The following is a 60,000-nucleotide window of genomic DNA, read 5'->3' on the forward strand; positions in this document are numbered from 1 at the left end:
TTTTATTTGGGTAATAAATATGAATATGAATGTAAATAATACGTAATAAAATGTAAAGTTTTTTAATTTAAATAGTAACATTAATATACATATTTATTTTTATTTTTATTTATTTTTAAGGGGTGATTTTCCCTCAAACAGTGTCTCCTTATATCCTCGTATTGAGTATTAATTGTATTTCTCAGGTGTTGCATTAAACCATGTGCCTCTCACACAATATTCATCATTTTTATCATATTTAACGCCTGTACTCGATTAATCAGACGACTCCTCTGAGACTGAAACACGAATCGCCCCGGTCTGAGACTGCTGGGAAAACCGTGTAGGACAGCCGTGCATCAGCTCTGTCTAATTCAGCGCTGGTGTTTATTATCAGTGAAGGAGCACACAAACATGACACAATAATGAGATTAAATACATAAACACATCCGCTAATGAAGAAAACTCTGAGCTTCCCAAAGCAAACCCAGCACTGTTGGAGTCTCCAGACGACACGGGGACACTGAAGCACAGGAACAGATCATTAATGAGAATTATCCGAGGAAGATCAGTGTCTATTAGAAAACTGCATATTTATGTTTATATTACTGACATATTCAATCTTTTAGGGGAGCCTTACTGCATCTGATTCCAGCTTTCAGAAGCTTTCATTGAGTTTCTGATAGACAGGATGTACTCGCTTCACAAACAGGAAATACACCCCCTGGTGGTCCATGAGTGAACTGCGAGATGATGAAACAATTAATCCAATCATAAAAGTATGAATCACTATTAATACAATTATACCATAACAATTTTTAATAAATCACTAAATCATTACAATTAAATTTAACATTTAAAAATACATTTAAAATCCATTTTCAATAAAATAAATAAAAAAATACATTATTATAAGAATATTTGACATGTTTATTAATTAATTCATAATTTAATAAAATGAAAAAAAATTCAAGAATTAAATTAATTTTATGAATAGCTCATTTTAGCCACTATATTTACATATTTTGGAGTTTCCAAATAAGCAATTTAGGTCTTAAAGGGATAGTTCACCTACAAATTATCATCTGTCATTATTCATGGCATTTTAAACCTGCAAAAAATAAAAGAAGATGTTTTGAAAAATATCTCAGTCTTTAATTTATTGATTTTTTAATTTTATTTGTCCATGCAATGGGAGTCAATGTTGTTTGGTTCCTAAAACTGTACAAAATATCTACTTTTATGAAAATGTTATTATATAATATATATATATATATATATATATATACACTTTTTTTCTTCTTTTTTTATAAAAAATTGCAATTGTGATTTAAAATGTGATAAAAAAATTACAATTAAAATTAAAAAAGCTTTATACGAATAAATACTTAAAACAAAATAATAATTTACATTTTTTTTTAATTTTTAAGAATTTAAGAAGTATTTAAGAAAAAACTATTTGATAATATAATTTATAATAATATGATATAATTTCATTTAAAGTGAAACTGTAAAATTATAAAACTAATAAAATACCATGGTATGTCCTCATTTAGATTTAGATTTAAATACTGAATGAACAGTATATTATTTTTTACATTGGTAAGCCTTTATGTATAATAATGCATTATAAAGATATTCATAATTTTTTTATAATGCATTATACCTGTTCACAAATAATTGAAGCCAAAGTTAAGATTAATAACAATATTTGAAAGTTTGTTAGTCGTGTGTTTTAATGCATTACACTTTCTGTAATTGTAACAGTGAATGGTTAAGTGTTACAATGTATTTAAACTGTGTTTACAATTATTCATAAGATCAGACCATGCATTATAAGGTGTTTTACAAGCATGCAATAAAACTACTTTTATAATGAATAATATAGAAAGGCGTTTAGTAAAGTGCTGCAGTTACATTTTCATACTTTAATGCACCTGCTTTCATCTACAGTCTCTTCCAGTGCACACTGTATATAATCTGCTGAAGCGATTCAGACTGCACACGACAAACACTGACACCTTCTGGATGTTCACTAATCAGACACTTACAGACAGCTTCAGAAGTGAAGAGTTACAGTCTGAATATTACTTTAGATAGAGAGAAATGTATGGATCTCGAAGGAACAGATCAAACAATAATGAAAAGTTTGTTTGTAGGTGATTTTGTTTCTTCATCAGGTTTGTAGAAATGTAGCACTGCATCAGTGTCTCATCAGTGGATGCTCTGCGGTGAATGGGTGCCGTCAGAATGAGACTCTAATAAAAACATCACAATAATCCACAGCACTCCAGTCCATCAGTGAACATCTGGAGAAGACAAAAGATGAAACAAATCCAGCATTAAGACGTTTTTAACTCAAACACATAGAGTTTAGAATAACAGTTTTATATAATTAATAACCTAATTATTCTAAAAACAGTTTTCCGCCAGTGTACCATGACCTTTGCCTGACCCCTGTGCAGATGGACGGCTCTCGTGTGAGTGGCTACAGCCTGCAACATATTCCATAATATCTGCGAAAGCAAACCCACTCCGTTACACAGGGGGTCTAAGAGAGAACCCGATAGTTTGGAAGTCTGTGGCCTACTTATTTTTCACTGGTTTCACCCATGAATTTATCCATTTCTGATCTACAGAGGCTTTGTGATGAAGCCATCATCTGCAAAAAATAGAGACGAAATCACGTGGTCCCCAAACCGGACACCCTCCGGCCCCTGGCTGTGCCTAGAAATGCTGTCCATAAAAGTAATGAGCAGTACCGGTGATAAAGGGGAGTCAACATGCACCGGGAAGTTTGACTTACTGCCGGCAATGCGAACCAAGCTGCTGCTCCAGTCAAACAGGGACCGCACAGCCCTTAACAGAGGGCCCCGTACCCCATACTCCCGGAGCACCCCCCACAGGAGGCTACGAGGGACACGGTCGAACGCCTCCTCCAAATCCACCAAACACATGTGGATTGGTTGTGCAAACTCCCATGAACCCTGCAGCAACCTGGAGAGGGTATAAAGGTCCAGTGTGACCGGGACAAGAACAGCATTGTTTCTCCTGAATCCAAGGTTCGACTATCGGCCGAGTTCTCCTCTCCAGTACCCTGGCATAGACTTTCCCAGGAAGGCTGGGGAGTGTGATCCCCCTGTAGTTGGAACACACCCTCCGGTCTCCTTTCTTGAAAAGAGGAACCACCACCCCGGTCTGCCACTCAAGAGGCACTGTCCCCGACCGCCACGTGATGCTGCAGAGATGTGTCAGCCAAGACAGCCCCACAACATCCAGGGGCTTGAGGTACTCAGGGCGGATCGCATCCAACCTTGGTGCCTTGCACCCCTTAACTACCTCTGTGACTTCAGCTTGAGTGATGGACAAGTCCACCTCAGCCCTTGGCCTCTGGTTCCTCAACGGAAGGCATGTTGGTGGGGTTGAGGAGATCCTTCAGTATTCCTTCCACCGTCCGGTGATATCCCGAGTTGCCCACCTCCAGTGTAAACAGTGTAAACAGTAAACCCCTTCCTGAGGTGCCGTACGGTTTGCCAGAATCTCTTCGAGGCCAACCGATAGTCTTTCTCCATGGCCTCACCAAACTCCTCCCAGACCCGAGTTTTTGCCTCCATAACCACCCGAGCTGCAGCCAGCTTGGCCCGTCAGCTGCCGTAGGAGTCCTGCAAGCCAGCCAGGCCTGGTAGGATTCCTTCTTCAGCTTGACAGCATCCTTTACTTCTGGTGTCCACCACCGGGCTTGGGGATTGCCGCCTCGACAGGCACAAGAGTAGCTGCATTGACAATGGAGGCAGAGAACATGGTCCACTCGGACTCAAAGTCTCCAGCCTGCGTTGGAATCAATCAGAAATTGAAAATCTCTCTGACGGGGACTCAGCCAAGCTCAGCTTACCCAAGTGTCCAAGACATACTGCCGAAGTTCAGACGAAGCGACCACAAAGTCGATCATTGACCTCTGGCCTAGGGTGTCCTGGTGCCACGTGCAGTGATGGACACCCTTTAAGCTTGAACATGGTCTTCGTTATGGACAAACCGAACACCACTCGGGTTCAGATCGGGGGGCCACTCCTCCCAATTATGCCCCTCCAGGTATCACTGTCGCTACCCACGTGAGTGTTGAAGTCCCCCAGTAGAACGACGGAGTCCCCGGTCGGAGCACTTTCCAGCACCCCTCTCAGAGACCCAAGGAAGGCCAGGGAATCTACACCTTGTGCCCGTAAGCACAAATGACAGTGAGAGACCTATCCCCGACCTGAAGGTGCAGGGAAGCGACCCTTTTGTTCACCGGGGTAAACTCAAACACATGGCGACTGAGCTGTGCAGCTATGAGCAACCCCACACCAACCCACCGCCTCTCGCTGTGGGCAACTCCACAGTAGTAGAGAGTCCAGCCTCTCTCAAGGGGTGTGGTCCCAGAACCCAAGCTGTGCGTGAAGGTGAGCCCGAATATCTTCAGTCATTACCTCTCAACCTCCAGCACAAGTCCAGGCTCCTTCCCCACCAGTGAGGTGACATTCCATGTCCCTAAGGCCAGTTCCCGTATCCAGAGATCAGGTCGTCAGGGCCTTTCATTCGAGCCCCCGCCCCGTTTGCATTTCACACCTCAGTCAATGTTCATTCTCCATTGTTTCTGTTTCAGCTATTTCACCAGAAGAATTTATTATAGAAGTTATCATTTGACATTACACAAGACAAATCTGACAGAGAATCGAACGAGCTCGAGTCCACGACTGAAGCACAAATACTATACATGCATGTGTTTATTCTGTATCTGTACTGACGTGTCGAGCTACTCTCTAAACCCATTCATCAACACATCTTTTGCAATCTAGACACATTATGAAGCAAACTTATAAAAAGATGTGTCTGGGTTCTACATGTGGCGACAGGTTCGTAGAAACACTTCCTAAACAATCTGACTCAATAATTTAATAATTTATGGCTACACAATGCGGTTTGGTTTATTTGATAATTAGATTTAATAGCGATCAAGTTGATGATTTAATTTGTGACTTTTTATATCATTATCTATTTATATCATAATTTGTATGACTTTTTATCTGAAATTTACATCTATGAGCTGTAAAAGCCTGTTAAAAAAATATTACTCAAAAAAACTAAACGTATGCAAACTTTTTTAAAGATCTAAAATCTCACTAAAGTTTCAATAAACTGTAACATTTAATATATATATATATATATTTATATGTATACAGTACAGACCAAAAGTTTGGAAACATTACTATTTTTAATGTTTTTGAAATAAGTTTCTTCTGCTCATCAAGCCTGCATTTATTTAATCAAAAATACAGAAAAAACTGTAATATTGTGATATATTATTACAATTTAAAATAATTGTTTTTAAATTTATTATACTTTAAATGATCATTTATTTCTGTGATGCAAAGCTGAATTTTTAGGATCATTATCACATGATCCTTTAGAAAACATTCTAATATGATGATTCATGATCAAAGTTGGAAACAGTTCTGCTGCTTAATATTTGTTCAGAACATGTGATACTTTTTTAGGATACTTTGATGAATAAAAATAAATAAAATAAAAAATAAAAAAAGAAGCTATGTTTTTAATATTTTAATATTTTTTAATAACAATATACAATACTGGTCAGTAATTTGGGGTCAGTAATTTTTTTTCTTTCTTTTTTTTTTAAATAAAATCAATACTTTTATTCAGCAAGGATGTGTTAAATTGATAAAAAGTGATAGTAAAGAAAATATATTATTAGAATATATATTATTAGAATTTTTTTCTGTGATTTTTCGGCTCGTTATTTCATATGTCAGCCTTCAAAGGGTTAATATAATCCAAGTGAATGCAGCTCAAATTTAAAGCTTTATCTAGACTCAGATCTATCAGTTTTCATGTCTGGTGTTAATAAAATAACTGAAAATGGCTCAAAAGTTTAATCTACTCAAGATATTAGGGTTAAAGATGCTTGACGTTCCAGAAATTTGATGCGTGTGCTGGAGATCATTCATAATAAAGTCTTTTGTCGTGATTGAGCTGGAGGGTTTTAAACATGACTCTGGATATTTGCTTTTCTTGGTTAGCATCTGTTCATTGTCACAGAAACACGTCACAGCAGACCGGATCCTGAACTACAAACACTCAAGAAACATCTGTTTGTCTAAGGGTTTCTTAATTAGTGGAGTTATACGAACCTGTCTAAATGATGAGGGAAAAACAGGGAAAAACTATTACATACCATTGCTGTTGCATGGAGGAATTAACACTTTTTAGGCATAAATAGTAAACGTAATATTGTGAAGACTAGCTAAAGTTTGCTAAAACATACCACTATGATCTTGCAATTACACATATAAAACCAAACCTGATTCATAATCATAAGATTATCTTAGTGTATTCATTAAAACCAGGAGGGGAAATCATTTCCTTCTCTTTTTCTGTCATGCATGTGTCAGCTGTGTGTGACACTATACTTCCTGAGCTCATTCAGACCCTTTTTGTCAGTTTTATCAGATTTTCTTCCGTCCAAAGAACGTAGATGCTCTCACACTGGACCGAAACTCTCAAACATGTGTGACATGCAGAATCTCTCACACACGTTTATCAACATGCTGGTGGATTTTGTGATATCTTTTCATCAGATAACAATTGATTCAATCAAACAAAACAATGTACAAGTTCACTGTCGATCTGAAGCTTCGGATACAGTCATGTTCACTCCAAAAATGGACTTTCACTTTTGCCAATTTTACTTAATCCGTTCATGTTGTGATTACTTAAAAAAATTAATTTAACAATGTGAACTTAATTTAGTCTAGTTCATTCAACAAAAAAGTGTGTATTGTCAGCTTTACTTAAAAATTATTTGTTCAGCCAACATAACATTGTTGCATAAAAGTAACAGATTAATAAAACCAATACATACTTGAATCTCATTGGCTGAGGATTTTGCAGTGTATTATGGGTAATTGTTGTTCTGTCACCCTCTTGCAGAAGTGTAGCACCATTATATAGGTACGTGAGTAATAAAAAAAATCATGTTTGATTTACTGAACTTGTTCTGATATATTTTAGAACAAAACATACAAACAAATGGTTGGAAACATGTTTGTGATCTGTTTGATGAACTGTAACTAAGAGATGGTTTATATGGTGTTTGTTTTATATATATATATATTTATATGAGTTGTATTAAGCAGCTTCACTCTTATTTATTGATTCAGTGTTATGGACTTATTAAATCCTAATTAAAGAGGGTGGTGTTTCTGAAGTGGCATTATTAAAAAAAATTGTCATCATTAATTACAATTTTCATGTACAATTACCTCAATGGTTGTTTGTTGACTCTACTAAGGTTTGTTAAGTTAAGTTTACTTAAACTTCTTTTGTAAAATGAACTAAATTATTGTTTGTTGAGATTACTTAAACAAATTGTGTGGAACCTGTTGACATAATATTTTTAATTAAACCCAACATTTCATTTTTTTGAGTGTTGGTTTTAAAATAAGATTTGTATTATTTTGTACAACAAAAAAGGGTAAACCTAATTAAATCTGGAGGAAAATATGTTGCAATCCTAACTATGTGTTGGAGTTGCAACATGATGTTGTGTTACTGGGGTGTGTGTGTCTCTCAGTCTAACCAGTGAACTGCTTTAATGAATACATACATTTACAACATCATTCCTTAATGCAAACTAATGCTGACTATAAACTATAACAAGTAAAGTCAAGTCAAGTTGAGCTTTATTCTCATTCCACTACATGGACGGACATATAGTACAGTGGCAATATTATAAACATACAATATAAATATAAACATACAGCAATAGAAGTAAGAAACATGAAAACATGAAATGTATAACTGACACCAGAGCACATCCATTATGGAAAATATCATAGCACACAAAGTAATAAAAAGGTTGAACTATATTACTTAACACACACTCTATTACTTAATCCAGACTAATCATGCTAACTCACAGAGAGACACACATTATGTTGTAGATATTTGAAACAACTTGCTTTGAAGTGTCCTGTTTATACTATTTTTCATGTTTAAAAATTAATCATTATGTAGCATAATTGTCTGCAAAACTGTGTTGCAAAACTGATGTGTCTGTTTAAATAAAGTGGTAAACTTTGACTTGATGTTACTTGATGTAAATGTAACAATAATTAGTTTAAACTATCTGAATGTCAGTACCTAATAAAACCTGAGAAAATAACTATTTGAGTGATAGACATGTACTGTTTTTAACCTTGATCTAGAGAGTTCAGATAATTGTACTGCATTGATTTTATCGATTTTAAGTTAAAAACCTAGGACTAGTAAAAAAAAATGTTTTTTTAAATAATATCAAATATTTAAAGCAGAGTTGGATTGACAGCAGTGGTCCCAGAGGCAAAGTTGTTCAGAATGAGGAGATATATCATATGATATTAAGATCTAGTGTCTGAGTGAATTTATTAACCCTTTTTTTTTTTTTGCAATTTGAGGACTTTTACTAGAGGAATATTGTGTTTCTGAAGCCTTTTGAGTTGTTATAGCGACATCTATGGTCCAATCTTCATGAAACTTTGCATGATTGTTAAGATTCATCTGACACAAGTTTTCACCAAGTTTTGTAAGGGTTGGATATATTTGGCCACTCCCCTTTTCTACATGTTAAGCTAACCAAAGTTGTAGCTAACCAAAGGACAAAAATTTACTTTTTTTTTATAATTATTGATCTAGAGAGTCCAGAGAATTCTGCTGCAGTTGTTTAATAGAGATTGAGCGAAAAACCTAGGACTAGTTTACAACAGTTTTTAACACAATTAAGATTAATTAATGAACGATTTGATTGACAGCAGTGGTTCTTGAAGCAAAGTTTCTCAGCATGAGGAGATCTATCAAATTATATGAAGACTGAGTGTAGGTGTGAAAAATCATGCAAAATACAATCATTTAAGTACTTTTTTCAAAATTCTTACAGACTTTTGGGGCTCTGGGTTGAACATTCCCACCATTTCATTCCATTCAGACTCTGTTAACCTTGTCAAACAGGTGCTAAAATTTTATTTGCCGATGGCAGCCATGTGTTTACAGATACACCAATTTCCTCATAGACCATTATGGTACATTTGACATAGACAGTGTATACCAAATTTTAGGTCAACTGAACTAACAGTTGCTTAGTTTTAGCTGTTTTTATGTTTTCCCCACCTTATAGCGCCACCAAGAGGCAGAGCTGCAATTTTATTTATTTTTTTCACCAAAGACTGCTCTTACATATATGTCAAGTTTGGTTAAAATAGCTCATTCCATTCAAGAGATATAGCCATTTTATTCAAATTGGCCCCGTCCCTTACAAATGTTTTGCAAAAATTTCTTCAGTGTTTTGGTTCCAATCAGGTTGAAAACCTAGGACTAGTTTGGAAAAGTATGTTTCGAATAAACTTCAAGTGAATCTGAAAGATCTAATCTGACTTCTACACTTTCTTAGTTTTGAGCCAAGGATTCCAAACTACGAGTCTACGACAAACAAGTCTAGGAGATATGAGCGATTTCACGTTTTTGTTCAGTGTAGTGCCCGCCATTGTCCAATTGGTGTGAGTCTTTGCCAGGTTCTCCCCAAATTGAGCTCTACCATCTGGCCAAGTTTCAAGTCTCAAGGCCTTACTGTTTGGTCTTCACAACCAGTTTTATGGAGAAATAATAATAATAATAATAATAATAAAAATCCTTACAATAACAATAGGGTTTCAGTACAACGTGCATGAATCCCTAAATAAACCCTAAATATTCGACTATACATACATCATCTAAGACAAACTATACAGGTACTTTTACATAAATACTGTACATGATACTGTGCAAATGAGGTATAAGATTATTGTTGTGCATGTGCAAGTAAACATGTTATATTGTTATATAGAGAGAAAAGAGTGTGTTGTACAGCCCACTCACCTGTGTGGAGGTGGTGATGAGGGTGGGAGGGGGGGGGGTGTTCCTAATTTCAGGGGGCAGGGTACTGGATGTGGTTTCAGAGGGCTGGGGTGATTGGAGTTGAGGGCTCTCACAGTCTGGGGAAAAAACCTGTTGAGTGATCTTGCAGAGCGGGTTCTGATGCTCCGGTATCTTCCAGGAGTTGGAAGAGACTGTGGGAGGTTTGGGTGTGGTCCTTCATCATACTGGAGATTTAGATGAAGCATTGTGCAAGGAAAATGCTGTCTTTTCAGGATGTTAACTGATGGACTGATGTTTTTATCAGCTGTTTGGACTCTCATTCTGACGGCACCCATTCACTGCAGAGCATCCATTGATAAGACACTGATGCAATGCTACATTTCTACAAACCTGATGAAGAAACAAACTCATCCTGATCTCTGATGATCTGAGAGTGAGGATACTGCCAGCTCAGCAAATGTTAATTTGAGGGTGAACTGTTGCTTTAAAAGGTCGATTGTTGCATACTTCTGCACAGTCGCAGTATGCAGTACTCCAGTATTCCATTGGATTGGCAGAGGAGCGTGTTAAGCCACGCCCTGTCGCGCTCAGTGGGCGTGGTCAGCACGTGTGTCGGCAGCAGCAGCTTGAGGCAGTCCAACAGTCTCACCCTCATCTGCCCGGAATACTTCCAACTCTCAGGAGAGACGCCCGGAATGTGTCTTCTCTCATCAGTTCTCCTCTTCATCACATCATAAAGGACACAGGTAGGACAAATTAATATATAATATCTCAAAGATTCCATCAATACCATAAATACACACCCGAAAAAAATCAGAAGTATTTTCTTACTAGTGTCATTATGCATTATGAATATGGGAAGGGAAAATCGCCATGATTCTGAGATGAAGCTTGACTGTCGATTAAACAGCGGAGATTATATTATTATTTGTGTATTGTTTATTGATCCGAATATGGAAACAATGTTGCTTTTGTCATATCAAGCCGAACATCAGCTGAGATCAGTGTGTGTTTGTATCATCGCGTGTCGTTTGTGTGTAAACAGAGTCAAAGTTACTGTATGAAAAGATGCTTTACTGATGCTGTCTCGTCGTTTGAAGACATTCTGTCCTCTTCAGGCTTGAGTTGTTTGTCACAGATAGTGGTTGTGGGTGTAAATGCATTAGTGTGGGCGAGATATTCAGGAGATCAGATGGACAGCAGCAATCAGATGAGGAGGAGGAGAAGCTTTCACTGCTCTCTGTTAGTGCTGTTAGTTGAGGAAGAGTCTTAATATGAAGCAGATGTTGTGCTGAGATGCAGCTGCAGTCTGTAAAAACACGAAATCAGAAGGATTTGCTCTGTATAATAACCCCTGGGTGGTTATTTGTTCTTTGTTTGTTCTTATAAAAGTTTCAAAAGCGTGCGTTTTAGACTTTATTTTCACACATTTTAAGACAAAATACCATACATTGAATCCATTTTCATGCATAAATTGCTTGTAAATTCACAAATAATTACAAAAGTTTTAGTTTATTAGTAGTTTTTAATAGATATTTTTCTTTCAGAGTCTGTAATTTTGGCTTTTTTTTTTGACAGAGGCTAATAACACCACATTATTGCAGTTTTACTATAGTTGTATTTTTTTTTATAATTACTACAATTAAATCCCCCAAAGCAGTGATGCAACAGGACTTTTAAGCTTATGCTTATAAAATGATTATTAAAGAAAAATGTGAAAATGTTTGACTTTTTTATTAATAGTTTCTTACCCAAAAATAGTACAATAAAATTTTTAAATTAAAATTTTAAAGTGATTATTTAAGGAAATTGTGCTGTTAATAGCATTATTTTCATGACAATTTCTTCTAGGCGTCAGCCGGTATGTGTTTTTTTTTTTTATGGCCGATACCGATTATTAAAGGTCCGATTACCTTATCTATTACAGTAGACCGATAACCGATATTTTGAGCCGATATATGTCGGGTGTAAAAATAAAAATAAATGTCAAACTTTAGAATTTAATAGTCTTTAAATGCTTTTAAATAATTTTATCGGCATATGACCGATACCGATAACCATAAAAAGCTTAAATATCGACCCCGAATTCCTTCCCAAAATTAGCAATGCAATATTATTTTTAAAGTTAAAATGATTATTAAAAGTAAATGTTTTTTGCAACATTACTTTCTTGATGATTCAATCCCCCAAAAATGTATTCTTAAAGTTTTTACATTATTATTAAATGAAAATCATGTAAAAACATTTCACAGTCCGTAATTATGAATTTATTTATTTATTTTGGTGGTGGTGGTGAATAACACCACATTATTGCAGTTTTACTGTAGTATTTTGGTTTCTTGCTAGTAACAGTGGTCATGTTTTGTAATTAGTGATTTCCAGTGTAGTCGGGTGTGTCTGTTTAGTCAGTAAAAGTTAAGTACGGGCTTATGGGTGTATATAATACAGGATAATGCACTCAGACATCAGAAACAAAACTGCATTGCTCTTTATGCAGCTCTGTTATCATTCTGGCTCGATCCATGTCATTTTATGTAAGTGGTTATTAAATGACCTATTTGAATTTCACAGGAAACAGCTGCTGTTTGTCCTGATAGATTGTGTCATGTAAGCGTGACACCCAGAAAAGGAGGAAATGTGATAAATTCACACTATTTCTAGTGATGCTCTTAACAAGTTGCACATTCCAGTGAAATGAACATACTGTAGTTTGCATTAGTGTTTATTTGAAATCTCTGTACTTATATGGACCTGTGCTTTTCCACTCAACTATTGAGTAACTAGTTTCACCCACTTTATTAGTGACTTTCATGTTTGCAGGTTTGTGACATACACACGTGATTGTATTGTTCATATGTAGGTTATTGTCACCCTTGAGAGTCTGACCTCACTGAGAAGCTTTATCAAGGTCGGCACAGAGTAGATGCTTCACTGTATCTGTGTGTTACAGTCAAATAACATTTAGACAGTTTGGACTTTTTATAGCTGCTGCTTTGAAGCATTGAGGTGAATCCAGAGAAAACTTGTCTAGGTCGTATTTCACCCCAATGTTTTTTTTATTTTTTATTTTACAGTCACCAAAATGTATATAATGCTATAACATAATTACTTATTTATTTATTTTCTTGAAAATTTCATCACAAACAAATAGCAATGCAAATGGATTTTTAAAGTTCAACATTTTTTTGATTTTATTCAAACATTAAAATAATTATTAAAGTAAAAATGCATTTTTTGGCTTTTTTTTTTTCCAAATACAATTCCACAGAAATCTCATTGGGATTCATTGGGATTTTTAAAGTCAAAATGTTAAAATCACTATTAAAGGAACGTGTTTTGTGACATTATTTTATACTTCTACTTAAAAAAAAAAATGCAATGGGATTTTATTAAAGTTAAAATATTCAAATGATTTTTACATTAAAATTTGTTTTTTGTGACATTTTTCTTGACAATTTAATCATGAAAAATAGTAATGCAATGGGATTTGAAAGGTAAAATGTTAACATGACTTTTTGACGTTTTTTTCCTGACAGTTCCACTACAATATGATTTTTAAAGTTAAAAGTTTCAAATGATTACAAAACAAAAATGTGACATTGTTTTCTTGATTATTTTACATAAGAAAAAAAAGCAAATCAATGGGATTTTTTAAAGGTTAAAATATTAAAATGATTATTAAAGTAAAATGAGCATTAATTTCTAGACATTCCATCATGAAAAAAAGCAAAGCATTAGAATTTTTAAAGTAAAACATTTAAAATGATAATTAAAAAAATAAAAGTGTGTTTTTTGTTACATTTTTCGATGAAAGTTTCATCCCCGAAAAATGCAGTGAGATTTTTAAAATGTACAAAATGATTATTAAAGGAAAAAATATGTTGTCATGAAAATAATCATCCCAGAAATTTGCTTCAGCAAGATATAATTCCCTCTTTCTGTCTCCTATTTAAATTTTTATTTCTTTTCAAATATGACCCGATTTTATGATTTTGTTCAATTCACTCTTCAGGAAAAGTGAGCACAGTATACAGTACATTTGTGAGAAAAGCAGAAGCATCGAGTCACATTGTTCTGTGAGTTTCCCTTTCCTTCATGACTGATGCATGTGACCGTGTGCTGAAGTCTTACATACTCTTACACATTGGAGGATCTGTGTTAAGGACATTCCTGGCATTCATGCCGACATTCTTTCTTGCATGAACTTTTACACAATATGTTCTCTGAACTGCAGGAAGGGAGAGTTTTTGCCTTATCTGAGTAGCTGTGGGTGATGGCATGACTGGTATTTCACCAGATTGTGTGTTTCAGTAGATTTGTATCAGCTTCAGGTGACGAAAATGAACTTTTCTTGTGATTTCTTGTTCTGGGATGATCTTTGTATTGAGTAACTGGCATCCAGAGACGAAACAAGCCCAAATATGCCTAACTTTCCCCAAGCTAACATCTAAAATAGCTTTTTCTGTCAAGCTAAATCGAAACAGTCGAAACAAACTAGGGTTGAAAAAGGAAAACTGAATCCAGTGCCAAAGATGCTCTGGCACTTTTGTTGAGCTTTCTCTGTGGCATAGTGCTGCACGATTAATCGCATCGCAATCGCAATCGCGATGTCAGCCCTTTGCGATTATATGACGGCAAAATGTTGCGATAAAATAAATAAGTGTGTGTGAAGACAAACTTTCTGAGAACAGTTTGCCGATTTTCCTTGCCGAAATCTGATCTGACAGTCTCAGTAAAGGCGTGTTGCGTCTCGTGCCGTGTCGCGTGCGTGGTCACTTGTGTGTGTGTGTGTGTGTGTGTGTGTGTGTGTGTGCGCGCGCGCACTGCGCAGCGCGAAAATACCAGAGAGAAGATGGATGCCGAGGAGATCAGCACTGATCTGGTACCTAAAAATTACTCTACCTCTGTTATATGGCGGTATTTTGGATTTCGGATTACTGACACTGAGCAGAGAGAGGTACTGTGCAAGATTTGCAAAATCAAAGTTGCTACATCACGAGGCAATACGACAAATTTATTTCAGCACCTGAAACATCACAGAGAAAAATATGAGGAATGCATGACGGTGAAAGAGACAACCGAAGGAAACAAGGCACAAGCTGTTCCCCGAACAAAACAAAACAAAATTACAGATGTGTTTGCAAGCATCACGCCATATGATAAGTCTTCGGCTAGACATAAAGAAATCACTGACTCCATAACGCACTGTTTGGCAAAAGACATGATGCCCATACATGCCGTTAATAAAGTGGGGTTTCAGAAAATGATCCACACACTGGACAAGAGGTACCAACTGCCCTCTCGAAACTATTTCTCTCAAATAGCGATCCCTAAACTTTATAACTCGCGCCGTGACGAAGTTCAAAAGGAAATGGCTACAGTGACGTTCTTTTCAACCACTACGGACCTGTGGTCAAGCAGGACAAGTGAACCGTATATTAGCTTGACTGTACACTTTGTCGACGAGGAGTTTGAATTGAAAAGCCGCTGCCTGCAAACATCGTATTTCCCCGCCGACCACACAGGAGAAAACATAGCCTTGGGCTTGAGAGAGGCACTGGCTGCGTGGGACCTCTGCGAGGAGCGTCAGGTCGCCATAACAACAGACAACGGCACTAACATGGTCAAAGCAGTGGAGCTTAATCAGTGGACTAGAATCCAGTGTTTTGGTCATAGACTTCATTTGGCCATTGGTAAGTTAAATTGCTTTCATATTTCGTTATATTACACTAAAGCAAATATTTTAAACTACTGTACTTTTATAAGCAAATAACTTTGGGTTAGGGGCAGTTGTACCATTGATTTAATGAAATAAAATTACTTGAAATACAATGTAAAATTCTGTGTGTCACAAAAGATGGCCCATTTCATTTAGGGCTATTAATTAGCATTAAACATAACTCTGTAAAAGATGGATGATTGTAAAGAACAAATCTGCCATTGCCATTTTTGCCTACTACTCCAATATAATTAATTAGGCCTAGAGTTGTGACATGATTTAGTACAAATATTAACTGTGTGTGTGTGCTCTTGTTTTTGTGATATGAGGATACAAATTGTGTATAATAACATGCGTATTACACTGGTATTACAATTTAAGGTGTTCAAATAGCTTAAAAAACATAAAAAACTATGTTTTATTAAAAATGTAAAAATGCAGCATGTCTCCTGTGATGGGTAGGTTTAGGGAAAGGGGCAGTGTGTGTGTGTGTGTGTGTGTGTGTGTGTGTGTGTGTGTGTGTGTGTGTTTTATGCTATTCATATGAACTGGGCATGGAATCAGAACGTGAATATTAAACGTTTTTGCAATGTGTAGTGAGTAAATGTTTTTCATCTATCATTCACAGAAAATGCTCTGAAAAAGAATGCACAATGCATTAACAGAGCTACTGGGATATGCAGGAAGATTGTGGGCCACTTCTCCCATAGTTGGAAGAAAAGAGTGGCCTTGAGGGAAGCACAACGAGAGCTCAACCTCCCAGAGCATGCCATGGTGACAGACTGCGCAACACGATGGGGTTCCTCTCAGAAAATGATAGAAAGAGTCCTGGAGCAGCAAAGTGCATTGTCCAAGGTTCTCTCTGCAGACCGCAAAGTGCGACACCTACTCCCTTCTTGGCAGGACCTGGAGGTCTTGGAATCTGTAAACAAGGCACTCAGCCCTCTACAGGACTTCACGGATGCCTTATCGGGTGAAAGTTATGTGAGCATATCTTGTGTGAAACCTGCGCTGCATCTTCTGAACACCTCAGTGCTGGCTGAAGACGAAGCAGACACTGAGCTGACCAAGTCACTGAAATCCAACATTCTTAGCTACCTCAACAGCAAATATGAAGGCATTCAGGACTTGCTAAACTTCACCACTTTCCTAGACCCAAGGTTCAGAACACAACACATCTCCGAAGAAGAGACCCAGACCTTAAAGGAACGAGCCATATCCGAGTTGATCGTGAGTGAAACTACAGAGTTTACTGGTAAAAAATTATTCAATGTAACAAATTTCTAAAACATGTGCATTGTTTATTGTTTCAGGAAATTCACGGCCAGCAGTATGTAGCCCAAAGCCCTGCAGTGATGGAGAATAGCAAAGATGTGGAAAGTCCACCTGCTGCTAAAGCCAAGAAGAAAACTCTGGCCAGTTTCTTTAAGGAAACCACATGCACAGCACCAAGAGCACCACTGTCCACATTCGATTCCATGGCACAGTTAAGAGAAGCAGTGGCCTCTGAAATCAATGTTTACATTTACATGCCATGTGTAGACCATGGAGAAGATCCACTGAAATGGTGGAAGACACACAAAGTCAGCTTCCCTAGGCTATGCAAACTAGCACAGAAATATCTGGGCATACAAGCAACAAGCTCTGCATCAGAGAGAGCTTTTAGTGCTAGTGGCAATGTTGTGTCAAATCATCGCTCCTGTCTGAAACCAGAGAAAGTCGATATGCTTGTGTTTTTGTCAAAGAACCTCTAATGCGATAAGATTAGCCTAACTGTTTAGAAAGAGGATTTGGAAGTACCTGTTGGTCATTTAAGATTTAGTGGTTTGGGTTTTCAACCGTGTATACAGAGAGTATATGTTACATCCTGAGTAAATGTCCATCCATGTTTGTTTGGACAAAAATGTTAAAAAAATCTTATTTTTGTGAAAATGTGTATGTTTTTATTTGTCTTATTTATTTAGCTTTACTTTTGAGAAAATAAGTTTACATAAATGCAAATGTTCATTTTTTTATTTATTTTGAAAACATTTCTAGTTTTACAAATACACATTTTAGCATTATCACTAATCTGTGTGTGCATTTTCCTTTAAAACCCATCAAGTTGACTCATGATACAATTTATTATAATCGCAATCGCATATCGCAATATTGACCTCAATAATCGCAATATGACATTTTCCCCAAATCGTGCAGCCCTACTGTGGCATAAAAGCTCTTTTGTCTGCAGTAAATCCCTGCAGGACGTCCCGCTGGGGCTGATGGGACAGATTCCAACGCTAGGGTGGTGTGTTTTGTGTAAGACAATCAGATATAAAGCGCAGATCGTGTCGAATCAGCAGTTTAGATTGATGTACTATAGACTGCAATGCATGTGCTCCATAACACGCAAGTGTTTATGTTAAAAAGTCAGCGGGCGTCCTAAAATACGCTTTTAATCTGTTTTAAACACTTGATTTATATAAGAAAAAGTCTCTTCTGCTCACCAAGGCTGCATTTATTTGATCAAAAATACTGTAAAATATTATTAGAATTTAAAACCGCTGTTTTCTGTGTGAATCTGTGTTAAAGTCTAATTTATTTCTGTGATGCTCCGCTGTATTTTCAGCATCATTCCTCCAGTCTTCAGTGTCACATGATCTTCAGAAATCAGAATAATACACAGCAGCTTTAATTTAAATGACTCTTTTTTTTTTTCAAGTCTGCTGTTTGCAATTGATCCAAAAAGCTATGCTAAGTGTATTTTGGTGCGTACATGAACCTCATATGGCTTTCTGACCTTCTGCGTTGGCGTCTGTGTGTGAGATCAATGAAATATCTCGTCTCCGTCCGAATGTTGGAGAGATTCCTGTGTTTGTTGAGTTTAAGGGTGTGTTTAGACAAAGCTTTCAGCTCATGTTTACTTACAGTGATGTGGAACAGATCTAAACCTGCTTTATAATGGATTTAATCATTTTTCTAAATTAATTATGGAGCCTTTATTAAAAATTCCCCAGTCAGTGAAGTAAAATGAGTTTCATGCCCACGCTTGCCATTGATGCCTCTTTTTTTTGGCATGTTGAAATGATGAATAGCAATAAAACATGCCAGGAAAGTCTGAACCCTCATGGAGAAAGATGAGAAGAGCTCATGACGGGTTGAATTTTGCAAGTCTGAACTGATCGTCCATTCCTCAGGATTGATGAAGATTTATGCTGTTGTTTTATCCTTCCTTCCTGTGACACTCGGCTCTCGTTTCCTGGAAATATGGGGATTTCTGAAAGAGATACTCTGACTGTCCTGCATCTTCAAGCCTATAGTTTTGACGTTTTGCTTAGCCTGACTGTTTTAAGATGTGTATTATTTCACAAATCTGAGTCTCTTTTATAAAAGTAGGGTTGGGGGGTTCGCAAAAAATTCAGTGCATTAATGTTTGCCTACATACAATACAGTAGCTATACATTTCTGTCACAATGTCTTCAAGTTAAACCAGACTTTTATTCTGGAAATTTGAGTTTCTGTGTAAATCTGAATTAAACTATTATTATTATTGTGTGTTTAAATAAATTCTCTGCTTTCACCTCCGCAGCACCTCACTTTAACTTCATCTTCATCATCATCATCATGTCTGGGAAGTCAGACGGCGCGTTGAAGAAGTGGGCGGCCGTGCGAGGTCGACTGGGCTCGTCTCAAGAATTGGACGGCCCGCAGGAGGCCAACCTGGAGAACTCAGACGCCGAGCTGTGCATCCGTCTGCTGCAGGTGCCCACCGTGGTCAACTACTCAGGGCTAAAGAAGAGGCTGGAGAAGAGCGACCAGACCTGGATGGTGCAGTTCCTGGAGCTCTCGGGCCTCGACCTGCTGCTGGAGGCCCTGGACCGTCTGTCGGGACGCGGCTGCTCTCGAATCGCAGACGCTCTGCTGCAGCTGACGTGTGTGAGCTGTGTGAGAGCTGTGATGAACTCATCCGCTGGGATTCACTTCATCGTGGATAATGAGGGATACGTGCGCAAGCTGTCGCAGGGTAGAGCAATCTTACTGTACTTACAGGTTTTTTTATCCAGTTCTATTAGGGTACTTCACAATTATTTCTGCATTCATATCTTTCCTGATTGTGATCAAGTAAAGGTCAGAATAAGGTCAGTAATATCTCCGGATGAACTCTTCCTGGACTGAAGCAGCTCAGCTTTACTTGATTCTCCATCAATCACGTTTGAGAGGGAACTGCATGGGAACAGACACATTCAAGGCCCAGAAAGTCAGTAAGGACACGGTTAAAATAGTCCATGTGACTTCAGTGGTTCAACCGTAATCTCATGAAGCTACGAGTATACTTTCTGTGCCCAAAAACAAACAAAAAGAACAACGTTTGAGATAAATTATGAGATAAAATGCAAATCATGACTAGAATTATGAGACAAAAATTCATAATTATGAAAAAACACACATTTGTGAATTTTTTTACAATATTTTGTCTAAAGTTTCAGTAAACCGTTCAATAAAAAAATTAATTTCATAAGATTTTTTTGACTTTTATATTCATAATTATGACTTTTTTTCTCATAGATCACTTGTCATAATTTTTACTTTCTATCTTTCTATCTTACTTTCTAATTTTGTCTTTTTATCTCATAATTGACATTTAATCTAATAGTTCACTTTTCATATTTTTCATTTTGCCTCATAATAATGACTTTCTATCTCAAATTGATGATTTTTGACTTATTGTGTCATAATTAAGATTTTTTATCTCAAAATTAACTTGTCATAATTTTGACTTTCTATCTTTGATTTTGACTTTTATCTTATAATTATGAATTTTATCTCATAATTGATTTGTCATAATTTTGACTATTACATTATTCATTTTTATCTCATAATTCTCTTCATAATTTTCACTTTGTCTCATAATTATGACGTTTTATATTATAACTATGATTTAGTATATCATAATGCCATAATATCTCATAATTATGATTTAGTCATAATATAGATTTTTCTTTTCTTTTATTTCAAAATTATGAGCAATAAAAGTCTGACGTGTCACTTTCGACACTCAACACCATGCAAACATAAATTTTCTTAAGGTTCAATAAACCATTTCAGAAAATCAGATTTTTTTCACTATAGTTTTATGTTTTAGGCTTTACAGGAAAAAAATCATTTCATCGCCCTCATGTTGTTCCAAACCGCATGGATTTTCTTTCATGCTTCTCTTTTGAGGATGCATGTGTTCACCTGACTGTGGAAATCATGCAATCGCTGATTCTATACGTCTGAAAGAAGGATTTGGCTGAACTGTTCCTTTAAAACTATCCAGCAGACAAGATAAATTCAGAAAAACACACATTCCTCCAAAGCATTGCTCACAGTATCTGCATTGCTCAATCTTCACACCTATCACATGCTCTGGCTGTTTTTTTTAGCCATCAGAAGTACAAAGTTCACATTACGTCTCCCAAAATGTAGCTGCTAACTCATCCTAAAAGTTGAGAGGGACAAAACGATGGAGGAGGAAGCTAACAGCGCTGTATTTCCTTTCCCTTTGCCTCCAGCTTTGGACACGTCTAACACCATGGTGAAGAAGCAGGTGTTTGAGCTGCTGGCGGCCCTTTGCATGTTCTCCTCCGAGGGACACAGACTCGCTTTAGACGCTCTGGACCATTACAAGGCAAGTGATGATATGATTCATGCGTCTCCGTCTGGATCAGTTAAGGGATTGATATCAGGTCAGAAAGCGAGTGTTAAGTGTCGAGTGATCTGAAGTGGTCAGCTGAGATAACATGCGTCTCCTACGACCATTGCATCTCTCAATATTTCATTGTTTACTGGATAAAAACACAAAAACATCACACTATTGGACTGCTCTTTCTCAGTATGCTTGTCTTTTTTTTTATACAAATATCTAAACAGTTTTAAATCAAGATACATTAACTGGAGAAGCAAAAATACAGAAATTAAGAAGTCTTGTTTTATGAAAAAATGATCAAAATAAAGAGTTTTTGCATAAAACAAGTACAAATATCTGCCAATTGCTTATTTGTTTATTTACTCTCTTATTTGTTTAAACTTTTCTTATTTACTTGCTTTTATTTCTTTCTTAATTTACAGATTTCTTTAGACATTTACTTGCTTTATTTTTTATTTATTTTTTGCTTTTATGTTTATTTACATATTTCTTCATGCATGTACTTGCGTTCTTGCTTTATTTATTTATTTATTTTGTTATTGTTAAGAAAAACAATCTTGTTTTCTCTTTGAATTACGTTTATGTTTCTGACCCCGGGGGCAGATCTTTTTCTTGTTTTAAGCTTAAACAATTAAACAAGACTTAATATCTTCAGTCTTTGTGCCGCTTAAGTAAATGTATCTTGATTTAAGATTGTTTGTATTTGCACTAAGATAAAAATCCTAAGAAAATCATATTTCCAATGCGTGTGGATTATCTGTTTATATGTTAATCGAGGAGTTTTAACCTCTGAACTTCAGAGGAAGTGGAGACATTTTGTGCATGCATCGGACAGTAATTACCTTTTTAAGCCACATGCTTAAAGTCTCAATACTAGGAAGTGATGGTTTTCTTCTGGAGCAATGATGTGAGCTTTAACATGGGGATTTGAAAGGAAGGTTTAAGGATAACCTTGTTAAAATGTAAAAAATATGGCTAATGTGAAGTTTGCATGACATGATGTGATGCGACACAGTACTGTGTTTGTCTAACAGTCTGTGAAGACGCAGCAGTATCGATTCAGTGTGATTATGAGCGAACTCCAGTCGACTGATAACGTGCCTTACATGGTGACTCTTCTGAGCGTCATAAACGCCTTGATCTTCAGCGCCGAAGACCTGCGCCAGAGAGACAAGATGCGCAAGGAGTTCATCGGTACGTTCAACTAAACCTAGATGCTACATACAGAATACTAGCGTAAAAGTTTAGTATGCCATTTAGAACACAGCCCCTATTCCTATTAAATATGTTAAATCCTGTTGTTTCTGACTGTATATTGCACATTTTGATCAATTTAATAAATCTTCTGGCAATGCAACCTATTGTGTACAATATACATATTGCATACTGCAAAAACAGTACGAGTAGTATGCAAGAATGCTATTTAGAACACAGCCCTTTATTCCAAATACAGTCCAAGTATTGTGAATGCTGGCTGATATTTATTAAAAATTGCATGTAGGTACACATCATGCAGTATGAAAAAAATAAACTATCAAATCATTCAAATTAAAACTGATTCAAAATATGAATAAAAACTAACATGTCTTAATGATACTAATCTAAAAAATAGTTGTGCACGATATTGCATACTTCAGATCTAGTATGAGTAGTATGTATAGCATGCAACTGCAAACAGAAGTGATCAAGTCTTAATTGCGTTCACCTGTTTGTCACACCAGCACATGCCTCCTGTTTTGTGCTTTAACGCAACGGATCTTTCCAACACAGAGTTTTTTTTCTGGGTATTCATGGACTTTACGCTGATTTGTGTCCTCCAGGATTACAGCTGCTTCACCTGCTGCCGAAGTTAAGGTGAGTTTTGTGAAGCAGAAGTGCACACTGAGCAAGTGGATAAATCTCAGTGTGCATCACAGTGCATGTGTGTTTTAGAGAAGAGGATGATGAAGACTTGATCATCCAGTGTGAGGCGTTTGAAGAGGCCATGGCTGAAGATGAGGACGAGCTACTGAGGCTCTATGGAGGAATCGATATGAGCAACCATCAGGAAGTCTTCACGTCTCTGTTTAACAAGGCAAGCGGTGCTCCTCTTACAGATCTGCGCTGGTTTCTTTGGCTCATATGGTGTCTGGTAGCTTGAGCTGCGTCGTGTGTTTGCAGGTGAGCAGCTTCCCGTCGTCTCTGCAGCTGTTGTCCGTCTTGCAGGCGCTGCTGATGCTGGGTCCCGAGCGAGCCGATATCTGGCAGGCGCTGGAGGCGCTCGCTAACAGAGCCGTACTGATCGCTCAGAGCTGTGAGTTTCTCTCTCGTCAGTTGCCATGTGCCTTATTCTCATGGAAATGTCTCTGTTTGGAAACTACTGAATGCATGTCATCTGGATTGAGTGGTCTCTTCTGCTCACCAAGCCTGCATTCATTTTGATCAGAAATACAGCAGAATCACTAATATTCTGAAATATTTTTACTATTTAAAATAACTGCTTTCTACGTGAATATCTATTAAACTTTCATTTATTTCCGTGATGCTCCGCTGTATTTTCAGCATCATTACTCCAGTCTTCAGTGTCACATGATCTTCAGAAATCATGAAAATATGATTTTGCTCTTTCACTCATTAATTCACCTGCTTATTTATTTTCTTGATTATTAACTTGTATATTTACTTTAATTATGCATTTAATTGCTTGTTTATTATTATTTTTTTTTTACTTTACGTATTTGCTCATTTACTTGTATTAATTTTCTTTAATATTTTTCATTTATATACTTGTACATTTACCTGCTTGTTTATTCACTTGCTTCTTAATTGGTTATTTAACTATTTACTTGGTAGGTAAATGCATATACATAATATATATTTATTCGCTCATTTGTTTACTTGCAGTGTACGTCTAATTGCTCATTTACTTTTACACTTGTTTGCTTACTAAAATAAATTTACTTGAATGCATATTAACATGCATCTGCTTTACTTAAGCAAATAAATAAACAAGCAAATATTTACTTTTAATTGATCTACTTGTTTACTTGTATTTAGTCGCTTATGTACTTGTATATTATTTGATTATTTACTTGTATGTCTTTATTGTGCCTATGTATGTTTTTTCTTTTTCCTGTAATGCATTGATGAAATGTTTTTCTCCCTCTCTTTGGGCGTTCAGCTGAGATGGACTCATCTGAGAAGATCATGCAGCGTCTCGTCTTCTCGAAGGAATCGTCCAAAGGCTCCTTTGAGGTCAACGGTTATGAATCCAGAAGAAAGAATCAAGCCGTTCAGACGGAGACCAAAGACGAGAAACTGGAGTGTTCCTGCAGATCATCCAAAACCCAGGAACCTCCACTCAACTCCACAAAGACCGGACCTCCTCCTCCACCTCCACCTCCACTTCCTTTCTCAGCAGTGCCTCTCAAAACAGGAGCTGGACCTCCTCCTGCACCTCCACCACCTCCTCCTTTACCAGGAGCACCAATGCCTCCTCCTCCGCCTCCTCTTCCAGGAATGTGTTCTGCACCTCCTCCTCCTCCTCCACCTTTACCTGGCATGGGTGCACCTCCCCCTCCTCCTCCACCTTTACCTGGCATGGGTGCACCTCCTCCTCCTCCTCCACCTTTACCTGGCATGGGTGCACCTCCTCCTCCTCCAGGAGCAGGTGATGTGATCGTGGCCCAGACGTTTCATCCGGTTGGTCAGTGTTACTCCGCGCCGGCGAGGAGCGGTCCGTATCCCACACTCAGGATGAAGAAACTCAACTGGCAGAAGCTGAACTCCAGAGCCGTCACCGGTGAGATCCGTGAGGAACGCTAGCGACTCCACGCTTCGATTCCCAGAGAACGCATGAGCTGAGAACATGCAGAGCTCTCTCTGTGCCAAATGCAGAAGAATGTAAATATGAAGTGTAATAGTCAGGCTTAATATCGTTAACCAAAGCTAAAATCATTATTTAAAATAAAATAACATTAATAGAAATTAAAAAAAAATTCAAATGCATTATTTAGACATTAAAAAAATTAAAACATTATTATATAAAAATAAAATCTGATTCAAAATATTAACAAAAATAAAATACAAAAATGCTGAAATTTTATTTCAGACAGTTGCAAGTATACAGACATTTGAAAAATTAAAAAACATGACAATTTATAAAACTTTAAAGTTAAAATGAAAACAGAATATCAAAATAAAATCTGATTAAAAATATTAACAAAAAAATGCAAAAAGTAAACTTTAAAAAGTAAAGTAAACTCCTCTTTTAGGAGCTTAGATGGTATAGGGTCTAACATACATGTTGTTGGTTTAGATGATTTAACAAGTTTATACAATTCTTCCTCTCCTATGGTAGAGAATGAGTGGAACTGTTCATCAGGGGGTCTATAGTGCACTGTCTGATGCGATACTGTAGCTGACGGCTGAATGGTTACAATTTTATCTCTAATAGTATCGATTTTAGAAGTAAAGTAGTTCATAAAGTCATTACTGCTGTGATGTTGGGAAATGTCAACACTTGTTGAGGCTTTATTATTCATTAATTTAGCCACTGTATTGAATAAATACCTGGGGTTATGTTTGTTTTCTTCTAAAAGAGGGGTTTTTAATGCTTTTCTGTAGGATAGGTTACTTTCCCGCCAAGCAATACGAAATACCTCTAGTTTTGTTTTCCTCCAGCTGCGCTCCAATTTTTCGGGCTGCTCTCTTTAGGGTGCGAGTATGCTCATTATACCATGGTGTCAAACTGTTTTCCTTAACCTTCCTTAAGCGTAAAGGAGCAACTGTTTTTAAAATGCTAGAAAAGAGAGAGTCCATAGTTTCTGTTACATCATCAAGTTGTTCTGAGGTTTTGGATATGCTAAGGAATTTGGATACATCAGGAAGATAACTTAAAAAGCAGTCTTTTGTGTTAGAAGTGATGGTTCTTCCATACTTGTAACAGGAAGTCTAACCCCAATAGAGTTCAGAATGTCTATAAATGCTGATCCCAATGAATCTTTTTCATTATCAACATGGATATTAAAATATGTATTATTTAGAGAAGACTGGCAAGAAAAATTATCAACAGTTTTTTTTTTTTGTAACAAACGTTTTTTTAAATAAACCTCAAGTATGATAAGTTGAGAAAGTAACGTAAAATTGCCAGAAATATGTTTCTGTCTGTCCAAAAGTATGATTATTTTAGAATATTTATTTCAGGTCATGGAACAGAACTATGATTCTCAGTGTTTGTTTTATCAGACTGGAAGTTATACTTTCTATCAGCGCATGCATTTTTGTGTGAAAATACAGTATGTGTATGTGGGTTTTTTCATAGATGGTCCTTCAATGTGGGCATCAGTCTCAACCGATTCACCGGTGGAGCCCAATTACAGCAGCATCGAGCAGCTCTTCTGTCTGCCAGTGACTGAAGTTAAAGACAAGAGCCCAGCCGCTTCACTCAAGAAAGAGCCCAAGGAGGTATGAGATATACATATAAAATAACAGATTAAATTTCAACATTGAACTTAAGAGCATTATTCCTGGAACTCAGAATCATGGCGCTCGCAACGGCAAGGTCATGGGTTTGACTCCCTGGAATCCATGAACTGATTTTCAAAGAGAAGAAAAAAGCATCGTGCAGGACTGAATTTTATAATTAGAAACTGATTAGATTGTGAACAATAAGGAATGATGACTGATGATGAGAGTTGGATCAAGTTATTCATTATTTTAAATTAAAATTATAAAAACAAATGAATGCTTTTATAGCAAGGTTTGATTAAAAGTTGATTAAGAGCTAATAATGTAAAACAATTAAATTAAAGGACAAATAATTAAAGATTTTTTAAAAACTTGAATAAAGCAAGAATATTTGGAAGACTTACTGAAATGTTTTAGTTGTTTCAGAGTTGCTTGAAAGGTAATAATTAAATGTCAAATGAAAATATTTTTTAAATGCAAAAGTGTAAGTAAAATACAGTTATACAGAAATAATTAATACACAAGTTGATTAAAAGCTAATAATTGAATGCAAATTTAAAATGAAATTTTTTTTTTTTTAAATCTAAAAACACTTACTAAAACATTTAAGAGATGATTAAAAGCTTCTAATTAAAATGTAAAATTCGAACTTTTTTTAGCTTAAATATTTAGTTTAAAATGTTCATTAAAAGCTTCCAATTTAATGTAATTCAAAAAAAAATATTCAAATAAAAGACAAACTTACCGAAATATTTAAACATGTCCATTAAAAGCTTCTAATTAAAAGATGTAAAATTCTATTTTTTATTTGAATTAGTTATTTTAAAATACTTTAAATATTTTAGTAATAAATAATGTTTACCTGCATGTTATGTGGCCACTAACCAACACCAGAGACCATGAATGTGTTGGTAAATTATTGAACTATTAACTTTAAAAGTAAATACTTCATTTATTCTTAGATCATTCACAATAACAGCTGGTACATGTACTAAGAAAATGGGGTAAATTTAAGTTTCGATAAACATGATTTTTCTCCTATTTCTCAGATTTCCTTCATTGACCCCAAGAAGAATCTGAACCTGAATATCTTTTTGAAGCAGTTCAAGTGGTAAGATTGCTTAACGTTTTGATTGCTTAATGTGCGTTTATGTGATATCTGTAAGAGTTCTGCAAGAAATGAAAACCCAGATGGAAAAAGATGGGGGTTTTCCGTGAAACAGTTCAAACAGTGGGCTAGGGCAGACAACGGGCAGGAGGGAAGACCACCAAGACAGTCCAGAGGAAAGACTAGTCAAACTTATTAAAGATTATTAATTATTGACGTTTGACAATTTTTAAATTTTATTTGCTGATGTGTTTAATGTACAAACTATTTCGTGATCTTGCACCACCACCTCTTAAGCAATGTGTGAATTTCTGTAAGGACATTATCAGGCAGACTAGGTCATCAGTTAGAGGTGACTATTCAACTAAATTTAAGAAAACAGATTTTGGACAATCAGCTTTTTGTTAGAGCAGCAGAAAAATGAAATTGAATGCCTGTTTATATTAAAAACCGGTTATATTACTTTTAAAACCACTCTTAAAGTATGGCTTAAGGAAAATCAGATACGTGATCACTGACTTGGATTTGTAATCTAATGTAGTTTGATGCGATTTTGTATGTGTTACATGTATTGTTTGCACTTAATATTGTAATTTTTTAACGATATCCTGCCCAGGAACTGCAGATGCTAATTAGCTTTATAGCTAACTCTGGCACAACACTGTTGTTGTGCGTTGTCTCTGTACAGATTAGCTAAACTAGGTAGGAACACAGGAAGCCAGTAGCTTGATGTTGATCTCAGATGTTGCACTAGTCTCGCTGCCAGGTGTTGGCTCTCAGAACCAAAGTCTAGATACTTGAGCGTACGAGAGCTGCTGCAAGGCTGTAGGGGTCACTAGCCATGGGAAACTGGAGACTGGACAGGACCAAACACGATAACAAACAAGATGAGACTTGAGACGATAGAACAAGACAGACAAAATGCGAAAACAAAAACCGATTAGAGCATTGGCCAAAGAGCAAGTCTCAAGATGAGACTAAATCAGAAATGTCGAAAAGAAACTGGAACTGCAAAAACAAAAAGAAGATAAAATACTAAATGGAAGGAGAATCTAAACAAGACTAGAATGCACAAAATCAAAAACTAAAGCAAGACCGGTCTAGAGAAAACAAAATGGAAACGAGGATACAATATTACTGGATAAAAGAGAAAATTCACTTGAGCAAGATCAAAGGACAACTTCCGAACAAAGAACAGGAAAACACCACAAAACAGACCAGCCCAGACACAAGGGAAAAGAACAAAATATAAAGATGCAAAGCACATTAGGATCAGGTGGCAAACACAAACAGAGATAAAGCCATGAGCTCAGACACAAAACGAACAAAGAAACATTGAACAGAGAAAAGACAGACAAGACCGTCAAGGTAATATCGTGAAAAGATATTTGATTATTTGTTTGCTTTATTCACAAACAGCTCAAATGAAGAGTTCGTGTCAATGGTGCAGAAAGGAGATTGTTCCAAATTTGACGTTGAGTCCCTGAAACAGCTTCTGAAACTCCTTCCGGAAAAACATGAGGTACTTCTCAATAAAATATGAGCATTTACAAGTATCTCCTATTCATAGACCTTGGTGCAAATGAAAATGAGGCTCAGAATTAGGGCTGTCACTTTTAGTTCGAAAATCGATTGCACAATCGATCGGACCAACCAAAAAAAGTTTCGAAAATGAAAATAGGGAATCGATTTTAACCAAATACACTGTTAATTTTAAAATAATTCAACAATTAAAAAATATAGATGTAACAAAACTCACAAACGAGCAGAAAAAGAAAATAAAGAATTCCGAAAGTGCAGTATGCCTTGCGAAAGCTAGACAGAAAATACCAGCAATGTTACGCCCAAGTGACATCGAAAGCTTCCTCTTATGCTGCGTTCACCCCAAACACGAATAGAGTGTCTGGCGCGAATGATTTCAATGTTAAGTCAATGTAAAGTCGCGTTTACTCGAGTCTGGAGGTCTCGCGGTGCGGTAGACGAGAATTCGCCTCATTCGCGCATCTAGTTACAGGAGATTCTGAGCTATGAAAAGGACCATTGCAAGCTGACAGCGACCGGCTTTTGTGGTGGAAAATTGGCAGTAATACCCCCACCTTGCGCAGCTGTACCTGAGTGTCCCTGGGACATCAGTGCGGTCTTCTCAACAGCTGGACATATAGTGAATAAAAAACGCTCTGCTCTGGACCCCGAAAATGTTGTTCGAATTGTTTAACGTTACCTGTCCAATAGTTTGTAATTTGTTTGGTTGTTATTCTGCACGAAACTTCATGCCAATTAAAAAAGAAATATTGCTGACTTGTGTGTTTCCAGCGCTCTCTTTACGTTCATCCGTTATTTGACGTTGAAAAAGGAAACGTCTTTTTTTTTTGACTTGGAAAATCAATTCAATGAACACTTATGTCTTAAAAATCGAAAATGATTTTTTTCACAAAAGTGACAGCCCTACTCCGAATCAATGTTTTCTGTCTTTTTGACATCCATGAGAGTAAATCTGCAGTCTATCCTTGTGATGACCCTGAGTCTCCTGGTCCTATTGGAGCAGAGCGTGGATGATTTTGATTGTTTGTCACCCTGTTAATTGTTCATTATTTTGAATATTTAAGAGTGTAATGTGTTATTTGGGGTAGGCACTCACTTTGGGATACTTCTCTCAGGATTGGCTCTTTTCTAGTTGTTTCTTTTGGCATTTTCTCTTATTGTGTAGTAAATCTTAATGTGATAAAACACTTTGCTTTGATTAGACTTTGTTGTCTATCCCGCTTTAATGTTGCAACCTTAATTCGTAACATAAAATTTCATATCCCGGACGAGCCCCCAATTTTAGCCAATCAAATCAACTAATCAAAATCTTCCACGCTCTGCTCCAGTAGGATCAGGAGACTCAGGGTCGTCAATTTTGCTTTTGGTCAGTTGAGTGTTTTGCATTTAACTTCTCCAGATTGACAACTTAAAGTCCTTTCAAGGAGATTCAGACAAACTGGCCAGCGTGGATCACTTTTACCTCTTACTGTTGGCTGTACCCTGGTAAAGTGACATTAAATCCAATATTCAAGCATTGTTCTTCTAATACTGTAGGTGCATGAGGCATTTAATAGTTTGTGTTTTGTCTGTCATCAGTTACCAGCTGAGGATTGAATGCATGTTGCTGTGTGAGGAAGCACTGTCTGTGCTCGATATCCTGAAGCCCAAGGTGGAGCTGGTGGAGACGGCCTGTGAGAGTGAGTACAAACTGACTGCTACGGTTTAAAACCATTCTGCTCTTAAAAAATTCCAGCAGTACAAAGTGTAACGGCCAGTTTAAATAAACACCTGAGATTTGAAACATCCAGTGAGATTCTCGTGCATAATGTTTACATGTGAGATTTTGCTTCAGAACAACTTTTATAATTCCCACATTATAAAACAAGGTTAAAATTAATTTGATACATTTTATTCAATGTTTTATTTTTGTTTAATTGTTTTTGTATTTATAGATAGTTGTGTTTTTGACATTTATTGTTTTAGTTCATTTTGATTGTTTTGTTTTACTTTTGTTTATTTATAGTTTGTTTATAAAACAATTTTTAAATAAATTTGTTTGTTTTTTGTTTCATTTATCCATGTTTTTATTTAGTTCATTAGTCTGTGTTTTTGTGTTTTATTTTGTTCTGTTTTATTTTATATATTTTAGTTTATTTTATTATGTATTAATTTCAGTTTTTCACACATTGTTTAATGCACAGTTTTTCTTTGTACTTTTTTTTCAGAATTAATGAATAAATGCACAAAAAAAACACGTTTTAATAACTCGATGTGTGTCACCTGCAGATATCAGGAAAAGCTCACTACTGCCGTGTTTCTGCAAATTAATCCTCGATGTTGGAAACTTCCTCAACTATGTAAGAAAATCTCAATTTTGTAAAGACGCTATAACATATCCTTACCAATATCCAGCAACTAATATTGCTCTGTTTTTCCTGTTACTTTGAATTTATTCATATTAATGCTGATTTAGATTTGTGTGGCTATGCATTAGTGATACCCTGCATCTGATTAAGTTTGTTGGTCACCAAATCACCCTAGATACTTGCTCTGTTTTCTGTGTTTGCGGTGTCTTAGTTCCTCATTTTGTGAACTTTTCCTTTTTGCCAGGGAAGCCACACAGGAAACGCTGAAGGATTCAAGATCAGTTCCCTGCTGAAACTCACTGAAACCAAAGCAAACAAGAGCCGCATCACGCTCTTACATCACATCCTGGAGGTATTGAGCCATTCTACAGCATTACAATAAATGTCAGAATTTTCAGTAATTTAATAAATATTTATATTATAAGGACTTTTTTTTCACTTATTAGAATTAGAAGTGTCACTTTGTATATTATCGTTAACTAAAATCTATGTAATAAAGTATTATTAATCAAAATAAAATAAACGTTAGCTCAATAAAATATTTTAAAACTTATTTCACCTAGTTGCCTAGTAAAAATTTCTTGTTTTTAATTAGTTTCAGCTGAAGTAGTCTCGTGTAGCCAGACCAATTCATGACCGCTTTCATTGGCCAAGGCCCGCCCATGAGGCCGTTTGACTGACATGTCAAACAACCAATCACAGTTCATTCATTCATCGTCATGTTTCGAGGTGTGGAAAACTCTGACGTATTTTAAAGATTATATGCCGCAAACTTTAAATATTTCACATACTTTTGAGCTCGTCGTCACAGTTGTAAACATGGCATCTTTCATCTTTCGTGACGTGGTTTGGTGCCGCGGTATCTTTGTTTCCAGGCGGAACGTTAAAGAACGCGACACACTCGTCTCGCGTAAATCCTGTAGAATTCAACCAATCCTATGACGACTTCGACACTCCTGAAGCGTTTCCAATTTTGTGTCCCATTTGCATCAGATGTTTAGCCAAGGGCGTGACATCTGAGACTAAGCTGAAGTACTAAAATAAGTAAAACTGAATTGTTTCATTTAGTTAAGTTCAAATTTTAAAGAAAACTAAAACCATAAAAACTTTTTTATTATTTGAAGTAAAATAAACAATGGAACATTTCTCGTTTTTGTTTAGTTAGTTGAACTAAAATAACAAACTATATTAGTTGGTGTTGGTTTTATATTTGTAAATTCAGTGTAAATTCGTTTTGTCACCTTTACTTTATTTTACCATATTGTTCCAGCCCTGTATGAAATAAAGATATGAAACAGAACCTCAGAATAATAAAATAATATATATATATATATATAGATGGATAGATAGATAGATGGATAGATATATGGATAGATATTAAAATATTTTACTATTAATAGTACATTTTCATTTTAAGTAATTTTCAAAGTCATTTAATGAAAATGTTTTTATTTAATATTAAAATTGTAAATATTATAGTTATATAAAAATATTTTTATAGGCAAGTCACTTATTCAATGTTTTTAAAAAAAAAATTTATATCCGTTAATATCAAGTTGCTCTTAATATTAATAATGTAATTTTTATTAATGTAAAATAGTAGTTATATAAATAATATTAAACCTTTTTATATTAAAATATTTTAATAGGCAATAGTCATTTTTATTAAAAGTTTAGTTTAAAATATTATTTATCTCAATTAGTTAATATGAAGTTGTTTTTAATATCAAAAATGTAATTGTATTTAATATTAAAATATTGTAATTGGCAATAGTCATTTTAATTAAAAAAATATTTTTTATTTTTTTTTTTTTTTTTGGGGATTTTTCTGTTATGTTCCAAAAAAACAAACAAACCCATAAATGTAGTTCCTATGACTCGAGCGCCTTTATTCCATGTTCTTTGATCGTGTTTTTGTTTGTCGTCTTTTTAATGTGAGGTCAGAGTGACATGAGAGCGGGTAAATGCTCTTTATTTTGGGGTGAATTATTCCAGTTAAACTCTGCTTACTCTGTGATTAGTGGTGAATGTCTGTGGATCTCTCTGGTTTCCAGGAAGCTGAATTAAATCATCCAGAGCTGCTGAAGCTTCCAGACGACATCGAGGCCTGTGAGAAAGCAGCCGGGTAAAACAAAAAATAAAAGAAACCCACATTTTTTTTTCCAGGATTCTTTGAATAGAAAGATCCAAAGATCAGCATTTTGCAACTTTTGTAGCATTATACTCTCTACCGTTCAAAAGCTTGGAGTCAGTGGGGGGCTGGGATCATAGAAATCAATACTTTTATTTAGCAAGGATGCGTTAAATGAATAAGTGATGATAAAGACATTCACGTAGAAAGACGTTATTAAGAATAATAAAAATATTTCAGAATATTCCAAAAAGTACCTTCAGTATCTGAGAATTAATACATGATACGATACGATACGATACTGTCACGATGTTTTGCTCACTTATATCATCTTCTTCTTTCAGCGTAAACCTGGACTCGATTCAAGCCGAAGCCAGTCATCTTCTGAAGAGACTGAGAGACGCGGAGAAGAAGGTCTCTTCGTCGCTCGATGACGTCAAACAGCAGTTCTCAGGGCTCATCGAGGTACAATCGCGCGTTTAATCTAAAGAGCGTTTCTCTTTCCAGCTGTGGTGGTGTTCTTGAATGTCCTTGTGGTGTTTGTGCAGAAGAACCTGACGACGTGTGCAGCTCTAGACGAGCGTTTCACTAACCTGGACAACAGAAAAGGAGATCTGGCTCAGTATCTGTGTGAAGACGTGGCTCAGCTCTCGCTCGACGAGCTCTTCAACAACATCAAAACCTTCCGCCAGCTCTTCCTCAAAGCCCTGAAGGTGCGTGAGGCGTCACTATACGCAGAATAAACTCCTTACAGTGGGTTCATGAAGGTTTAGGCTCAGATGATGTGCTTTTAAACCCTCCACCCGAAGTGAGACGCATTAATAGTATAAAATAGCATAATATTAACCACTTTTTATTCATTTTAAAATCATTTAATATTAAGTTAAGAATTTAAAAATATTTTCATATTAATAGTTTAGTTGCTTTTAATATCAAAAATGAATTTTTAATGACTCTTTTAATATTGAAGCGTTTAAATGCTTTTAAATTAAGTCTTAAAAAAAATTAAATATTAAAATGACTTATAATTAATACTAAAGTTGTTTTTAATAACACATTTGAAATTAGTTCATTATTTTAATATATTTATATTGATTAATAGTTAGTCACTTTAACAAAAAATGCTAATGCTAAATGCTTTAATTTATATTAAAATAGTATTAATCATATTAAAATAAAAGTAGTATTAAATAAAAGTAATATTCAAATAACTATAGTTAATATTGAAGTCGTTTATACTGTTAATGTAATTAAGTCATTTTAATTAAACCAATATTAAAATAAGATTATATAATTAATATTAAAATAATTATACTTATTATTAAAGTTTTTTTTTTGTTAATATTTAAATGTTAATTGTTTTTAAAATAATTTTAACTATTTAAAGTTTAATTTTAACTAAAAATATTTTTAAAAAATATTTTACAATTTTATCCTAATTAAAAGTTGATATTAAAGTCATTTTTAAACACTTCAGCATCTTTATTATTTCTTCAGGAAATATGAAAATCAGATTATTATTCCATGCATTTTTATCGGCAACTGAAAATATAAGAAACGTGACATTATATTAAAATTGAAGTACTAAAACTGAAATAAAAAATTAAATGGGCATAATAAAATATAAATAGAATTGTAATAAAAAATGGTTTAGAAATAGAAAATTCCAAAATTAAATAAAAACGATAAGGGCATGTTATTAATAATAAAACGACACTGATGAGTGGTGTTCATGGCATTTCTGTAGGAAAACAAGATCCGTAAAGAACAAGCGGCTAAAGCGGAGAAAAGAAAGCAGCAGCTGGAGGAAGAAGAGTCCAAGAGACAGAAGGGAGAAGATGGAAAGATAAGTGAGTCCGAACAAACTATTCCTGTCCAGAACTTGGGTTTGTATTCAGTTACTGAAGAATACAGATGTTCATGAAGCAGAAGCAGATGTTATATTAGAAACCTGTTCTCAGTCAGAAAAACGGCTGCATCGGTGATCCATTTAAAAACTAATGTTTTTCATTCAAATTAAAATATTTTAATATGATTTAATAGTTCATATTTAAGTCATTTTAAAACTTTTAAAACTGTTGTAATGACAAAATATTAAATATAGTTAATATTAGTTTTTTTAATTCAACTAATTTTAATATTACAATTATTTTCACAATCATTAAGTTCAATATTAAATAGTTTTTTAATTCGTTAAAATAGTAGTTATGTTTAATTTATCCAAAAACTAATGTTTTGATTTAATATTATAGATTTTTATATTTAATATGATGTCATATTTAATTAAAAACTAATGTTTTTAATATAAAGTTGTTAAAGCTAGTATTAAGTTGTTTTTAATATTAAAGCCTTTAACTAATAGTAAGATATTTTAATGTTATAATGTTAAGTTTTTAAATAAAAAGGAATGGTGATTTTAAAGTAATTTTTAATATTAAACAATTTAAAGTTTTTAATGAATTAAAGACCAATGTTTTAATTAATATTACAATATTTTAATAAGTAACAGTTAAGTTGTTTTTAGTTCATTAGAATTGTAATATTGATTAGTCATTTTAAAAAAATGTTTTCAAGTTAATATTAAGTCATTATAGTTTTTAGTTTAAAGTTTTTAATTAAAGTCTTATGTATTCATTTTACTTAAAATAATAGATTTTATTTAATATTACAATAATAACTTAATATTAGTCATTTTAATTAAACTAATATTATATAAAGTTGTATTTAATATTATGATTTAATTGATAAAATATAAAACTTAAGATTACAATATTTTAACTGTTAAGTTTATAAATGTTTTATTAACTAAAAACAATTTTATTTGTTAAAAATGTGTTTTAGTTAATTTAAATACTTTAAATTTAACTTAACAATTTTAAGTTTTTTTAACTGTTAATATTAAGTTCATAGAAATGTTTTAACTAAAACTAAATTTTATTTATATAAAAAATGTGTTTTAATAAAACATTTCTATAAACTTAACTATTTAGTTTTTTGTAACTGTTAATATTAATTGTTCAATTTAAAGTATATAAATTTATTTAATAACTATTATTTTTGACTAATATTAAATATATAAATTTCATGTAATATTAAAAACGATTTAATATTAAAGTCATTTGAAAGTAATGTTGAACTAATATTACGTTTATATAAAGTTGTTTTTAATATTATACAATTATTTTAAAGAAATGTTTTAATTTTAAGTAATTGTTAAAAATAAAACTTTTTAATTAAGATTACAATATTTTAACAAAACAATTTAGATTATAGTGATGTTTTATTAACTAAAAACTCATTTAATATTACGATATATTAAGTTTAATTTATATTAAACTATCATTTTAACTATTCATTTAATAAATTTAAATGAAGAAAAAAATAATTTCATTTAATATTAAAAACTATTTTGTATTAAAATTTTAATATTTTAGAATTTATTTAATTGTTAATGAGATGTTCTATATTGACTTCCAGTATTAGCAAGCACCGAATGCGGCTGGGTTTTGATATAAATCTGTTTTCAGTTCGTCGAGGCGTAGCTCCGCAGGACGACGGCTGCATCATCGATCATCTCCTGGCCGACATTCGCAAGGGTTTCCATCTGAGAAAGACTCGTCCCAGGTGCGAAAGGGAAACCCCTCCTAGTGAAATGCATAGAGATATGGGAGCGTCCGGTAAGAATATCAGCCCGTCCGGCTCTAGAGCGGCTCCAATGCAAAAGTCTCTGGCTCATGCGCTGCTCTCTGTATAAAGAGCTTTTATTAAGATTGGCGAGTTTCTAACTCCTTTAAAGCCGAAGCAGTGTTTGTGTCCAGTCTCTTTTAGAGGCGGTGTAGAGTTTTGGGATTGGAGCCTGATTCCTCACATGTTGCTCGACCAATCAGCTTCGCAGCTTCTGATTGGTTCTTCACACTGGTCTGAGCTGTCAATCACGTGCCAGTGATATAATACACTTTGCTGTATGTCAGTGTGAACTGTTAGTACAAGCTGTAAACTGCAAATGGGTAGTTGACATTATTTTGTATTTTTTGATTTCTCCTGTAAATGTTGACTATTTCTTTTTGGTAATTCGATGATTTATTCAGCTTTATGTAGGGCTGCACAATTAATCGCAGTAGGGCGACGCGCTTTAAAACCCTGCCGTTTTCAGTCAAAATAAGTTTGTCGTTTGAAAATGAAGCCAAAAATATTTGTCATTTTTATAGATAAATTACAATAAACCGTACCATTTTCAGATACTGAATTTGGGATTTTTTTTTCTTAGTTGTCAATTATAATCATCAAAATGAAAAGAAATAAACATTTGAAATATCAGTCTGTGTGTAATAAATGAATGTTATATACAAGTTTCACTTTTTTAATGGAATTAGCGAAATAAATCAACTTTGATGATATTCTAATTATATGACCAGCACCTGTAATTTTATTTAATTAATTTATAAATACTTTTTAATGGTTTAGTTTATATTTTTCATCTTTGTTTAATAATAATTTGACATAACAATAATACTAAAAATTGTTGTTATAAAGAAAAAATGACAAATGTTTTTGAGATTTTTTTTTTTTAATAATAATATTGTTCAATAATGAGACTTATTTTTATTATTATTATTATTATTATAACAAATATATAATAATAATAATTGTCATTATTAAACAATATTATTAAAAAATATATATATATATATATATATATTATAATTTTGTATGGCAGTATAAAACAAATATAATTTTTATGTATTATATTCATTATTATTATTAATAATTTATAATTTGATAATTTTATGATATATAACATAATGTATATTATTATTTTTTTATCAGAAACAAAAGCATTTTTTTCCCCTTAAGTTGTGCAGCTCAACCTACTTGCCTTCGTTGAATGATTTTAAATACTGCTCAATTTATAGTAACTACATGCACAATAAAGAAAGAAAAATTAGGAAAATATTGGGATAAAATTAGAGCATGTCACACGCAGGACATTGATGTCAACTACCCAAGCAACACAAGCAGAATTTATCATTGTCTGACACTGAACTGGTTTAAACTTAAATACTTGATCAATCCTCAAAAGAGCGCTGGCTTTGCTTCATGCTTGATCTCCATCTGACACACGCTTCTGCTCCTCAACAAACCGATCTCTTCTCGTCCTGAAGCAGCAAGTGCAAGGTCTGTCGGAGAAGAAGCTGGATCGTCTGCGGTCCACACATCTCCAGCGGCCGCGGTTTCTACTCCAGGAGACTGCGGCACCAGTCCCTGTGCTGAAGACACCTCAGCGGGTAACGGGGAACCAGAGAGCCTTCCTTCAGACCAGAACGGGCTTCAGTCCCATGAAATCCACCCTCCAGCCATCAGTCCAGCACAAAACCATCAGGAACCAGCCGACACGTCACCCAGCTGCCTTACTACAACCAACACCGACCAGAATCACAACGGGAATAACATCAGGCCTGCAGACGGTCACCTGAAGAACACAGACGAGACGCTTCGGGCGAGCAACACGCACACAGACGACGACGCCAACGAGTCGACAGGAAGACCGCAGGCGTGTGATGTCGACGGAGTGATGTCACAAGCCCCGCCCACTCCCTCTGACAGCCCCGCCCCCCTGAAACCTGAGAGCAAAAAACATTTCTTACAAAGAAACAAAAAAGGCAGTAATGAAGGTAATCTATTTATATATCTAATAAAAGTCAAGTTTTTCAGCACCGCGTGTGTGTTCTTAAAAATTTTCGGTTTGCAAACCACAGGAAATGTCTTATTTATAAAGCTAACACTTATTATTAAAATATTACTTATTAATATTTTAATGTGTACTATCGAATTTGTTAAAGTCAAGATGCTGGGATATTTCTGGAGAAACGCGTTATAAGACATGTCCGAGGCACATTTCATCCCAAAATTAATTTCTAATCACTAAAATCACAAATCTAAATCACATTTATATAATTTTCTGTCACAGTTATTGGCATTTATTTCTTCAGTCAGTCCGAGGCACTACAAGTACTACATTTAAATCAGTAAAAAAAAAATTTATATATATATATAACACTTGGGTGGGTTGGGAAAAAAGTTATAATAAAAATAATTATAATTTCTAATATGTAAGAATTAATAAATACATTTGGGTGTGTGTATAATATTATTATATAATAATAATAATAATAATTCAACATTACATTGAGAGGAATGTGGCTGGGGGTATAATAATAATAATAATAATAATAATTAATAAAATAAACACTTGGGTGGGTTGAAAAAACATACATACACACATATACATATACATATACATACACATATATATATATATATATATATATATATATATATATATATATATATATATATATAAACACACACACACACACATACAATTTTTTTTTATATAAAAATGAACTAAAATAAAACGCACACACACAAACACACATATATATATAATTTGTATAAATACATTTTGAATGGATAAAAAAAAAGTGAAATGTTGAAAAAAAAAATGTTTTTCTAATTTTAGATTTTTGGGTAGAATATGACCTGGACGTTTTCTTGACATCTCATCGAGTTATTACACATGAGTTTGTTGTCGTTTTCTTCCAGAAACATCTGTTTAGTAACACCGTTAACGTGTGTTGTGCTCTGTGTTGTGTTAAACACCTGACATTAGTGCAGTAGCTCTGTCTCTGAGCCGAGGTCATCACATGAATGTCTCTTTTTCTTTGACCCTCTGAAGTGGAGGGTAACAGAGGGAATGGACGCTCTAAAAAGGGATGTGTGTTGCAGTGAGGTAGGTTTAAATGGAGAACTAACCGGACTGAGCAAGCCGCCTAATCGATCTCTAACCAGTCCTCTCTACTCACATGTGTGTTGACCAGCTCTGTTTATTAACATCCGTCTCGGCCTGAACTCGTGGGGATCTGCTGTGGTTTGTTCTCGCCTTCGGTCTGTCAAATAAACCTCCTCTCTTTCGTCAAGAGAGACTGTTGAATCATTTCTTAACATGTGATTTTGTCTTGTATAAATCAGATTTATGTCTCGCTAATTGCATTTCTTTGTGTTAACAAAAAGATCTCTGCCTGATCTGTTTTAACCAGCATCTCAGTTATGAGAACCGTTGAGTTTGGCGTCTGTACGATTTTTTAATGTTTTAGAAATAAGTCTCTTCTGCTCACCGAGGCTGCATTAACGGATCAAAAATACTGTAAAAATAGTGAAATATTATTATAACTTAATATAACTGGTTTCTGTGTGACTAACTGATAAAGTGGAATTTATTTCTGTGATGCTCCGCTGTATTTTCAGCATCATTCCTCCAGTCTTCAGTGTCACATGATCTTCAGAAATCTGAATAATGATTCAAGAAACATTTCTGGTTATCGGTGTTGAAAACATTCATATTTTTGTTGAAAGTGATGCATTTTATTTTTCAGAACAGAAATTTCAAAAGAACAGCATTTATGCGAAATGGTAATCTTTTGTATCATTATAAATGTCTTTACTCACACTTTTGATCAGTCCAATGCATCGTTGAGGAGCTAAATTAAATCGTACTGACCCCAAACAGAAGTGTGTATTTGTGTAAACGGATAAATATACCAGTGTAAATCACATTGATGATTAACTGACGGAGCAGAAGTTTTGAGGATCCTGACGTGTGACCTTTGACCCGACATGTTTCAGGGTTGTTGTCATGATTAATCAGGGCTTTAATCTGTCTGTCAGTGAAGAATGAAAGACAAACAAAGCAAATAGTTCAGAAATGAGTCCAGATGTGCATCTGTCAGAATAAAGACTTCCAAGATTATCAAATAGTTTGTTTAATAGAGAACAGTTTATTCTGTTTCTAGGAGAGTTTAAGAGGTTGAACTGGCATTTGCTAAATATCAGTCATGATATTAAAAAAAGAAGTGTATATGGATTGTTTTTGAACTTTGAGAGTATAAACTGATTTATTTGTTTTGTTTTTAAGTTCTGGGTTTCTGAATTCTTCAATTGGACTTCAAGTCTTTCTAAAGATATGATTTCTTATGCTACTCCTTTATCATTTAAAGGAACAGTTCACCAAAAAATTTCATTAAATAAAAATGTATTCATCCTCAGATCATCCAAGATGTCAGTTTGAGTTTGTTTCTTCATCGGGTTTATAGAAATGTAACATTGCATCAGTGTCTCTGCAGTGAATGGGTGCCGTCAGAATGAGAGTCTGATAAAATCATCACAATAATCCACAGCACTCCAGTCCATCAGTGAACATCTGGAGAAGACAAAACCTGAAACAAATCCAGCATTAAGATGTTTTTAACTCAAACACATAGAGTCTATAATCCATAATAACACTTCCTCCAGGGAAAACGTGTTCTGGTCTGAATCAGGAGAGAAATCTGCACAGATCAAGCAGCGATTAAACAGCTCTAAACAAATGTGTGAGAGACAACAGCAGATGCACTTTTTCACTGGAGGAAGTGTTATTAAAGTTGCTGTGAATTATTGTGATGTTTTTATCAGCTGTTTGGACTCACATTCTGACGGCACCCATTCACTGCAGACTTAAATCGATGACAAATGTCGGTGCTCGAAGTTTAAACTCTTATTTTTTTACCCCCTCATGTTGCAGGAAGCTCAAGGAAAAGAAGAACAAAGGGGAGAAGGAAAAGTTGAGTCTGTTCCTGATGTGTTCCTGTTATTCATCTGGATCTCAGAGGACCGGAGGAGATCTGAACCTCTCTTTCATCTGCAGAGGAGCCACTGACGGTGTACTTTAAACAAATACACACTGTGTATTCAAGTTTGGCTTGAAGAAATGTGTTTTTAAATGCTAAATCTTTAGATTTGACCAAACTATTTTAAATATTTGTACACTTGGAAGATACATTTATGACACACCAAATCTCTGTTTACGTGAGAGAGGGTTAATAGAGGAGAGGAAAAATGGTCAATCATGAATTTTTGCTGTTTCTCAAAAAACCTTTAAACAGTCTGAAACCTTTAAGATGCATTGCTGTTAACTGTTTAACATTGCTCTGAATGTTAACTTAATATGTTATGAATATGCTTGGCATTAACCGGGAAAAGTATTACTTTGTTATGATACCGGTTCTAAAATATTAGTGTAATAAAAAATATTGGATTACATTTGCGCTTGCAGTGGTTAAGCGAGACTGTCATATTGATGTCATTATGTATTTTCATTGAGAAAATCTTTAAATAAAAATAAAAATGTGTTGTCAGCTCTAGTTCACATTCACTGGAATTTGAAATGCATTAGAATTTTAATTCGTGTTGTTTCGTCTTCAAGGGCACGCGCTCCCTCAGCTGTAAGCTCCGCCTCCAAATGCACGCCAGCCAATCCCAAGCTCGCAATTCTGAACACATAAAATGATTGACAGACTCATGGCGCTCTCCCGAATCTTCCGTTTCTGTTAGTCAAAAACGATGTTTAGATGTCTTTAAGATGTTTATGATTTAGAATGTATGTCAAACTGACTTCTTAAAGACGTCTGACAGATGTTTGTACACAGCAGATGCTTTCCAGATCTTTAATCTTGCAGATGTAGCCTACGTGTGCTATCTGGGTATTGATTGTATCAGCTGATTTTTTATCACATGCACACGCCAAACTGATCAATAGTGCATTGTAGTCTTTCTTTTACTGTCTATGATTGTAGTAGTGGTTTGGTAACTCAATAACAGCGCACTCTAGTCTGCGCATGCGCGCGGCTCAGAAAGGCGAATCCTCTTTGAATCGCATTCAGACATCAAGGCGCTTTTTGTCTTAATGGAAACATCTGAACGCTTACAAGCGATATCATTTAAATCGAAGAACCCCAAGGATTGGTTAGTGACATACACGCAGAGATCTGCCACAACTATCAACACGAAAAACGCTTTAAAAATCTATCGTCCAGTAATCATCATCAACCGCGATTGGTCTCCTCTACACCAGCGCTGAGAAAAGTAACATGTATCACGTGACACTGCGCGCTCTTCCGCAGCTGTCTTTATAATTTACACCCGAGTAGATAAACTTTAAAAAACATCTGAATTATTGGAAAGTTATTATTGAGCAGTAAATAGTTAAAACGGAATAAATATTATTTAACCGTATCCCGTCTAAGAAGTTCCGTGCCGCCCGTCGCCGGAGCGCTCTTTGCCCGTTCCACCCGTCATCAGATTCATTCCGCTCCGGACGCTGCAGGATGTCTTCGGGCTGGTCAGCGAACGACCACAAGAGCTACTCGAACCCGCCGTCAGCTGCGGTGAAACGGGCGAGAAACGACTCGGGGAACAAAGTGACGGTGGTTCTGGGAGCGCAATGGGGAGATGAAGGCAAAGGAAAAGTTGTTGATTTATTGGCGACGGAGTCTGATCTCGTGTGCAGGTGTCAGGTAATATAATGTCAAACGATAATAACTGCATAATAAATCAAATTGCAAAATGAATGTGACTTTAAATAATCAGTTGTACTAAATGCATAAATATTTTACATTTATCTTAATAATTGGTTATTATATCTAATTTTATATTATAAATGGATTTTAATAATATCCTAAATCATTGTTTGCTGTAATTGCATTAATAAAAACAAATGAATACCATGTACTGCCAACAATACTAATAAATTACTTATAAAATATGCTTATTTATTATGCATATCTATAATTATAGCAAAGTATGCATTTGTCATAAATATAAATTTATTTATATAATTTTTATTAATAATAAAAAACGAATAAACATATTTATGTATAGGATTTTATTAATAATTAAAATGAATAAATAAACAAATATATATTTATTGATTTATAACGTTTTATTAATAATTAAAAACGAATACATAAATATTTATTTATATATACGTTTTTATTCATAACTAACAATAAACAAATGTTTATTTATACATTTGTGTTAATAATTAAGAAATAAACAAATATTTATTGATTGATTTATATATACATTTTATTCGTAATTAATGAGAAGTGACTTGACTTCTTAAATAAACAAATAAATAATTGTTTATTATTATTAGTAGTAGTAGTTATGCAGCTCCAAATCTCTCATTTCTCAAATGATTTTGATATTAACAGTTGCTGTGATATTGCTCAGTTCTTAATCTCTACATATTCCGTGTCATCACTCTTTATTAATCTAGTCTGATCAGTGTCTGTTGAGTGTTTACAGCCCGGTTTGGACTCATTATCATTATTAGTCACATGCAGTGTTTTTAAATGACTATTATATGCATGAACTATGAAATACTCTTGATAATTCGTGCATGTTCAGCTGTGTTGCCGTGCGAGTCTGAATCTGAGTGAATGTCAGTCCCAGAATTCCTCCTTGCCCTTCGCTGAGCTCGGGTCACATTCCCAGCGGTACTGGACATGTGAGAAGGCCACAGCCCATATAGTCTGTGGAAAATAAGCCTCTCTGGTTGGTGGATCAGGTGTGACACAGTGTGTCTGAGGAAATGGCAAGCCGGCCGTCTGGATGCTTTCAGAGGCACATTTCCAGGCCTCCCTTTTGGAGAAAATAAGAGCGTGCACTTTGAAGTTGTTGGTGTGCTTTGACTGTGAACCTTCCTGCATGAGGCTCATGTGGCTCTTCTGTCACAGGGAGGAAATAACGCTGGTCACACGGTGGTGGTGGATGAGAAAGAGTATGATTTCCATCTCCTCCCCAGTGGAATCATCAGCACCACATGCACATCATTCATCGGTGAGGAGGAGACGCTTGCAGTGGATAGATGTAGTGTTGCATCTGGCATTTTTACTGCATATGGAAACTTGTTTCCCCCCAAAAAATAAGACATAAACTTGTAATTATAAGGAAAGTCAGAATTGTGAGAAGAAAGTGAAATATTGAGATGTCAATTTTTTGTTATGGGTTTATATTAAGCAATTATACACTTACGTTTCCAAGAGTAAGTCAGAATTGTCAGAAATAAATTCAGAATAACAAGAGAAAAAAAATCTGAAATTCAAGACATAAATTCAGAATTCAGATAAAAAAGTCATAATTGCAAAAAAAGTAAATTAGAATGAAAAGTAAAAATTGCAAGAAATAAATTCAGAATAACAAGAAAAATTCAGAATTGTCAGAAATAAATTCAGAATAACAAGAGAAAAAAATCTGAAATTCAAGACATAAATTCAAAATTTAGAAAAAAAAGTCAGAATTTTAAGAAATAAATTCAGAATTACAAGAAAATAGTCAGAATTGCAAGAATTAAATTCAAAATTTAGAAAAAAGTCAGAATTGCAAGAAAGTAAATTAGAATAAAAAGTAAAAACTGCAAGAAATAAATTCAAAATTGCAAGAAATAAATTCAAAATTCAGATAAAAAAGTCATAATTGCAAGAAAGTAAATTAGAATAAAAAGTTAAAACTGCAACAAATAAATTCAGAATTACAAAACTTCAGAATTGCAAGAAATAAATTCAAAATTGCAAGAAATAAATTCAGAATTACAAGAAAAAAGTCAGAATTGAAAGAAATAAATTCAAAGTTTAGACAGAAAAATCAGAATTGCAAGAAATAAATTCTGAATTCAGACAAAAAAGTCGAAATTCCAAGAAAATAAATTCAGAATTACAAAAAAAAATTCAGAATTGCAAAAACTGAATTAAAAATTCAGACAAAAAATTCAGAATTGCAAGAAGTAAATTCAAATTCAGATAAAAAAGTCATAACTGCAAGAAAGTAAATTAGAATGAAAAGTAAAAACTGCAAGAAATAAATTCAGAATTACAGGAAAAATTCAGAATTGCAAGAAATAAATTCAGAATTGCAAGAATTAAATTCAGAATTGCAAGAAAAAAGTCAGAATTGCAAGAAATAAATTCAGAATTGCAAGAATTAAATTCAAAGTTCAGACAGAAAAATCAGAATTGCAAGCAATAAATTCAGAATTACAAAAAAAATCAGAAATGCAAAAACTGAATTAAAAATTCAGACAAAAAATTCAGAGTTGCAAGAATTAAATTCAAAATTCAGACAAAAAAAGTCAAAATTGCAAGAAATAAATTCAGAATTGCAAGAATTAAATTCAGAATTACAAGAAAAAAGTCAGAATTGCAAGAAATAAATTCAGAATTTTAAGAATTAAATTCAAAGTTCAGACAGAAAAGTCAGAATTGCAAGAAATAAATTCAGAATTTTATGAATTAAATTAAAAATTCAGACAAAAAATTCAGAATTGCAAGAATTAAATTCAAAATTCAGACAAAAAAAGTCAAAATTGCAAGAAAATACATTCAGAATTGCAAGAACTGAATTCAGAATTCTGAGAGAATAATGTTAAACTGACACATAAAAGAAGGGAAGGGAAAAAAGTTGCAATTACCTTTTTTTAAATTGTTTATTCTGTGATGGAAACAAGCTTCCATATACTAAAGACAGTTTATCACTCACTGATTAAAAGTGTGATGAAATCTGATGTTTTCAGAGACTGTAAAGTTGAATCCAGATTGACTGTGGTTTCAGTAGTGTGTGTTCATCTGCAGGTAACGGCGTAGTCATTCATCTTCCAGGATTATTCGAGGAGATCGACAAAAATGAGAAAAAGGGTATTGTTTCTCATGATTTCCACATACATGCAATCATCACATTCATGACTTGATTCTGTGCACAGGAATAATTTGTCTTTTTCTTTCATGAGAAGGGCTGAAAGGATGGGAAAAAAGACTGATCATCTCCGATCGGGCGCACATTGGTGATATAACTATGAATAATAGTGTTTTTTATTAAATATATTGAATACAGTGGTGGTGGAAAATTCATATAATGAAATAATAATACAATTGCATCTGTTTGTGTCAGTATTTGACTTTCATCAGGCTGTGGACGGACTTCAGGAGGTTCAGAGACAAGCTCAGGAAGGACAAAAGTATGCACTTTTTTATTTTTAATCAATTAAATTCAAAATTCAGATAAAAAAGTCATAATTGCAAGAAATTAATTTGGAATAAAAAGTAAAAACTGCAAGAAATAAACATAAAACAAAAAAATATATATGCAAAAAAAAAGTTTGACCTCCTCCTGAGTTTCATGACTTTCTGTTGCGTTTCTGTATTTGAGTAGTTTTATCGTTTTATAGGTTTTTGATTAGGATGTAATGTATTAATGTTGGTTCACAGTATAGGAACCACTAAGAAAGGCATCGGCCCCACGTACGCCTGTAAAGCGTCTCGCACCGGGCTCCGCATCTGTGACCTGATGGCTGACTTCAGCGAGTTTTCTAGCAGGTAAAGTCTGTGTGAGTCTTGTGATGCTGCTTGTATCGTATCGTATCGTTTCGAGCTGAAGTGTTGATAACTCACTGCTGAAGGGTGAAGAACCTGGTGCAGCAGTATCAGTCCATGTTCCCCGCTCTGGAGGTGGAGGTGGAGGGCGAGCTAAAGAAGCTGAAGGTGAGGTGTGTGTGTGTGTGTGTGTGTGTGTGTGTGTGTGTGTGGCTCTCTGTCTCTGACTCTCACTGCTTCACAGGATTACGCCGAGAGGATCAGACCTCTGGTCAGAGACGGAGTCTATTTCATGTATGAAGCGATTCACGGGCCACCGAAGAGAATCCTGGTGGAGGGAGCAAACGCAGCACTGCTGGACATCGACTTCGGTGAGTGTGTGTGTGTGTGTGTGTGTGTCTGTTTGTGTGTGTGTGAGAGTGTGTGTGTGTATGCGTGTGTGTGAGTGTGTGTGTGCGTGTGTGAGTGTGTGTGTGTGTGTGTCTGTTTGTGTGTGTGTGTGTGTGTGTGTGTGTGTATGCGTGTGTGTGAGTGTGTGTGTGTGTGTGTGTGTGTGTGTGATTGTGTGTGTGTGTGAGTGTGTGTGTCTGTTTGTGTGTGTGTGTGTGAGTGTGTGTGTGTGTGTCTCAGTGTGTGTGTGTGTGTGTGTATGTGTATCTTTGTGTGCGTGTGTGTGTGTGTGTCTCAGTGTATGTGTGTGTGTGTGTGTGTGCGTGTGTCTCAGTGTATGTGTGTGTGTGTGTGTGTGTATGTGTATCTGTGTGTGCGTGTGTGTGTGTGTGCGTGTGTGTGTGTGTCTCAGTGTATGTGTGTATGCGTGTGTGTGTGTGTGTCTCAGTGTGTGTGTGTGTGTGTGCGTGCGTGCGTGCATGTGTGCGTGTGTGTGTGTGTGTGTGTGTGTGTGTGTCTCAGTGTATGTGTGTGAGTGTGTGTGTATGTGTATCTGTGTCTGTGTGTGTGTGTGTTTCAGTGTATGTGTGTGAGTGTGTGTGTATGTGTATCTGTGTGTGTGTGTGTGTGTTCTTGTTTTTGTGTCATATCAGGACACAACTCTGTATAATGTCATGGGTATGACACAGGTATTACAAGGAGAGGTGACTTATGAGGACATAACCCATGTCCCCATTTCTCAAAACGCTTATAAATCATACAGAATGAGTTTTTTTGAGAAAGTAAAAATGCACAAAGTTTCCTGTGAGGGTTAGGGTTAGGTGTAGGGTTGGTGTAGGGCCATAGAATATACAGTTTGTACAGTATAAAAACCATTACACCTATGGGATGAACACACTTTACACAAAAACAAACGTGTGTGTGTGTGTGTGTGTGTGTGTTCTCTGTAGGTACGTACCCGTTTGTGACGTCCTCCAACTGTACGGTGGGGGGGGTGTGCACCGGCCTCGGGATCCCTCCCTCGAACATCGGAGAAGTGTACGGAGTGTCAAAGGCTTACACCACGAGAGTCGGGATCGGAGCCTTTCCCACAGAACAGCTCAATGTGAGTTATAGTTCTCAAAGTTAACTAAAAGCTTGAAAAAATAAAAATAAAATCAAATAAAAAACAAATTAACTTTTTTGAAATTAACTAGAAATAGAATAAACTTAAATAAAAAAGTACCTTTTTTTTTCATCTAGTTGCCAAGTAAACATTTGATGTTCAGAAATAAGTTAAACCATAAAAAAAAAAGTTTTTTTTTTTTTTTTTTAATAAAATAGTCAATTTTAGCTGAAATAAAATAAAAATACAAATGATAAATAAAACACGGATAATAAAATAAAAACATTTAGTGTAACTTGATGTACTAAAATAACTAAAACCAACACCATAAAAAAAACTTTTGTTACTTGAAATCAAATTTAATTGAGCTGAAATTAATTAATAAATATATATATAAACTTAGACTTATTTTGTTTCACATATTCCACATTAAACTAAAACCATTAAAACTTTACTATGAATAAAATAAGCTTTAACTGAATTAAATAAAATATTAAACAACTTTTTATTTCAGTTAGTCAACATTTTTCATTTCCATCTACATTAACTTGATATACTAAAATAACAAAAATTAAAATCATCAATAAATATTTTGTTGCTTAAAAATAAAATAACATTAAACTGAAAGATAGTAATATATATATATATATATATATATATATAAATATATATATATATATATATATATATATATTTAGATTTACCACCGGCTTTCCTGCTGATTTGGACAAATACAGAGTTACATCTGTTTTTTGGACTGACAGTACTTCAGTACTCAAATACCTTCGAAATAGCACCTCAAGATTTAAGTGCTTTGTGGCTAATAGAGTGTCCGAAATCTTGAAGGTTTCTGAGAACAATGGAGGTACGTGAATTCGTCAAGTAGGGCTGTGCAAAAAATCAAATGCAATTTTCATGCACATCTCATCAGTAAAGACGCTCCTGTAATTAGAAGTATATCTCCAGCACGTGCGTTCAGATCAGGGTTGCCAGGTTTTCACAACAAATCCTGCCCAGTTGCTTCTCAAAACTAGTCCAAAACTAGACCAATCGCGCTTAGAGGTGGTTCCACGATAAAAATTGCTTCCCGGGGTTAAAATATACGTTTTTTAGCAGGGTTGCCTTGGTAAAAATTCGCATTTTAGGGGCTAAATATCACGTTATTTGTATTGGGGTTGCTTCGACCTGCGGACATGAAAAACAACCACAGACTTGGCAACACTGGTTGGCATTTACTACACCGAGCCGTAATTCACTGACAATCTACACAAAATCGATGTTAAAATCGCAGGCGATTCTTTGTCGATTTTGAAAACGATTTTGTGTTAGTTGTCGGTAGACTACGGCTCTGTGTAGTAATTGCCGCTCCACCTGAACCAGTGTTGCCAAGTCTGCGATTGTTTTTCATATCCCCGGTTTAAAGCAACCCCAATAACAATAACGTGATATTTAGCCCCTAAAATGCGAATTTTACCAGGGCAACCCTTCTAAAAAAAATGTATATTTTAACTGCGGGAAGCAATTTTCATCAGGGAACCTCCTGGAAGCGCGATTGGTCTAGTTTTGGACTAGTTTTGAGAAGCAACTGGGCAGGATTTGTTGTGAAAACCTGGCAACCCTGATCCGAACGCACGTGCTGGAGATATACTTCTAATTACAGGAGCGTCTTTACTGATGAGATGTGCATGAAAATCGCATTCGATTTTTTTGGACAGCCCTATCGTCAAGCAATCCAGCAGATCTGGCGTCTAGAGGAGTGAAGGTGGATTCATTTTTGAAGAATGAGACGTGGATTTCTGGTCCCGCATTTCTTGTTCGATCACAAGAAGAGTGGCCAATGGACCCCACCTATAGGGATGTGATATTGCCTCATGATCCTGAGATTAAAAGGAGTGCTTTGGTAAACATGATAGAAGTCGATGAAAATTCTGACTCCATATCATATCTCTTTGATTACTTCTTCTCTTGGATTCGACTAAAGAAAGCCACACATTAATTTATGTGGTTCTAGTTGTTGGAATCTGGTGAAATAGTGTGCTCTGTCTTTCCCTCTCCCTCTCTCTCTCTGTCTCTCTCTCTCTCCCTCTCCCTCTCTCTCTCCCTCTCCCTCTCTCTCTCTCTCTCTCTCTCTCTCCCTCTCTCTCTCTCTGTCTCTCCCTCTCTCTCCCTCTCTCTCTCCCTCTCTCTCTCTCTCTGTCTCTCTCTCTCTGTCTCTCTCTCTCTCCCTCTCCCTCTCTCTCTCCCTCTCCCTCTCTCTCTCAATTCAATTCAATTCAATTCAAATGAGCTTTATTGGCATGACTGTGAAACAGCACAATGTTGCCAAAGCAATAAACAGTAAACAAGTTATACAGATATATAGATATGTAGATAAAAAAAATAATAATAATAATAATAAAATAAATAAATAAATAATAATAGTAAAAAAAAAAAAAAAAAAAAAAACCTATTCATGTCCATATTGTACATATATAATCACATAACACACAAAATAAATAAATAAATAAATAAATAAACAAAAAAAGTGAATACAGGGTAAATATTTACAGAGAGCATTGCTTAAGTACAGGAGTTTAGTTTTTGTCCCTCATGATGTGACAGGAGGACACATACTGCGCTGCGAGCTGGACACACTTCTCTTTCTCTCCCAAAATATAACTGAGTTTGTCAATGTCGCTTGCTTGCCTGAAATCTGGCACAATTTGAGCTATTTGGGTAAAGTAGTTGTCTCTAATGTGTTCATATTTGCTGCAGTGTGTGAGGAAGTGCAGCTCGTCCTCTACGAGTCTCTCTGTGCAGTGAGGACACAGTCGGAGCTCTCTCTCTCTCCAGCTGTGTTTGTGTCGGCCCGTCTCCACACACACACACACACACACACACACTCTCTCTCCAGCTGTGTTTGTGTCGGCCCGTCTCCACACACAGACGGTGATCACTCAGACGATACTTCGTCAGGAGCTTTCTCTTACTATAGTCTTTAATTTTGATCAAGTAAGGTGCCAATTGATAGCCAGTCTTTAATCTATAGAAGTATTTTAATTTGTTAATTTGTTCTACTTTGACCTGCCAATCATAGATGTATTCTTCCTGGGTTAGTTTTACAATTTCTTTAACTTTTGCGTGTCTTAATTGAATGGTTGAGCTGAGTTGGTGTTTTTCCACTAAATAGTGCGTGGGGTCACTCTCTGGGTGTCCTGTCCTGTACATAAGAGCGCAGTGATGGTAATCATCTGTCCGTGTGTCTGATAGATGGAACCAGAACTTGGCTGTTCTCTTCTGGATCTCTGCTAGAAGAGGGAATCTGCCCAGTTCTGCCCTGCAGCCGAGACTAGGGGCGTTTCTGTGAAGTCCCAGGATGTTCTTGCAGAACTCCAGGTGGAACATTTCAGTGGGTCTTTTATCCCACGATGTGTAGTTTAATTTAAATTTGGGGCCCCAGATCTCACAACCGTATAGAAGAATGGGTTTGATGATGCTGTCGAAGATTTTTAGCCATAATTTAATAGGTGGGTTGAATTTGAACAAAGATTTTCTAATAGTGTAATAAGCCCTGCGTGCCTTATCAGTCAGATGTTTTATTGCCAGGTCAAACTGACCAGAAGCTGAGATAGTGAGACCCAAATAATTATAACACGTCACATGATTAAGAAGTGTTCCCCCGATTGTGAAACTATATTTTTTGTCAGTAAGCCGAGGTTTTTTCTGAAAGATGATAATTTTGGATTTCTCCATGTTTATTGGTAAGGCCCAGTCTCTACTGTAATCTTCTAAAAGCGAGAGGCTTTGGTGTAGCCCCTCTTCATGAGGTGACAAGAGCAGAAGATCGTCAGCGTACAGGAGCCCTCGAGGGTCAGACCAGGGCAAGGGGACTTCTCAAGTGCTGATGCCAGTTCATTAATATAGATATTAAACAGAGTCGGGCTGAGGCTACAGCCTTGATGCACTCCTTTGTTCTGACTGAAATAATCAGTACGTCTGTCGTTGATCTTGACACAGCATTTGTTCCCGTTGTATATGTCCTTTATGATGTCATATGTCTTTCCTCCTATTCCGCTCTGAATCAGTTTTAGAAAAAGTCCATTGTGCCATACCGAATCAAAGGCTTTTTTAAAATCAATGAAGCAGCCAAATATTTTTCCTTGTTTTGTTTGATGAACATATTTTTCTATGAGTGTGTGGAGTGTGTAAATGTTATTTGAAGTTCTCTGTTTTGGCATAAATCCAATTTGACAATTGTTTAAAATCTTGTGTTCTTGGATGAACTGAATTAATCTCTCATTGATGATGGAGCAGAATAGTTTTCCGAGGTTACTGCTCACTGTGATGCCTCTATAATTATCTGGGTCATACTTTTCACCTTGTTTAAAAATCGGGGTTATCACGTTCTCTTTCCAGATCTCAGGAAAGTGTCCAGATTTTAATAAGAGATTGAATAATGTTAGGATAGCAAGTCTCAGTTTGGGGCTGCTGTGTTTCAGCATTTCATTAGAAATTCCATCTAAGCCACTTGATTTCTTATTTTTGAGGGATTTCATCTTCTCTGTCAGTTCAGTTAATTCTATGGGCTTGTCTAAATGATTGAGCTGCTCTTTTCTCGTGTATTCCAGGTTATTTAGTTGGGAGGTCAGATGTTTTTGGGCGAGGGTTGGTTCGTTTAGAGAATAGAGTTTTCTGAAATGTTCAGTCCAGATGTTTGGGTCATAGATGGGAAGGTGTTTGGCCTCTTTGGATTTATCTAAATTATTCCATAAATCCCAAAAAGAATTTTGATCGATTGCTTCTTCAATTTTGTTTATTTTAATTTTTATGTGGTCAGTTTTCTTCTGTATTAATAGTGACTTGTATAGTTTGAGCATTTCTTGATATGTGGCTCGTATTTGTTGGTTTGCAGGGTCTCTGTGTTTTTTATTTGATAATGATCTTAATTCTTTTCTTAGTTTTTGACAATCTTTATCAAACCAAGCATCTTTAGCGATTTCTTTTTTACATCGGTAATTTGTTCTTTTTCTGAGGGCTTTTCTGACCACTGTAGAAAAGATTTGAGTTAACTGTTTAGTTGCTAAATTGATACTTCTCTTCTCTACACTAAATGTAGTCAGGAGAAATGAGTCTATCATGTTCTCAGCGTGGGTGCTGTGGAGCGCAGCTTCATACTGGGCAGGACTGTCTTTACTCCATATAAATTTGGGGGGGAGCGGATATAATTGAACTTTCTGTTCAGAAGATGGCAGATGATTCCCTGACCTGTTGAGACTGAGGACTATGTGACTGTGGTCTGATAATGGCAGCTGTGCTCTCTCTCTCTCTCTCCCTCTCTCTCTCCCTCTCTCTCTCTCTGTCTCTCCCTCTCTCTCCCTCTCCCTCTCCCTCTCTCTCTCTCTCTCTCTGTCTCTCTGTCTGTCCCTCTCTCTCCCTCTCTCTCTCCCTCTCTCTCTCTCTGTCTCTCCCTCTCTCTCCCTCTCCCTCTCCCTCTCTCTCTCTCTCCCTCTCTGTCTCTCTGTCTGTCCCTCTCTCTCCCTCTCTCTCTCCCTCTCTCTCTCTCTGTCTCTCTCTCTCTCTCTGTCTCTCTCTCCCTCTCTCTCTCTCCCTCTCCCTCTCTCTCTCCCTCTCTCTCTCCCTCTCTCTCTCTCCCTCTCCCTCTCTCTCTCTCTCTCTCTCTCTCTCTCTCTCTCCCTCTCTCTCTCTCTGTCTCTCCCTCTCTCTCCCTCTCTCTCTCCCTCTCCCTCTCTCTCTCCCTCTCTCTTTCCCTCTCTCTCTCTCCCTCTCCCTCTCTCTCTCCCTCTCTCTCTCTCTCCCTCTCCCTCTCTCTCTCTCTCTCTCTCTCTCTCCCTCTCCCTCTCCCTCTCTCTCTCTCTCTCTCTCTCTCCCTCTCTCTCTCTCTCTCTCTCTCTCTCTCCCTCTCCCTCTCCCTCTCTCTCTCTCTCTCTCTCTCTCCCTCTCTCTCTCTCTCTCTCTCCCTCTCTCTCTCTCTCTGTCTCTCCCTCTCTCTCCCTCTCTCTCTCTCTGTCTCTCTCTCCCTCTCTCTCTCTCCCTCTCTCTCTCTCCCTCTCTCTCTCCTCAGGCGGTGGGCGAGCTGCTGCAGACACGAGGTCATGAAGTGGGCGTGACCACAGGCAGAAAGAGACGCTGTGGTTGGCTGGATCTGGTTATTCTCAAATACGCTCAAATGATCAACGGCTTCACTGCGTGAGCACTTCGGTTCAGTATATGAGTATCATGTGAACTATACTGAATATTATTATGTTTTAATATATGGTATAGTATGCATGCTACAAGAAATGTTATTGTCACATGACTTTATTTTATTACATGTGTACACCAGGAAGAGATACGGAAATAGAGACAGGGATTTGGCTTTTTTAATTCATATTTTGCATAAAAGTTGAAAGCAATAGGTTAACAATGAATATTAAAAATTATAGGATTTTCTGATGGTTGTTCTGTGTCGTTCTTCAGCATTGCTTTGACTAAACTGGACATCCTCGATGTTCTGGATGAAATTAAAGTGGGAGTAGCCTATAAGATCAACGGCAAGAGAATCCCGTATTTCCCAGGTAAAATGATTCAAAAATGTTCACATGATCTTCAGAAATCATTCTAATATCTAATAAATTACAGTTAAACAGATATTCACATAAGAAAGAGTTATTTTAAATAGTAAAAAATTATACTTTAACTGTATTTCTGTATTACTGTAAATCTAAAAAAAATAAAATAAAAAATAAAAAAATAAAAATCTACACAGACATTAAAATTTTTTAAAAAAAAGGTCAAAACCACACAACAAAACTACTTGCATAATGAAGTAAAAGGTATAATAGTGTCTCAATGATACTGAAATATTTGTATATATCCTGATAAATAAATTAAAAAAAATTATTGCAATTATTTAGTATGATTTAATTAATTTAATTCTTAAAAATAAACAGCATGGTTTGAAACATCTTCCAGCGTCATTTTAGCATCAACAAGATACTATTACAGATTTTATAACTTGTATTTATTATTTTAATTATTATTTTAATGTAAGTGTTTTTACATTTTACTCTTAAAACTCACTTTTTTTCATTTGTAAATTGTTTTGATGTTGTATTTCAATGCATTTCTATTTGATCTTGGTCAAGTGCTTTGAGATGCAACTTTTAAAGGTGCAATAAAAAATAATGTTTAATTTTAAAGCTATGTTTGTTGTGTGCTTTGTAACATTTATCTGTTTTTCTCTTTTTAATAGTTATACAGTTTTGCTGAAATGACATATTTTTTTAATTTAGTTTTATCCCATGCATGCACGCTTTATTTCTGTCTCGTTCTCTTCGTGCATCTCTCTGTGCTTCTAGCAAACATGGAGGTGCTGCAGAAGGTGGAGGTCGAATACGAGACGTTTTCCGGCTGGAAGACGGACACATCAGCGGCCAGGAAGTGGACCGACCTTCCTCCCAAAGCTCAGAACTACATCCGCTTCGTAGAGAATCACATCGGCGTTCCTAGTGAGTCCCAGACAGCGATACACACACGGCATCCTCCTGTCCATCAAACTCACCTCTGCATCTCTTCTCCGCAGTTAAATGGGTCGGCGTGGGAAAATCCAGGGAATGCATGATCCAGATGTTCTAGGATCGTGAAGATTCCTACCCACAATCCTCCTGGAGACTATCAGCTCAGCGGGACTCGTGGTTTTATTGGCTTGCATTCACGAAACTCTCTTAACAATGTTGTTCTTGATGGAAGATCAGCTCTGAATGGCTGTGTGTCCAGGCATTACATTGGGATTCGGTTGATTATGTTTGTTGTTTTCAGTGTGAGACACATAAACTGAATCCCCTGAAGCTGTGTTTATTTCTTTTTTTGGTTGCATGCATTTCATTTTCTGCTTTTAGAGTAAGGCCATGAAACAGGTTTATCCTTTGTGCTTCAGCGGGCTTCTTTCTGATGTCAGATTTAATTAGGTTAGCTGCGTCAGAAATAGATCCAGACAGAGAACACCGTGTTCTCTTCATCTATGCCAAGATCTGATCTGATCTCGGAGGAAAACCTCAGAGCCATGAGCCAGTCGTGACTAAAACAGTACAGGAACACGAGAAAGACCAGGTCAAATAATCAGACAGTGGCTGTGACTATAAACTCATTATTTGTTGTTTCATTATTTTTACACTATTTACTGTATTTATGCTAATTAAAAAGTATTTAAAAAATATTTAAATATTTTATTTTATTTACACATTGTATTTATACAATTTAACAATTATGATTATTGTTTTTAATTTATATTTATTTTATTTTTTTTCCACTATTTACTGTATTTATGCTATTTAAAAATTATCAATGTGTTTATTTAAATATTTTATTTTATCTACATTTATTGTATATATACACAATTTAACAATTATGATCATTATTGTTTTTTAATTAATATTTATTATTTACACTACTTTATACTATTGAAGAATTCAGATTTTTTTATTTAAATACTTTCTTTTATTTACAATTATTGTATTATAAAATGTAACAATTATGATTATTATTGTTTGAATTAATATTTATTATTTTATTTACACTATTTACTGTATTTATGCTATTTAAAAATTATTAATATTTTTTTTGTTTACATTTATTGCATATGTACAATTTAACAATTATGATGATAATAATAGTGTAAATAATAAATATTCATTAAAAAACAATTTACTTTATACTATTGAAAAATTTAGAATTTTTATTTAAATATTTTATTTTATTTACACTTATTGTATTTATACAATTTAACCATTATGATTATTGTTTTTAATTAATATTATTTTATTTACACTATTTACTGTATTTATGCTATTTAAAATTATTAATATTTTTATTTAAATGTTTTATTTACATTTATTGCATATGTACAATTTAACAATTATGATCATTATTGTTTTTCATTAATATTTATTATTTACACTATTTACTTCATACTATTGAAAAATTCAGTTTTCTTTTTTTATTTTATTTACACTTATTGTATTTTTACAATTTAACAATTATGATTATTATTGTTTTTTTAATTAATATTTATTTTATTTTCACTATTTACTTTATGCTACTTAAAATTATTAATATTTTTATTAAATGTTTTATTTTATTAACTAATTGTATTTATAAAATTTAACAATTATGATTATTATTCTTTTTAGTAATATTTATTATTTTATTTACACTATTTTATTCATACCAATAATCATTATTAAATTAAATAATAATTATTTTATTTGCACTATTTTATACTATTTACTATTTTTATTTATTTATTATTATTGTTTTGTTTTATTCTATAATGGCCCCAAATATCACAAAGGATATAAAAAATACACCACAGGAATAAGGTAAAGGTCAAGTCAAATAATCAGAGAACATTTTTAAACGTTTTTAAAAAAAATTAACTACTTATTTTATTTATTGTTTTTATTATTTATTATTTCATTAACATTAAAATATGTATTACTATTTCATTTATACTATTTAGTTATGTTCCTTATATACTATTAATTATTGTAATTTGTTTTGATTTGTATCACATGGAGAAATGCTCAAATGTCATTGCATTCGATCCAAAATATATCAACAAAAAAAAATATTTAAAATAAAGTGTTATGTACGGTTTAGTAAAGACATGCTGTAGCACCTGCTCGCCTGCAGGTGGCGATGAGCGCGTCCTCGCGTCCGTCCGCGCGGGTGAAGAAGAAGCGGAGTGTTTAAAGCGCGGGCACGTGTTTTTCTTCGCGCACGTGTGTGAGTTTGTTCGCATCTTGCTCCTGAAGATGCCCAAGCGCTCCTATCCGTTCAGCGAGAGCTTCTCCTCGCAGTGTAAAGTCCACGTTGGTCAGAAGGAGATCAATAACCGCGGAGTTTTAGGACTCAAATACAGACAAGAGATTTATGGTGAGACCGAGACATATTTATTATATCTATAACATCATTAAAGTAAAAGGAAAAAAAAACCTATGTCAGCAATAAAAACCCCCGGTTGAATCAGTCAGTATGATCAAAACAGTGCTTTATAATTAAAAATAGTTCTTGATGAATGATCATAATAATGAATCCAGCTAATAATAATAAAGTTTTAATGTTCTCTGTTTAATCCAAGACCATGACTGGTCAGTGTAATTAAGTATAATTAAGTAGTTAAGTTCGTTAATGGAATCCTGCTGCTGAGATCCGTTAGTTCCAATGCTTTTAAATGAATTAAATGTAATATGTTTTATTTTAATAACAGCTTCTTGTTAAATAAGTGAAATTAATAAAAATAATTAATAAAATTAAATGAATCAATGGTCATGATTTAGTGTTTATTAGTTTCATATCACAACCTTTACTGCTGCTTTTACTCTCTCACTCACACACTCTCTC

General features: G+C 35.0%; 4 protein-coding genes across 8 annotated transcripts in view; all 4 read left to right on the forward strand.

Moving 5' to 3' along the window:
- Nucleotides 1-19,203: 19,203 nt before the first annotated feature.
- LOC132144930 (inverted formin-2-like) lies at nucleotides 19,204-23,166 on the forward strand. The gene is made up of 4 exons (XM_059555522.1): nucleotides 19,204-19,643; nucleotides 21,175-21,290; nucleotides 22,343-22,502; nucleotides 23,129-23,166. The coding sequence occupies exons 1-4, from the start codon at nucleotides 19,244-19,246 to the stop codon at nucleotides 23,164-23,166; spliced, it is 714 nt and encodes a 237-aa protein (XP_059411505.1). The 5' UTR covers nucleotides 19,204-19,243.
- LOC132144929 (inverted formin-2-like) lies at nucleotides 22,960-43,109 on the forward strand. 5 transcript variants are annotated; one of them, XM_059555516.1, is made up of 18 exons: nucleotides 22,960-23,162; nucleotides 23,241-23,601; nucleotides 24,469-25,089; nucleotides 26,611-26,753; nucleotides 27,806-27,867; nucleotides 29,284-29,386; nucleotides 30,806-30,891; nucleotides 30,985-31,085; nucleotides 31,675-31,745; nucleotides 31,999-32,106; nucleotides 33,809-33,879; nucleotides 34,230-34,350; nucleotides 34,434-34,598; nucleotides 35,633-35,735; nucleotides 37,413-37,562; nucleotides 39,048-39,557; nucleotides 40,622-40,675; nucleotides 42,503-43,109. In XM_059555516.1, the coding sequence occupies exons 2-17, from the start codon at nucleotides 23,430-23,432 to the stop codon at nucleotides 40,672-40,674; spliced, it is 2,640 nt and encodes an 879-aa protein (XP_059411499.1). In that variant the 5' UTR covers nucleotides 22,960-23,162; nucleotides 23,241-23,429; the 3' UTR covers nucleotide 40,675; nucleotides 42,503-43,109. The 5 variants fall into 5 exon arrangements, with proteins under 5 accessions (XP_059411499.1, XP_059411500.1, XP_059411501.1 ...); XM_059555517.1 differs by having other exon boundaries at nucleotides 39,051-39,557; XM_059555518.1 differs by lacking the exon at nucleotides 40,622-40,675.
- A 552-nt stretch (nucleotides 43,110-43,661) lies between these two features.
- Nucleotides 43,662-57,446, forward strand: LOC132144931 (adenylosuccinate synthetase isozyme 1-like). Its single transcript, XM_059555523.1, has 13 exons — nucleotides 43,662-44,273; nucleotides 45,498-45,600; nucleotides 47,388-47,450; nucleotides 47,546-47,596; nucleotides 47,704-47,770; nucleotides 48,021-48,128; nucleotides 48,212-48,293; nucleotides 48,370-48,496; nucleotides 49,466-49,620; nucleotides 55,682-55,806; nucleotides 56,077-56,174; nucleotides 56,958-57,107; nucleotides 57,182-57,446. The coding sequence occupies exons 1-13, from the start codon at nucleotides 44,085-44,087 to the stop codon at nucleotides 57,232-57,234; spliced, it is 1,371 nt and encodes a 456-aa protein (XP_059411506.1). The 5' UTR covers nucleotides 43,662-44,084; the 3' UTR covers nucleotides 57,235-57,446.
- Nucleotides 57,447-59,362: 1,916 nt separating this feature from the next.
- Nucleotides 59,363-60,000, forward strand: part of LOC132144590 (apoptosis regulatory protein Siva-like) — a 9,062-nt gene continuing 8,424 nt past the window's right edge. Inside the window, exon 1 of the mRNA XM_059555153.1 lies at nucleotides 59,363-59,532. Coding sequence (XP_059411136.1) covers nucleotides 59,412-59,532 — 121 coding nt within the window. The 5' untranslated portion in view covers nucleotides 59,363-59,411. The remainder of the gene's footprint in view (nucleotides 59,533-60,000) is intronic.

The sequence above is a fragment of the Carassius carassius genome, chromosome 8, assembly GCF_963082965.1.
Source record: "Carassius carassius chromosome 8, fCarCar2.1, whole genome shotgun sequence".
NCBI classification, from domain to species: domain Eukaryota; kingdom Metazoa; phylum Chordata; class Actinopteri; order Cypriniformes; family Cyprinidae; genus Carassius; species Carassius carassius.

What these genes read in the sequence shown, in the direction of transcription:
- LOC132144931 (XM_059555523.1), top strand. Translation starts at nt 44,085, where the DNA reads ATGTCTTCGGGCTGGTCAGCGAACGACCACAAGAGCTACTCGAACCCG. An exon ending in ACTGCTGGACATCGACTTCG is followed by an intron (nt 48,497 to 49,465) that starts GTGAGTGTGTGT and finishes TGTTCTCTGTAG; the next exon opens with GTACGTACCCGTTTGTGACG. An exon ending in ATGATCAACGGCTTCACTGC is followed by an intron (nt 55,807 to 56,076) that starts GTGAGCACTTCG and finishes GTCGTTCTTCAG; the next exon opens with CATTGCTTTGACTAAACTGG.
- LOC132144930 (XM_059555522.1), top strand. Translation starts at nt 19,244, where the DNA reads ATGTCTGGGAAGTCAGACGGCGCGTTGAAGAAGTGGGCGGCCGTGCGA. An exon ending in CGTGCGCAAGCTGTCGCAGG is followed by an intron (nt 19,644 to 21,174) that starts GTAGAGCAATCT and finishes CTTTGCCTCCAG; the next exon opens with CTTTGGACACGTCTAACACC. An exon ending in ACGCTCTGGACCATTACAAG is followed by an intron (nt 21,291 to 22,342) that starts GCAAGTGATGAT and finishes TTTGTCTAACAG; the next exon opens with TCTGTGAAGACGCAGCAGTA.
- LOC132144929 (XM_059555516.1), top strand. Translation starts at nt 23,430, where the DNA reads ATGGTGTCTGGTAGCTTGAGCTGCGTCGTGTGTTTGCAGGTGAGCAGC. An exon ending in TCTTACATCACATCCTGGAG is followed by an intron (nt 32,107 to 33,808) that starts GTATTGAGCCAT and finishes TCTGGTTTCCAG; the next exon opens with GAAGCTGAATTAAATCATCC. An exon ending in AGTTCTCAGGGCTCATCGAG is followed by an intron (nt 34,351 to 34,433) that starts GTACAATCGCGC and finishes GTGTTTGTGCAG; the next exon opens with AAGAACCTGACGACGTGTGC.